Source organism: Trematomus bernacchii, unplaced genomic scaffold, assembly GCF_902827165.1.
Source record: "Trematomus bernacchii unplaced genomic scaffold, fTreBer1.1, whole genome shotgun sequence".
Taxonomy (NCBI): domain Eukaryota; kingdom Metazoa; phylum Chordata; class Actinopteri; order Perciformes; family Nototheniidae; genus Trematomus; species Trematomus bernacchii.
Window position 1 is genome coordinate 2781785 of NW_022987313.1, and position 63350 is coordinate 2845134.

At 42.0% G+C, this 63350-nt stretch overlaps 2 protein-coding genes across 4 annotated transcripts; one reads left to right on the forward strand and one right to left on the reverse strand.

The window, feature by feature from the left end:
* Nucleotides 1-11087: 11087 nt before the first annotated feature.
* Nucleotides 11088-27684, reverse strand: LOC117476395 (SLIT and NTRK-like protein 3). The gene is made up of 7 exons (XM_034122941.1): nt 27432-27684; nt 24412-24692; nt 23965-24216; nt 23624-23739; nt 22437-23354; nt 20669-20888; nt 11088-13599 (listed from the first exon to the last, which is right to left on the reverse strand). The coding sequence occupies exons 2-7, from the start codon at nt 24625-24627 to the stop codon at nt 12484-12486; spliced, it is 2838 nt and encodes a 945-aa protein (XP_033978832.1). The 5' UTR covers nt 24628-24692; nt 27432-27684; the 3' UTR covers nt 11088-12483.
* A 5125-nt stretch (nt 27685-32809) lies between these two features.
* On the forward strand, nt 32810-56524 carry LOC117475183 (nardilysin-like). Of its 3 annotated transcripts, none has more exons than XM_034121448.1 (32): nt 32810-32864; nt 33520-33686; nt 34187-34421; nt 37571-37652; nt 38401-38554; nt 39709-39782; nt 39935-40030; nt 40224-40346; nt 42355-42412; nt 43110-43183; nt 43567-43636; nt 43880-43957; nt 45481-45601; nt 46898-46956; nt 47346-47400; nt 47507-47611; nt 48025-48148; nt 48475-48561; nt 50100-50219; nt 50372-50423; nt 50836-50986; nt 51832-51959; nt 52142-52304; nt 52506-52537; nt 52820-52958; nt 53066-53113; nt 53193-53245; nt 54042-54125; nt 54367-54457; nt 54711-54827; nt 55265-55354; nt 55458-56524. In XM_034121448.1, the coding sequence occupies exons 2-32, from the start codon at nt 33520-33522 to the stop codon at nt 55680-55682; spliced, it is 3255 nt and encodes a 1084-aa protein (XP_033977339.1). In that variant the 5' UTR covers nt 32810-32864; the 3' UTR covers nt 55683-56524. The 3 variants fall into 3 exon arrangements, with proteins under 3 accessions (XP_033977339.1, XP_033977265.1, XP_033977385.1); XM_034121374.1 differs by having other exon boundaries at nt 32818-32864; nt 33485-33686; XM_034121494.1 differs by lacking the exon at nt 32810-32864 and adding an exon at nt 33390-33407.
* The last annotated feature ends 6826 nt before the right edge of the window (nt 56525-63350 follow it).

The following is a 63350-nucleotide window of genomic DNA, read 5'->3' on the forward strand; positions in this document are numbered from 1 at the left end:
GTCCTGTGGAGTCATGGAATGAAAGCAGAAAATAAAAACGAGGGCAAACACAGCAGACTCCAAATAGCATTCTCAAACAGAGGATTTACACCTTTCTGAAACACCCAGAGTCCCTAATTCCTCTTTTCTAATCAAAAGAACATAGTTATCAAGACTTATGTCATTTTACGCATGCAGTATAATAACATTTTGAAGTGCTTGGTTTTGCTGAAACAGTTTGATTTTATAATAAGTTAATCAACTGAATATTAATAGCTAGCAATTCTGATTCATTTTACTCAATTATTTTTTCAAAAAGGCCAAAAATGTACTGGTTCCAGCCACTCAGATGTGACCATTTCTGTTGTATATGATTATAAATGAAATATATTTTGGTCTCGGGAGAGTTTCTGACACCATTTTCTGACATTTTATAGACTAAAGCAGTGTTTCTCAATCCTACTCAAGACCCAGAGTGGAACTAAATGGATGAATCTGTTCAGTCATGTCAATAAACAAACAGAGTGCTTCCACGCCAGCAAAGCAATCAGTATTCAGAATGGCAAGTGTCATTCAGACAGCAGAACAACAAGTTAAAATGGAAGAGATGGACGTATTTAACTGAGGAAGAAGAAGAAGAAGAAAGGGAAAACAGTTGACGCTCATCGTGTTGAGACGATGAGTTAAAACGAAGTCAAGAAAACAGCCCAGAGAAGCCTGTGCTGCTCACAGGGTCACTGCAACATGAGAACATACACGAGAACAAATGAACACACATGAGGGAGCTGTTAGGGTCCTTCTATGGATGGCATCTTAAACGACAACATTCCCTGATTGATTTTCTGTTAGAGTACATATTATGCTCATTTTCAGGTTCCTATTTGTATTTAGTGCGTCTACTGTGACATGTTTACATGCTTTAATGTTCAGAAAGTGCTACATTTGTCTCATACTGCCTGCCATACAGTACACCCTCTGTCTGAAACCAGAGCCCAGTCTGCTCTGATTGGTTAGCTGGCCAGCTCTGTTGTGATTAGTCAATGTACCGCCTCTTCCTACACTAAGTGCTAGCTAATAGAGAACCGCAGTGACGCGTCCTAAAACCCGGAAGTAAACTCCTTCCGGTTCCTTCGACAAAAAGCAATGCAATTTCTCCAAAGGATTTTGGAAAATAGCTTGAAATAAGGTCTGTGGTTGACACACATTGAAGAGACAGATCACGTTTTGTTCAGCCGGATAATATCCACATGTCTACCCTACTTTTATAATTTTCGAATCATAAATCTAATCGATAGATTTATGATCGATAGATTTATGATTAGAAAATTATTAAAGTAGGGTAGTTTAGGACGCGTTACTGTGGCACTCTATAAGCGCGAGTGTTACATAGTGATGTCACTATTGAAGTAACCAAAAGACTACAATTGAAGCGTTAAGGCAGGGGGGAACTTTGGAATTTTAGTCTTTGCAGACCATTTACATGCACAATTACCTAGAGTATATAACACACTACAGGAAAGGGAAAACCCCCATAAAAGCATATTAGGGACTCTTTAAAAAAGGATTATATTAGTCAAGTAATTGAGTGAAACTAAATTCAGCAAGCTGCATTATTATTCGTCATTTGCACTGATAGTAATCCTTTAGTAAAACTTAAAGGAGCTTAAGTCATTGGCTGTTTAATCCTGTTAACTTTCAGGTTTTTATTTCCACAATATGTATAGTTATCTAAAATAAGTACAGGGGGAGGAGGGTGGTGGGAGACATATTTTAAGCCTCAAATGACACGACCACTGGACTAAATAATGACTCTATTAATCAAATAATAATGAACAGATTAATCAACACCGAAAAGTTTGTTGCAGCACAATGCTGCGGAAGATTTCAATATTTCGACTCGGGACTCAGTGAAGTCATCAAATCAATCAATCGTGTATCTGCAGGTAAATCGGCTGCAGAGATTTGTCTGAGGAGGAGAAATGTGGCGGAGCAGCAGCAGCGGCGGCGGCTCGCGTTACACTCAGCTCATGAACTGTGAACACTTCCAGCTCTCGTTGTGTTTGCTATTGTGGCCCCCGATCCCATTGTCCCCCCTTTGTTAATGATAATGTCAGCAGTGACAGGTGTGTGAGAGGTGTGTGTGTGTGTGTTTGCAGAGTGTAAAAGCCTTTGTGTGCAGTGTGTATCAAAGCAGTGTGCGCGTGTGTGTGTGTGTGTATGACCAGAGGTGACCCAGTGGTGTCCCTGCTGGTCCGGAGCAGGGATAACACCCTCTGGAGGCGACGCTCATTAATCATCCCATTCAACACACACAACGCAATCCATCCTCCCATCCTCTCCTCCTCCTGCTCCTCCTTCCTTCTCCTCCTCTTCCTCCTGCGCTCCGCAGCACCAACGCTCAGTAATGGGGTCACTGCTCCCATTTAACAGAGACAGACAGAGGAGAGAGAAAGGAAAGGGATGAAGTGACGAGGGGGGGGGAAGTAAAAACGAAGTGAGATTAAATAAGAAGTAACGAAGGGGGAAGCACGGCGAGGGAGGCAGAAATAATCAAAAGAGTGGGAGGGAGATGGGGAGAGAGGAAGGAAATAATTACAGAGGGAGGTGTTTAAAAGTAGGAGCGATTAAGAGGAGAGGGAGGGGTAATAGAGTTAGGGAAATAAGTAGGGGGAGAAAGGGGGGTTACATTTTTTTGCTGAAAAACAGTTAAAGTCTTTCCCCCTGATTAATGTCGCGCTAGAGAAAAAGAAAAACATTGTGTTTTTTGGAAATGTGGAGAAGAATCTTGGAATATGCCGCTGTGGGGACCCAGCACTAATTATGTGACTGTGTGTGTGTGTGTGTGTGTGTGTGTGTGTGTGTGTGTGAGATTCATTCTTTTGCTGGAGGACAAGCATGTGTACATAACCAGCATACATAGAGATGCACAAAAGCTGGTGGAGGCATCACACACATATACACACACACACACACACACACACACACACACACACAAACAAGAGCGAGCAATGCCAGGGGACCTCGGTAGAACTAGGTTCCTCCTCCTGCTGCATTATTCTCTTTGGAATGTTGTTTTTATTTCCTGGTTCGAAACTGTGGTGCATCGCCCCCGGTTATCTGCCATCACACACACACACACACACACACACACACACACACACACACACACACACGAGTGCTTCACTCATCCTCATCCCAGAACTACTTTAGAGAAAACAGCCTCTGACAGATGCCCCAAACAGAAAGGAAACTGGAGGCCAAAAAAACATCTGAGCCTTGACAAAACAAAAGCGGTGCTTAATTTCTCTCCCTCAGTGTGCGTGCCCTCACAAATAACAAGTTCGTTCTGTGTCCTGGGGACGGCGGCCCCTGTGAGATGTAGATGTCCCTTTCCTAGTCAAGATAAAGTTAGACTTTTGGGGAAATGTTCTTTCACTTTCTTGCAGAAAGCTAGATGACAACTCTTGTATCTGTGCAATATGGCTGTAGGCAGAAGCTAGTTAGCTTAGCTTAGCAGAAAGACTGGAAACAAGGGAACCAGCTAGCCTAGCTCAGTCATAAAGTAACAAAATCTACAAAACCTCACCTTAAAAACAACGCCATATATAAGCAGCATATTAAGACATTATTATTTATTATTCACTCTAATTACGAAGGGAGAAAAGGAAGAAGTTAGTTGACGACGTTGTAGAAAAAGTGACAAAGTCTATGTGGAATAGGTCAGGTTAAATAGATGGGTTGAAAACACACAAATGCTGTTTGTGTCCTGTGGGACAACAAAAGTCAACATTGAGTTATTTTAAGTTATGTATGTAAGGTCATGTGCATGTAGGACTATTAGACATAAGACAACAGGAAGTTGTGTTTTAGTTTTGCCGCAGCAGTTGGAGCTGCAGCAGAGGCGGCTGTGATACACAGCGCATGGAGGCAATTAAGATACTTTAACCCCCCTTCGCGCCTGATTGCTGCAATTTGTGTCAAAAATAGCATCCCAGTCATAACTCAGTCAAATCAGAACACACAGACATGATGCCCATATTTTTAGATTCAGTTTGACTTGCACTCCCAGAGGATATCATTATTTCCCTGACAGGCATTTGTACATGCATTGGTGAATTATTAAACAGACTGATAATAAGTAACTCTGTATGCTTTGGTGCCAGTTTGGCAAAATGTGATATTGTGGCTGGCTGTGTCCCTGTTTCCTGACTTGTTGCTAAGCTAAGCTAACCCTATTCAATCAGTGGTATCAATCTTCTCATCTAACTCTCCACCAGAGGCGAATAAGCCAATTTCCAAAATGTCAAACTATTCCTTCAAAGTGACACGGCTGAAGAAAAGATCATGGCAGTTCCTTGTAGTCGCATTGATTCCTCCCAACTCAGAGCAGAGAGGTCTGGGCATTTGGTGTCGACTCAGAAAGCTCTGTCTGCCAGAGACGAGGAAGCTCATTTATATAAGAATGGGATGGAGATTAAGACCTCTGAGGGTATTATGGATTTGGGGAATTAAGCATAATGGATTTCATGTAGGGCTTTCTTTTACGAGTCCCCCGTTGGAGAGAGGTACGCGGTCTTGAGAGCAGATCTGATTCATTCCACGGCTGGAGAACTGGCACATGCACGTACCAAACGCCCCTCATTCAGGAAAAACACACATGCACACACACACACACACACTCATGCACGCCTCTTTAAATGCCCGTTTTCATATAAACAGCAGCTCCCCAGGATGAGCCATGGCTCTAAACCCTCTGAACTAAAAAGCCTTTTGTCATCCCCAAATGTTTATTTATGAAGATTTTACACTTCTATTTCACACTGCTCTGGTTTTTTGAAACATGGATTGGTGGAAATGATCAAAATGACAAACAAATAAAACTCACAATGCGATCAAACACTGTTTGTAATGTGGCAGAGAGAGGATTTTAAAACAGTGGAAAGTTGTCACGGCTGCAGCTATTTGATCTTTCGTCACAGCAATCGGTTACACCATGGAATTATGGCATTTATGTCACAAACCAGAGAGGAATAAAATATGGCAAGAAATATTTGTGTTAACAGCCTTAAAATTGTCTTCCCTACAGCTATTCTGTAGATAAAATATTAAAAGTACAAAGGGTGAACATATTGATATGAATACCTGCCACAAACTATGGCTTAAAACAAATGAATGTACTGCAGGTTTAGATGTGTATGGGTTTCACATACAAATATCACTAATACACTTTGAATATTACTATCAATTATGACTTTAAATTGTATTGAAAAGTAATGCATACTGATCATTTTGCTCTCATCTTTCATCAGCATCTCACCCCCCCCCCCCCCCCCCCCCCCCCCCCCCCCACACACACACACATTCACACAGTACTCAGAATATAAGAGATAAGGGAGAACTTGCTTGGATAATGTCTTTTTTTCCCACCTTATTATCCTCAATTCAAGGGTAACTCATGAATGTGATTTATCAAACAACTGTTGAGCTGTCTTATCACTTTTGGTTGTTTAAGGATTTGTTTAACAGTGAAGTTTAAAGCAGTATTAAATGTGTTTTCGCCTGTTAGGGGCTGAGGAACAAGCTGTGAATATATATATAAAGTTGACATAGCGAACACTTTACAGCTTATTTTACACGTGCAGCAGACACTGGCCAACGTTTTGAGTTTGCCGTCTGGCCAAAAGTCTTCAGCCTAACAGAAAAAACATTTTAATCCTTGCGCAGTTCATAGGGAGGAGGCAGTGTTGCATTCAGTTTTATGCTTTTTATGGTTTTATGATTTCTCTCCTGATTTTTTACCATACCTAAGTATTCATAGTGTTCCTCACAAGGCATGTGCAATATTTTGTAATTATGGTTTTATGACTTTTATGATTTCATTCCTTGTTTTTTATCATGCCAATTTATTCCTATCTTTTTTTCTTACAAGGCATGTGCAATATGTTGTAATTATTAGTCATGACTTTTACGATTTCTTCCCGGCCTTTTTTTAAATGCCAACGTATTCATATATTATATCACAATGCACATGCAGTATTTTAATATATTTGTTCTTGTTCTTACTGTGTCCGCTATACTGTCTTGCTGTCTTGGTGTTGTTTTTAGTTCTTTGTAGAGCTATTGCCCACACTAATTCCCGCCTTTGGAGACACTAACATGTAACTGATCTTATATTATCTCAGTTTTAACTTAGCATGACTGAAATAGTCTCTTCAGCTGATAATGCCAAAGTATACATATCTTTTTTGACACATGCACACGGCTGGGCACTAACTTTGTCTTCGTTTTATTTTCAGCTAGTGTTCAGTAGGTTTATCAGAGCTTTTGCTGCCTGCTGCCTTTTTTACACTGATGAGAGCTATAATAGTGAATCATAAGCAGTGAAATCGTCGGTCATAAAACCAAAGCAATGAGCTGCTAGGCGCTGAAAGGGTAAAGCTCAGGGGAACTGCAGTGATTATTGTCCCCAAAATTACATGAAGTCAGTTGACCAGTTGTTAATATAAACACATTGATCGGTGCAGCTTTAAAGATTTTGTTTGTGTGTTTGATGGTCCACTAACTAATGTGAAGGGAGAGCCGCTGTACATAACTCCCGCTGATGTCAATATTTTCAGTCGATTCACTTGTTGTTATATTATGATGGATAGGTTAATAAAATAGCAGCAAACAAAACAACACTCTTATTGTACTCTGAATGCATTTTAAATCTGTCCCTGAACGCCTGTGTGTCTGTGTGTGTGCATATATACTGTAAGAAAGAGTTCTGGAAAATATCGACTTGGTTTGAAACTGGCTACATTGTCTTACTCTCTATTGTGTGCCATAAAAAGGTGAAGACCGAAAGATATATAAGAGAACCTTGAAATACTTTGATCTCAGTTTTTGGGCAAAAGTTTTAACACACAACCTTTACAAACTTTATATGTACAAAGGTTATATTACTACTCATTTCAGGGTTATAGTTCTGTCTTCCATGTTATTGTTTTCTGGCTCTGTACAGTCTTGACAGCTTAGGTTCATCAGGGCAGCACCCGCAGACCTTTCTATAACAGATCTGGGAATCAAAATGTGTGAACTTTGCGTCGTAGCTGGGTAGATTTAGATGTCTGATGCCATCGCTCTGGTGATGAAAAAGTAAAAAGAGGTCCCAGAATTCCCCTCTGTTCACAGGACCCATAAATCACTTTTTTACACACACACACACACACACACACACACACACACACACACACACACACACACACACACACACACACACACACACACACACACACACACACACACACACACACACACACACACACACACACACACACACACACACACACACACACACACACACACACTTTCAGAGCGGCACTTGGAGGGAGAGAAGATGTTGTGGGTTATCTCAGTGAACGGGTGCCTTCCCCTGGCTCCCAGCAACACTCTCCAGATAAACATGTTGTTCCAAACACTGGTTCAACACACGGCGTCGGATGGAGATTAAGACCGACTTAAGTTTATCATAAATGGAGTGCAACGTCGACAGTTGTGTGGCCCACTGCCTCTCAATACTAAAACCACCAGCTGAGGTATTTAGGTGGTGATGGGAGCTGAGCAATTGCAGCCACCAGGCTTTCCTGTGCTGAGGTAGCGCTAATCCTCCGCTGCTGGCTCCCTCCTGACGGGGGAGGAAACAAGTCCAAACAGCAGGGAGACACATTCACAAATCCAAATTTATGGTACGATCCACACAGTCTTATAGCGGGTTTAGAAAGACACTGATCCTGAGGCTCGTTGTAACTCAATTCAGCGCATAATTCTCATAAAGTGAATATTAAAAAAGCGGAAAATTGGAAAACAAAATAATCAATAATAGCATAGTTACATCCGAGTGAAAACTAAATAATTTCAGTGATGAATGATCAGCAGGTCATTTAAATTTCCCCGCATTTTTCACTGCAAAAAAACCTAAGGTGAAGAGTGGAAACTTTTATGGATGTGCGTAGGCTTAGAAGTATGTGGGAGAATCTTTTTCTTAAAGGGTATGTCTTTGTGAGAATAAAAAAAAAAATCAAACTCTTTCATCCATACTCTCATTATTCTGTCTGTTCTCATTCTTTTACACACAAACCTTTAAACTCATATAAATGTGCCTGATATAAAACCAACCACACACACACACACACACACACACACACACACACACACACACACACACACACACACACACACACACACACACACACACACACACACACACACACACACACACACACACACACACACACACACACACACACACACACACACACACACACACACACACACACACACACACACACACACACACACACACACACACACACACACACACACACACACACACACACACACACACACACACACACACACACTGAAAACTGCAGCACAAGGCCTGTAGAGCTCGTGTGATGCTTTCAACGTCGAACAGGCCCACTCCCTGCCATCTTAGTGTCTCCACTACAGCTTACTGCAACGGCAGGATGACACAGTAACAGACACATATCAGCTTACTATAATAACACCTAGGCAACATGCCGAATTATCTGCCATTTTGCATCACAGCACTGTAAATATGTATTGTCATGTTACACTAGGAGGCACGGAAATCTTCCTCTTCTGACCGTAGCTGTTTGGCAGACATGTAATTGAGCTCCGAGTCTTCTCAGAGATCATGTGGGTGGCGTCGTGTGCCGGAGAGCAGACACAAAGCAAAGGCGGACATACGATGTGTGGATTCACTATGTCTGCCTCACACCGCATACTGTAAGTGCTTTCTTCTTCTCTGCGTCTCACTACCTACTCCAACGATCCCCTCGCTCACGAATGAACAAGTCCTCCGGCAGCCTTAAGCCTGGAAACACCCGCTCGCTGATCTTTCTCCCCCTTCTTTTCATCTCCTCCCATCCTCCCCTTAAATCTCCCTCTGTCCTCTGTAGTCCCTCTTTTCCCTCCCATACCTTCTCATCGTCCTCTCCCTTCCAGAATCCTCCTTACCCTCCCCTCTCCATCTCCATCTCACTCTCTCCCTCACACGCTCTCTATGCCTCTCCATCTCTTTGTAGGTATTTCCCTTGCTGCTGATGTCGTCCATTGAGAGCCAGAGATTGTCTGTGGGTGAGAGCACAGCAGAAGAGTGGAGCCGATTACTGCAATGCAGAGCAACCAAACAACATCACGGCTCTGCAGCACCGCCGGTTTGCATGTGTGTTTGTATGTGCAGTTTGTGTACATATTCAAATGGACTTTGTTTACTTGTGCATCTGTGTTTGTGTGAAGAAAGGGTGTGCACGCACATCTGCAATACTTGTGTTTATGTGTGTGTGTGTGTGTTTGTGAGGGATGACCAGCTCTACCACAACTATTTGTCATGCCCAAACACCAAAGCTTCTGCAGCGATGCACCATGACTTTTAAATAGATCCCTCTTCACTGACATCAAACTATGCCCAACTGTGCATTTTTAATACCCCACATATTTATGCAGAGAAGAATATGGTTTCATGCCTTCACACACAAACAAACACACACACACACACACACACACGCTCCCTCAGAAAGGATCCGCCTTTCGCAGCCCAGACAAAATCTATTATGCAAAATGACAGTGTTTTAATCAGGCTAATTGTCCAGCTCCTTTCCGTGTCTCTGCCATCACTACTTAACCGATGCCACAGCGGCACTGTTTTTTTTGTGTTTTTTTTTTTTAAAGGAATAAATGACACGGCGGTGGAGGAAGAGCGAGAGGCAATCTAAGCCACAGAGGCCCGCAGGCGTTTGAAGTCTAAAGACTCTTTCATCCTCGACTCTGGGAAATGAATGATTTTTTTCACACAGTGACAGGACAGCTCTGACAGGACCCAAACACATGAACCATGGCAAAACTGTCAGATAGTTAAACACACATACACCCGCATACAGGGAAACACAAGTGCAAAATGCATTCGCACACACAGCTGGAACGAGTCCAGAACAGAAAGTGTTGCAGAAATCGGGCGAAGGAAGTGAGAAGGAAGCGTTAAAAAGCAAGAACGAGAGAGAGAGAAAAGGACGGAGAGAATGATGCTATAATTAGTCGTTTGTTGCTTTAACTGGCATTTAGTTTTAACTGCGCTTCTTTGTCTGTAGACACAATGGGGCTGATGTGGCATGAGTGAACTACACAGCTTAGAGGATTAAGGCTGGACTGAGGCTGTGGCGCCACACTCACTCTCTTCGTCACGCTCACACACACACACAGACACTCAACTAGCTGCACACACACACTTCTTAAACACACACACCTACAAACAAAGGCACACCCCTCTGAATATACACACACAGTCCCGCATGTGCGCGCACACACACACCCACAGGGGGATTATCTGTGCAACAGAGTCCTGAACACTGAGAGTGAGGAGGCGTCTGAAGAAGTGCACTCATCACCGAAGGATGGAAAGAGCGCAGCAGAAGGAAACACAAAAACACACACTCTCACACACACACACACGTAGACACACTTTAGCGCGAGCTACCTGTGTGTGGAGCAGCATATAGAGCAGCTTCTCTCTGCGTCTGTCCTGAGAGGCTGAGCTGACAGCCAGAGCAACGAAGAGAGGAAGAGAGGGAACGGGGGAAGCAAAGACAACAGTGAGGAGGAGAGGAATAAAAAGAGGAGAATAAAAGAAGAGAGCAAATCAAACCCAGAGATGAAAGCAGAGAGAAGTGAGCTGGAGGAAATCATTAAGAAAGAAACAGAGCAAGAGGGAGAGCAATTCACGACCTTGGCCTCGAGGCCACCAGCACCACATGTCCTTATTTTACAAATAGATTGTATTGATTCTATAGCATTAATGTGGTAGATTCCACACTATTAACTTATATCTCCGCCCTTTAGTGTGAAAGGAGCCCTTCAGGCTCAGCTCTCATCTGATCTCTCAACACGCTGCGTGGACAAGCTCACAGGCTTAGCATACCTCAGGCTGTTTTGTTCATGCACTTAAAAGCATGGAGACAGAGAGAGTGAGTGTGCATTTACGGGGGTCATGGCATGTGTGTGTGTGTGTGTCAATTTGTCACACAGAGCTACCATCGCAAGGTTTATTTTTTACGTAGCACCCTTTATTGTATTTCGTGGGTCGGCGGTAAGAAGGCTGAACCAGATGCAGAATCATCCTATACATTAATATAACATGATCCCTTACAGGAGAGCTTCAACACGCAAAAACTAAGAATAAATATATTCACAACTGCCTCTACTATTGTCAGGAGATGAAAGCATAAAAAGGTACCTCCGTAAAAGATAATAATCGATAGTTGATAGGAGTGTCTGTCTTTTTTTTTGACAAAAAAAATGCCTTTGCGTCCTGTAGGTTTTTTTGTCCATTGTTTTTTTTTTGCCATTCAATTTTCCTCTGAGAAATAATTAAAAATCAATACAGTAGCGTCTGTGCCGTTGGTCCGATGAAAGAAAACGGGGAGCAGAGGTCCATGTGGCCTCATTAAGTCTGGCTGATTAAGAAATCCAAAATGCATCCATTGCCACAAAGTCCTTCTGTTTGTCGGCTTTCCATTGATTTTTCTTGCATTCAAAAAAATAATCTCTGTATCCTTTCATCCAAAAAAACAGAACCTTTTCAAAATTTCACACAGCAACCAACTATTCCTGGATATGTCCCTCGTCTAGCCCTGTAGAAAATCAGCTGGATAAGCAAATTAAGTTAACTGGATGAGATGAAAATGAACTGAACTGCATACAAACAACTCCAATAATCGACTGGGTATATTATTATTTTTGGCTCATCCAGGGAATGCAATTATTCGGCGGCTTTGATTGGTTTCAGTCTCAGTCGTCCATCAGCGTCCCATCCGTTGGTAGTCAAACCTCTTTGTTTAGATAAATAGATCTGTATTCATAGAAAAATAAGCATTGACCACACTGCTGGCTGTTCATTGCTAAGGCACTTGGCTGTTTTTAGTCGTTTCTCTCACTCTCACGTTGTCTCTGTCGCTTCTCCATCTTACTGTGCTCCACACCTTCTGGCTGTCACAGTTTATGACTCTGTGTTTGATGTTGCAAAGAGCCGATATCATGAACACTGACGCCCACCAGCACACTGTCTCCTGCTCATTGTGGCGAGTAGAAAAAAAACAGAGCCTCGGTACTTTACGATTGTGAGGCGTAACAGAGAGAAAAAATTCTGTAGTAGCTGCAGCTGAAGTTTGGCCTCCAGGCAGAGATCTGGGATCAGCTAATCCTTTGCCAAATACCAACCTATACGCCAGTAGTAGGGGGGGGAATACAAAAACTGACCTCAGCTTGTTATCCAGGAATAAACATGTGTGTAGTGTAGTCCCGCTCTCCCACAGGCTCCTCTCAAAGCCACAGCAGCCTCTGTACAGGAGTCATTGTTACTGATGATTCATCGCCAGAGGGGGAGATGATGAAGAGACAAGAGAAGAGGGGTAGCAGGAAGAAGAGGAGGAGGAGGGGGGAGTTTTAAAACTGGTAGGACCTGTCCAACACCTCCATGTAGTCGGGTGTGATCCTCAGTCTGGCTCTCTGATCTCCCGCTCCCTGCTCGCTCTGACTGCTCCCGCCTGCCGTGGAGCTGCCGGTGGAGACCACCAGCGTCTGGTCGGGTCTGGCTTCCTGTTTGGAGTCTTGGGGGTGAGGGTAGCGGGGCGGGGGCCTCACGTATCTGTCTGGCAGGTCTCTGAACTCGGGAGCAGGGAGTCTGAAGAGGCAGTCCACCAGTTCCACCTTAGGGGTGGGGCCTTGGCTGTCGATCACCGTGGGGCAGAGCATGCCGTTCCCGTGGAGACTGGGCAGGGGTCCCATCGCTCCTGTGACGGTGTTGATGGGGGACGAGGACGCCTCTAGAGTCCACTCCCTCTCCTTCTCCGCTGCCGGGCAGTATCTTCCCTCGCTGTCTTTGGAAGCTGCAAACTGTGGCCGCTGCTTCACCTCCTGCTCCTCCTTGTAGATGGGGTTGCTACACATGTGGGGGGCTGCGGCCGGGCCGGGACCCTTTGACCCGGCCTCCGGGGGAAGGATGGTGTCGTAGACGTGGTTGTTTTCGGCCGTGGGCAGGGGCGGCGTCTCCGGGAGGCCGTGGTGATGGTGGTGGTGGTGGTGGTGCGTCTGCTCGGTGAAGATGCCACACTCCATCTGGATGCCCGCCAAGTCTACCTCTCCCTGGCGGCGGAACGGCAGCTTGTCCCTCCTCCTCAGGGCGTAGGCGATTAGTGCCGCCGCTGCGAAGAATGCCGACACAAACAACACCAGCAGGCTGAGCACTAACACCGAAAGAGGGATTGAATCCTTCCCCGGGGGGATCAGGGGGCCCAGCCCGGAGCCGGGGTAGCCCTCCGACACGCCGCTGGCTGCCCCCGTGGAGGTGGCTGTCTGCTCCTCCAGCCCCTCGTCCTCCGGGGGCTCCAGCTCGGGACACAGCAGCTCCATGGAGAGGGAGCGGAGGTCCACTCCTTTGGTCTTCTCCAGGGAATGGCAGACCACCTCTCCCACCACCACCACCGCGCTGAGACCCTCCAGCCAACGCTTCAGCGGCGCTGCCTCACAGCTGCACTCCCACGGGTTCTGCTGCAGGTCCACCTGGAGAAACACACAGCAACATAGCGCTTTGTCATTGTGTAATGCTCCACTAATTAACGCTCTGCCGTGCAATGCAAATTCATGAATCACTTTATGAATGTAAACAAAAAAATAGATAATATATCTGAGATGCTTGTGATATATCATGATATAGAGCACAGATATAAGCAACTTTGTAACCGTCTTGTGTTGAAGAATAATCCAGCAGCTGGCCCTCTAATAGGACGACAACAAGAAAAATTATGTGTTCTGCTACCTTCGCTTTTCACCAGCTAGAGTATATTGAAAATGAGTTTTTCTGCATTTGCATAATAGAGTACATCTCTCCACAACGACCAGCATTTTTTAATAATTTTTTGAATAATGCAGGTGTGGTAAAGTACTGATTAATGTAAATAATGTCATTATAGGGTCATCAAAATATTGAAGTGCTTACATTTCCTGAATGCCTGCGCACAGGCACAGTGTACTCTCAATAATGAACAACCGAGTAGTGACCAATTCAACTTGTACCACCACACAAGTGCTCTCTTTAAAACTCGTTCACACATGGAGCGGGTTATAGGAATATTTCAGTTTAAAATAAAGGCCACTCAGAGTTTACATAAGTGGTTATTGACAAAACTGGCAGGCAGGTTTTGTGTGACGAGTATCACGGCACTTTGTTTTCAACAATAGACGAGATGTAATGATGCAACTCTCCCCTGTGCTATAATCCAATAGGTACGGGCGTAAATCCATTTTCTCATTGCAAGCTATTGATTGCGTGTCCTAAAAACAAACTCAAATATTCACTTTGCCACATTTTGAAAAGGGTAAAGTAGATTATGCACAAAGGGAATCACTCACATCTCGTTGCATTGTCTGCAGAACTAATCTGTTCCATATCTTTAGCAACGACATTGGCAATGAAAGCTGATATTCTCTCTCTGTCACATTTCCAAGAAGCTTGCACAAATGTTGTCATGCTAATTTGGTTAGGCCAACTCCCAGGCTTGCAGAAATAGATGGATGCCTTTTGAGATGATTCAGCATTGCTGTTGTGGGAGCAACTGTATGACTACTTCCCCATGCATCACGCTGAACAACAGGATGCCCCGCCACTTTATTGGAGTAAGCCCACTGTGGGCTTTTGTGTGGCTTTGATAATGGCATAATTGCAACTGGAGAGTGAGTAGAAACAATACTCTGCCGCAGTTTTAACTCTTGAACACTTCCACTATATAATAAAAGGTCCATTGAAAGCGCAGTTTTCCGTGTTTCAGAATCATTGTGGCGCTGTAAATCAGCTTGAATGAACACAAGGTGACATTTTGAATAAACAAGGTACGACCGAAATGTCAGCTTGTTTTTTGTTTTATAACTTTCATAACGACAATCCTCCATCTGGTTGAAATTCTTGAAGCATTTTATTCCAGGTATTGTTTGCTTTCACATAGATCCCAGGGGCTCTATACCCCTTCTCTTTTGGAAGCATCTGCCCAACATGTCTAACACCGTTTACAATTTATACGCCTGGTCACCTAGTGTGCGATTTGCTGTCAACTTGTCAATCAAAGCTCTGTTTTGAACGCAAATTATAGACCCTCAGTTGGCCCGACAGGTGCTGGTGGAAGGGGGAAATTTGAGTGCATGAAACCATGTTTTTTGGTAAAAACTAAGCTTTTTAGTAACAGTATGTTAATGGCACTGTATCATTATCACACAGTAAACATGGCATTCTTGTGGTTAAAGCAGCCACATGAGTCTTGTTTAAAATGTTTTCGAGTTAAACATTCACTCTTGTGATGCTTCTTGTTATCATATTCAGAAAGAAATTCATGAGAAATACAAAAAAACCCTCTTTTGTCAGAAAATATATTCATGCTGATTTAAATAATGCCATCAACTTTGGATGAAAACTGCCATGCTTTAGCCGCAGAGGAGTACATTTTGCTCTTGTGGGTTTTTATCATTATGACGAGATCAAAGATCAAGCAATAATTGTCCAAAATTGACTTGAAAGCCATACAAAAAAAAAATCACATCATGAGAGAAATTCAGGATGTTCTCAGCGTCAGTCGTCTGTCATATAATTGATCACTTTGCCCAAATTGCTGAAATATCCTGTCAGTCATCAGAATTGCTCCAGTTAGTTCACAGAACTATAGTCAATATAAGCAGGTTTTGGAAGTTCTGGTGCAGGGATTTTGCTGAAGTCTCTGGTGAGAAGACGGCCCTGAGCTTCAGCTTGCCAAGCCTTCTCCATACTGATGAATGTGTTTCATTGTCTTCTGAATAATACACAGAGCCAAAATGAAAAGAGTGCATTAGAAAATAATCTGCAGTATACGCTAAAATCTATTATTGGAAACCTGTCTTCATGGGATACGTTATACATACGAAGCTAGAGAAATGCGTCAAAAGCAATTCACTCACGGACACTTGCTATGTTGGATTTCATCTGTCTCTGATGTTGAGTGCATTTAAGGAGAGTTTTTTTGTCTATTTCTGAAGTGTTGTAATTTACTTTCATAGTGTACTCACACTCCCGTTGCCTGCCTCGTCGACTTCTACCTCAGATAGTGATTTCCCACAACAACCCCTTGGGAGGGGGCATGAACTTGTTCTATCCAGCGGTTTGTGTTTCATGTAGGTAGAGAGAGAGAGAGCGGTAGTAATAGCAAAGAGCAAAGAGCAAGAGTTTCTGGTCCATTGAGGCTATTGTCAGTAGAGAAATTGGCATCTCTGCCTCTGTGTGATTGCCGAACATCAGTGCAACATGGCGAGTCTGGAAAGATACCCTTGATCTTTTATTCTGAGGGAAAACAAACACTGACTTTTAATGCTGCTGTATCATATATCTGGACTCTGTGTTTGAAGTGTGCCGAAAGATGCTATGGGAAGTATGTAGACATGACTTGCAAAGTGTGTATACCGTGTTATCTGCAGACACATACACAACTGATCCACTAAAAGAGGCCAGGAACATTTCGTAATTTGTAAGTAATCCATTTTTCACAACTGCTACTATGTCAGTATAGGGCTGACCAATACGCCAATATTACAGTGTGTTCCTTCTCTATGTATGTTTTAAATACTTTATAAAATTGTTGTGGTAACCTGTTTTAACAAATCCTAACATAAATTGACTAAAATCAGTCACAGCACTGCATGTGAGTGCATTTATCTCAGTTAAAATGCTTTCAACTTCTAATTCAACATATTCATGTAGAAATCAAACTGCAACACTAAGTGCAATATTAATCATGTCTATATTATGCAACCCTAAAGATAATTTAAAATAATTAATTGAGGTTATTACTATACGAGTGAGAAAAGCCTGCCTTATTTTGCAGGAAAGATCATCTCATAGTGAAACATATTGCTGTAAACTGGCTCTATTGGCATTTACTCAATAATACCATCTTCCCTCCTGAAATAGAAAATACATTAGTATGCCTGCCAGATGACTGGTCAAATTCCTGCTAAAAGCCTGGTATTTCAGGGGGCTTTTATTGAGGTAATGTATTTAGGTCTAAACACCTATGGTGGCCGGTTTTTGCTGCGCTGTGCACATTCAAGTGAAATACTGGCTGACATTATGAAAAAATGTATGAGTCGTTTTCACTGCATAAACATATCCACTGGTTTAGAGTGTGTAAACAAACCGACTGAAAATAATGGCCAGATGTGAAGAGGCAAGGGTTGCACTGACAAGTAATCTCTTAATAGAATTATTAGATATGATCTGCTGAGGACGTTCATGGTGTTAATTAACTCCATTACCTGGCTATCAGCTGAGTTTTAGACTTGAATCAATGTTAATATCATTAAGCACATGCCCTTCTCAACGTCATTTGAATGTCCTGGCTACTGGATTGCAACTTGAACAGCATTGCTAATGCTGAATAATAGCTTCAATAGCAAGACTCCTCTGCTAGTCTGATAACAGAAAGTAGAGTTTTAACTTTCACATAGTAAAATGTATTAAAACTAGAATTCTAATACAGTTTTGTCAAAGATGCATGTCAAAGACTATAGTGTTTTATTTTCTTATTGGCTACTCCTTAATATTTGAGAGTTTAGTTGGCTGTTAGTAAAAAAACGGGAGCGTATCTGTGTCCCCAAGATTAACATCCTCTTATTACACATTAATATTAACATCCTCTTAATATTACACATTAATGTCACATTTCAAGGGTCTTAGGTTCCCAGCAATGTTCCTTGAAGTTACATTTAAAATCACCAACATACAGCTTTCTTTTGGCATACTGATGTCACACTCCTTGAAACCTTTGGACTCTTGCACTTGTGATAGATTTAGTTTTTGTAGTAGTTTGGTTTTCTTTTGACATTGATACCTCCACAGTGACAGTCCCAATTGCTACCACACTGGAAAGGTCTATCTCCCTTCAAGCGTTTGCAATTCAAACTGCGAAGAAAGCCCATACCAATTTCATACAGTGCTATTTTATATCACGAATGTAGGACCATGGAAACATAGGGATGACCCCCTGAACAAAGTAAAAAACTAGACTTTAACAACCGTTTATAAGGGTAATGGCTCAGCAGCCTTCCACGTGAAACTGACTTATAACATTTTGATTGTTTCTGTAGCTTTTACTGTCTTTCAATAAGCTTTTAAACAGGAAATTACGTACTATGCAGCTCCACTGCTGAAAGCCAATGACTGGGTGAGTGACATTGAATGAATGTGATTGAATTGAGTACCGTCTGTTTAGCGCAAAGATTAGGGAGCGGTGCATATAACCCCACACAGACCCCGATAACAAGAAACATGATTTCTTTTTTTCTTAACTTTAAACTAATTAGATATAATGTAAAGCAGGGTCTGAAATTAACATAGAAATTGCTTCAAAACACATTCATATTTCTTAATATAAAAGGCATATATTATAGGAATTACACCATGGTGGCAGGTGACCTGAATATTTCTCCGGCCTACGTTTACCCTGTGTTTGGCAGGTGGCAGGTGTTAATTTCATTGCCTGATGTAAACAGCGATTTTGTTACCTATGAAAACAGCCGGGGTAGCTGTTTCACTGTTTCCAGTGTTTATGCCACAGCAATAAGCTGCTGGCTGCAGTCTCATATTGAACAGACATATATGAGAGTGGTATCATCATTCTCATCTAACTCTGCAAGAGAGCAAATCACTGTTTGTTTCCAAAATGTCAAACCATTGCCCTTAAAGATTAGTTCGTATTAAGTCAGATTAAAACAAAAACTGATAATCAGGTGATTACGAGTTGTGCAGTCCTGTCAATCTGGCCCTCTGGTGAATCTGTGTGGTTTGTAGGCTTTCTGCAGTCTGCATTGTTTCTCTATCTGACATTATTCGAGGTGATATGTTGCTGTAGGCAAGATTTTTCATTTCAGATGGCAATAATGAGAGTAAGCTGCACTACACAACATGTGCATTTACTGAGAAAGCCTTGTTTATATGAAGTGTACATGTTTCTAGCATAGACTCATATTGTGATGCACCTTCATTTTGTAACATTCTCATTATTGTTGTTTTTAAAGGTAACACTATTTAGCTCTTTAACAATTAATTAACAAATTTAATTTTCTCAAAAACGGATACAGCAACAGAAAAACAGCAACATAGGTCTTTTTCAAAATAACATGGATGTAAGTGGGTGTAGCTGATAATCCCGCTCTTGATGTTGGCTTTGACTCTAAGCTATATGTGCTACTGCTTTATGAGATTTTTTTTACCGCCCCTGTAAACTTCACCCTGCTCCCATCTGTGTTACCCTTTGATTTCACAGTGCAAACTCTGGCTCCAAAAACACACGTCGGCGCCCAGAAATCCCACTTTCCGAGCCTCCAAAAGGCCAGCAGTAAGTCAACAGGTGATATCATTGTCACATTTATTTTTTCTGCAGTCCATGGTTTGCGCTAATGTGGCTTTGTCATATGAATAACAACCCTGGTAAATGAATGAATTCAATTACCGTGCTGCAGATTTTGAGCTCTACAATGGTGATACAGCTGGGCTTTATGAATATGGCCCGGTGCACTTCCATTTGGTGAATGCTTTAATGCTCTTGGTCTTCAGAGGCGTATAGCGGCACAAAAACACAATACACTTCTACACGGTTCCTCCAGCTGCATAAACCACCGTCGTCCTTCCCCTGAGCAAACATTTAGAAACAGCCTCTGAACTGCCAGCCTCACCCACACTAGCTAGGATTGGGACTTTTTCACAGAGAAAAGTCAAACCGGAATTCACAATGACATTCAGGCTAATCCACACCCACCTTAGCTAATTCTACTCCGGCTGCCTAAGAAAAGCCTGGTACAGTACATTTGCTGAAGTGAGAGGAGGCAGGATGGAAAATGTAATACCTCGGTCCTTATCGGCGCATTGTGTACAGCTACAGTCCCATCATTCTGCAGTTAAGTGTGCGAGGTACGGTCTAACACAAACAGTGAATTTACCACAAACTGTAGTAGGAAAAATGTTATTTACAAAAAGGTGCCTTAATTACAACCATGCTCAAAAACTTGAGGGGTTCAGCTTTCTCCAGTTTAGTTACTGATTTATTAAGACCACTTATGCAAATCGAGTCAATTGCAATTTTCCAATTAGAATACCTGAGGCGCAACCAGAGTCCCACATGCCACAGCAGCGCTCTCAAAACAACAGACGATGCATGATGGCGGAGGAAACTGCAGCTGTGCCAGAGGCCAGGAGATCAGGAGGCTGACAGAAGTTTCAGAAGATTGATTCAGCTTCTTCTGTTTAGTTCATCAAGCTGTGATAATATTATGTGTCTCGGAAATCTATTAGTTCTTTTAATCTCATCGGCTGACATTCAAAATAAACATACCCTTCTATAATTAGGCCTATTTCAATCATCTCCATGTTTCACCCTGCCACTGTCAGTCACTAATTAATGCCTGTTATTTGGCGTGAATCTGCTAAAAGCTTCATGCCAGGTATGTGAGTCATTTACACACCAGCAGGTTAGCAGACCAGGATCATTTTTTGGAGCATCCTCCCGCAGCGAAACCCCCTCAAAACGCTCAGCGAATAAAGTCGAATGTTTGTACCGACCTGTCGCAGTCCGGTGAGGTGTTCCAGCACGCCCTCCATAGGAAGCAGCAGAAGGTGGTTGTTTCTCAGATTGAGTCGAGCCAGATTAACTCCAGAAAACACACCGAGCGGGAGGCTCTGCAGCAGGTTGGCGTTTAGGAACAACAGCTGCAGGGACGGCATGGAGTTGAAAGTCCCAGGATCTATCTGATGGATCTCGTTGTACTCGAAATAAAGGTACCTTAAAAGACAGAAAAAGACAGTCACTCAAGATTAACTGTGGAAAGAGGAGGACAAGTGGTGGAGATGTCATGTTGAATAAAACTACATCAGTAGTTCATGATATCTGACATTAAAGATACATCAATATAATATCACACATTCTTTGTGTTGTATAAAAAAGTAGTTATTAATTGAAGCACAGTATGAATGTTCTCGATTTGTTTTAAAGTATAATTTACCTCTCTTGCATCTCAGCATGATAATAATACACACATAATCTGTTTCATATTTAATACTCCATAATTCCATATATTTTGAATATATATATATTTGTATATTTGTATATATATATATATATATATATATATATAATATCTGTATGTATATTTTGTATTTTGACATGTATATTTTATATTTTATTTTATATTTTATTTTATTTTATTTCTATTCTTGTATATTTTGTTTTATTGTAAAATGCCTTTTATGCTGCTGTAACAAAAACAATTTCCCAATTTGGGATCAATAAAGTACGATCTATCTATCTATCTATCTAACATAATTGAATATTTATGTAAAGAAGTCACAACAGAAATGTGATTTAGTGTGCACTTTTCACTGCTGATTACCTGATCAGTGTCAAAATGATATTGTATAATTTCCCACTGATGACTTCTCACACTAGTCTTGGCTAATGCCTAATCATTATGTCCAATTTAAGGCATTTTTCAATTTTCTCGAGATTCCAATAATAGAAACTCAGTGGGAATTAAGAGAGGAATTAAATATGACGGAAGACTTTTCCTTGCTAGTTATCAAATATACTTTGATTGCTGTAATATTCTTAAATGACTTATTGCTTACAAAGTCCCTAACAAAGGCTAAGGAGGTTAAAGGAAGACTTTTTGAACATCCCGAGGGAATCTTTATCATTGATAAAAAGTCAAATGAATATGTCTGAACCTCATCTTGAAATAGAGAGACAGTGGAGCTGAAAGGCTAAATAATGTTTTTAATACGATCGGATTATGCAACTAACCTTCTTTTTCTTAAGGATGAAAGTTGACCTGCTGTCAGAATCAAACACTCACCGCTCACCAAATAAATAGACTTACTGACAGATGATATTTGCTGTATACATTAATTGAAGAGGATTTATTTTTGTAAGCCTAATCTGACAATGATACATATGCATCACTGTAAACACATTCCTGGCACCATCCAGACGTCTCACCCCCTTATTAACACTTCTGTATGCAAATACGAAAGAAAAACATTCATTTTCCCGTTGTCACTCATACACCTCGAGTGAAGCATGCCATCAGTCAGCGTGACAAACTCCTAAAAGAGAAAGGACACCTCTTCATTTCAATCAAATCCCTGCACAATGGTAATCAAAATGTTCTGCTCCGTGCGATGCCTGTATCGCAGTGAATTTCCTCAGACTTAAAACAAATATCTAAATACCTGAGCTGACATGTGGTTAAGGTATATGAATTACTTTGAAGTGCGATGAAGGGGAACGTGCTTGAAATGCTATGAATGATGTAAAAAGACAAAGAAATCCTACCTCAGATCCTGCAGCCCCAGGAACATGTGGGGGCTGAGCCTCTCCAGGTTGTTCCCGTTCAGGTAGAGGCTCCGTAGAGTGGGGAGGCTGGAGAAGGCCCCCTCCTGGAGGTACGAGATGCGGTTGTTCCCCAGGTGAAGCAGGTCGAGGCTGGAGAAATTCCAGAAGTCCGTGCTATAGATCCTCTGGATTAAGTTTCCACTCAGGTACAGCTTGCGGCCGTTGAGGGGCCGAGGTGTGAGCTGGGAAACGTTGAGGAAGCCGCTCTCCTTGCAGTTGACGGTTAGACCCAGGTCGGAGATGTGCAGGTTGCAAGTGCAGCCCAGGGGACAAATGATGGGGATGGGGGGTCGTGTCTGGTAGCCAGCCACGGGGGGATTCTGGTTGGGCATCAGACTGCGAGTGGGGGATGTCTTGGAGGGTCGAGGCCTTTTAGTGGGCCTCGGTTGCCTCTCTTTCTTCTCCGCTGAGGAAGAGGAGGACGAAGTGGAGGAGGTGTGCGTGTTCTGGCGGCCGTGGACCATGGAGGAGGGTTTAGTGGGCCGGACCCGCCCCGGATGGGAGTTGGGTTTAGAGTTTGGGGGTAAATGTTGGGGCTGTGATCCTGCTGACGGTCCACCCCCTTCGGTTTGTATCTCTTTATCCGGGAGGTCAGCGCACAGCTCCTTGCGGGGAATTTCCCTCAGGTCCTTGCCGTGAAGGTGGAAGGGATATTCGCAGGTAACGTCCCCGACGACAGCCGTGTAGGGGATCTGACCCAGCCACTGCTGGAGCTGCACCGCCTCGCAGCCACAGTTCCAGGGATTCTCCTCCAGCTGCAGCTCCATCAGGGAGCGCCCGACGTACTCCAGGGTCCCAGCATATGCCAGGCTCTTCAGACGGTTTCCCCGCAGGTCCAGATGAGTCAGAGACACAGATCTAAAACAGAAGGAGTAGGGGGATAGTAAGCTAGGTTAGATGAAAGGACAATGTGATAGTAAGTGAAAATAATGGTTTCACACTTTCTACTGCTAAGAACTCTTTCTATCTGACGATTAATCCGCCTTTTATGATACGAAATAGTTTGCCAGAGAAACATGAGTTCAACAAAAAGTACAGACTGGCTAATTGTGTCTGACGCGGATATTTCTACAGATCCATCCCTGCATAATGTAATAACTTTGCAGAGAAATAATAAAGAATCTAACCTGAACAGATGAGCAGGCAATATGGGGATCAGGTTGTCGTTGAGGATGAGAACCCGGAGCTTGTAGAGGAACCTCAGAGCACCGCTGTCGATTCGTTTGATCACGTTGTAGTCAGCCTGCAGGTATAAAGAGAAAATGTGATGATCATATAATTGCTGCAATTGGAAAAATAGGCTGAATGCAGCAGGAAAAGCTGAGGCACTCTGCTTTTGAAACTGCACAGATATCTTAAGAACCTGCTAGCGAATAACTCTCATATATTATATTCTTATCTTGGGGCAAATTTGTCAATTATCCCATCACTCATGTGTCCTCAACATGGTTTATCTACTCCAGCCTACCTGGAGGTATTCCAAGGCCTCCAAGCCAGCGAAGGTGTCGTTTCTGAAGACCTCCAGCTTGTTCTCGTGGAGGTACAGGCGTCTGAGTTTGGCCAACCCGTTGAAAGCTCCCACTTTGATGTCCTGGAGTGCATTGTTGCCAAGGTTTATCGACACTGCGTTGCCAAGGTGCTGAAACCCGTTGCTATAGAGACGCCTCAGAGAGTTCCTCTGGATGTTGAGTTTAAAAGGGCGGACCCATGACTGTGACACCTGAATGATTAATTAGAGGTCTGATTAGTTATCTTATTAATTACATGAATCCAACAGTTAGAAACAGCCATAAGCCACATTAGAGACAGGATATTAGACTTGGAGATACGGTATGATAATGAGATAAATGTCAGCGCAATAAAGTGCAGAGCAGTGCAGTTCCACGTGACGGACAAGAACGAACAGTCGTCATACCTGGCTGACATTAGTGAAGCTCCGCCCATCGCAGTGCACGTGCAGCACGCCTTCTTTGACCTCGCACGTGCACGGCTCGAAGCACGGCTCGTCCACTTCCTCCTCCGAGTTGTCCACCAGAGGAGTGTGTGTGGAGGTGGGGGTAGGGGTGGGGGTGTGTGACGCCCGGGACATACACACACACCCCAGGGCCACTGCCAGAGCGACCCACTGCATCCTCCTGCTTCTCCCTCTCAGCTCAGCAGCCTGGGGCTAAAGCCCGGCATCGGCCCCTCACCGCACTGCGTGGAGCGGCACGGCACATACATTCACACACACACAGGCACATACATTCACACACACACACACAGGTACATACATGTACACCCACCCACACAGACACACACATACACAAGATTAAAAGAGGGCAAACAGGCAGGGAGGCAACAACAAAAGTCAGTTCAGGATGAATCAGATTGATGATACATCAGAAGCATACTAAAGCAGTCAGAAATAAAAGTTAAATTACACAGACCCGAGCGCCACGGGGAAAGAATTACATTACATCGGAATAATGATGTATAGGCCAACTGGAGGCCACAGTATGCAGTGATATGAGCAGAGCCATGGTAAACATATGTAAGATGCATTAAGCATAAGAAAACACAGCTTTGGATCCACAGGGCTCATGAATGCATGGAACATTGATATAAAAACAACACGCTAACAATCCCTCAGCTTCTTCAACACTGCTTTTGCATTAAAGATTCAAATACTGACATTGAAAATCTCAAAACAAAGGTAAACATGTGGGCTAGGCCACCTGTGAATCACATGTTACCATTTTCAGAGTGGCTTTTTGGACAAGTGAATTGGGGAAGGTTGTAATGAATATATTCATCTGTACTCTCAAATGCCCGGTGAAGCTGAAATGTCACGCATGTTTTGTTTGTATGCAATATGAATATGGGCAGATGCAAATCAGATTCATAATGCTTCTGTCTAATGAACTGCTCCATTTAATAAGATGAATGGCAATCAGAGAACAGAAGGATGAGGCACGAAAACCCCCATATTATCAATCAGCAGAATATGTTAGGTTATCAACAGCCATCGAGTCCTGTCATAATCATTATTGTGGTAATGACAGTGGAGTGAAAGCGTCGCTGCGAATCCAAACTCTTCAAAATGTTCAAAAGGGCTGATGTGAAGGCAGCGAGATGACGGGCAGGAACATGAACTGATGCTGATAGTGATGGTGATGGTGATGGTGGGGATGCCACTGCTGTAACAACAACATGAGTACAGAGTTGCAGTGCTCCGTGGAAACAAAAATCAACAACAACAAAAACTGAGATATGAGTCTTGCATGGGGATATTTCCTCTCAAGTCTTACTGGGATCTAAATTGGATAAAGCATCTCGATCTGCTGTTGAACACTGTCGTGCGAAATGCAATAATGATCATCATGGTATGGTAGCTGTAATCATACAGCAATAATCTAGCATCAGCGAGTTAGACAAGGAGGCAGCAGTGAAAACACCACCGCCCGGGAGAGGAAGAGCAATCACAGAGATGATTATGACAACGAAAAAAGATGAAGGGGAGAGGTGAAAATGAGAAGAGGAGGAGGAGGAAAAATGGGAACAAGGTGAAGGAATGGAGCAAAGGAGAGACAGACAGATAAAGGAAGAGTAATGGGCAGAGAGTAGGTGCAAAGGAAGAAGAAAACGGGTGAGGTGGGAGAGAGGAGTGGGATTGCATAAGCAGTAAGAAGTCAGTCAAGACTGCCACTCAGGATGAGAGCTCACAGTGAAACAGCTGAAATCTGATATTGATTACATCAAAGCCCTTCTCTCGCCCTGCACACAATGTACGCCTATAGCTCACAGAGAAAACAGCGCCATAGCCAAGTTACATGTGTGTGCGTGGTGAAAACAATGTGAGAAAAGGTCAAACCATATCTTAAAAGTGTGCTTTCAAAGCCTGCCAAGTACAGAAACAGGTAGCTGGACACGTGAGGATGAGTGTGAGCTTTCATAACAAAAACCAGAGCAGTGCTGCAATACTTGTTGGAGTATACAACAATTAAAGCACAAGGAGAGGCATACAAAAAAAAGCATGTTTTCTTCTTAACACGACAACAATACACCCAAGTGTTTTAGAGCATGTAAGCTTCAAACACAAAGAACACAGGACAATCTAGGCCAACGTGCTCAATAGTGTTTGACAAATTGGAAAACGATACAGAAAACAACCCATTCAGAGTCCCAGTAGGTCTTCGTATTTGTCAAAGGAAATGCATTGTTTATTACTGGGCCCGAAGCCCCCCGTATGGCGGAGATCAATAGTGAGTCCAGACAGACCACTGGGATCCCTCCTGTTAAATTCTGCTTTGGTGGATGGCTGTCTCTCCTTAATAAAAAGAAACACAGTCAACACTCAAGGTTCTTTCTTCAATCAGCCGAGTGGACTAGTCAGCAGTCGGCATAGCTCTGCATCATTAGGGCAACAAGAAAGGAGAGGACTTATGTGTTGAGTGGTGACAGCACAGCAGAATGTAAAACTCGGTCCGTCCATCTGTCTGTCTGTCATGTCCATCTGAAAACAGGCCGGACACAGGTGTGGCTTCTCTCCCAGTGTTTCTTCAGACTTTTTTCCCCTCTCTCTTCTCCTCTAGACCTGCACACTGACGCAAGCGAACCAGAGAGATGACGGTCACCGCTTATTCCACGCCATATTATTCATGTCACATAATTCCAGTGTCTACCTCTCCGTCCTCTCTGTCCGTCAGAACACACAGAGCCTCAACCAAGCTCCACGCTTTTTTACATGGGCCCCTGCTCCCAGCACAGACCCGCACAGGCAAAGCAGCATCACACATCAAATGCACGGGGCTATCAGCCTGGATAGCCCACAGCCCTCCAAGAAAATCAATTAGCCCCTAACATTACAGCACACAAATTGTAATAGTTAGTAGAATTAAAGCATGACCAATTAAACAGCCTATAGTCATTAACAGAAGCTATTAAGACATTTACCAGGCTATGTATGAAAATCCTTGGCAGAGTAACGCAATCCAATTGCATTCCCCATTGTCTGTCTCTCCCCGGCAGCCTCTCTGATCCACACAGCGACGCTTAGCAGAGCAGGGATGCGGGTAATACTCACTCAGTCCGCCGCCAAAGAATTAGGGAACGACCGAGAAAACACTTTAGAGGCTGACTGTCGACATGTCGTTCACATTCAGCCGCACTCTTCTCCCTCTCTCTCCTCTCCTGTAGCGGCTCAGGCGGATGGGGAGGGAGGGGGGGCAGAGCACGGGGAGGGAGGGGGGGACGTGATAAGACTGCAATGAGGTGGAGGATAAAAACCGGGAGAGAGAGGGAAAGAGTGAAAAAAAAGAAAAGAACCCCGATTGGCTTTAGGATGCAGGTCGGCTTCTCCACAATGCAGCCCGGGGGAGCTGCGGCTCTGGACCGCTGGACAGGCGGGCGATACGCGGAGTTGCAGCCTGCGTGGAGACACGGAGAAACCTCTCTTCATCTCAAACACAACTGGGTAATTCATAGAGGAGAAAGGAGAAGAAGAAGAAGAAGAAGAAGAAGAAGAAGGGGGGACAGGCGGGGCCGGAATTGATCATGCAATAAGGCGGCGCGAAAGTGCTAGTTTGTATATGAGGCGCGGGGTGGCTTCCTCCAGTTACTTCCTCATCTTTAAACACATTACAGAAGACCATAGTCACACACAATGGGCCCCATAAACTTTCTCCTCACGTGTGCAGTGCCCCGACTGTTCAGCTATACCGACAATAATTTATAATCTCATTAGTTTATTCATCTCTCCTCTTGCCCTTAAGCAGCGACGGATTTCGTGAAAACCGGTGTGTGTTACCATGGCGACTCGTGCCAGCTGGAGCAAGCGAGCACGCAGTCGGGAAAACGGTGGTGACTTTTTATGAAGAAAACAGTAGAGATTACAGGGAGGCCTGGTCGGATGCATCAAAACACCTGTCTCGCCAAATGGAGGTGGTGGGCGCAACAGATGCCGTGGAGATTGAGAGCAATGAAGCCCACCATCAAAACTGAATGCAGCTTTAGCCCAATAAGTGCCTGCTGCTACATCAATACTGCCTCTAAGTGGCAGGTGTGCCCCCTTGTGAAGTCTAGGGGTCCCGGGAGGACCAATAGCAGGGTCTCCATCAAGGACACCATGGTGCCACGGTGTTAAAAACAAGCATTCAGAAGCGTTTCAGTCAGCCGGTTACATGGCTATAGGAAAAGATTTAATAACAACATGTCTTCCACATTACTCTGCCGAAAGTTCAATTTTCAGTTCAATTTCACATTGATTTCAGCGTGCATTAAGGTGAATCACCTTGAGGAAATGGAGAGGTGCATCTCTGCCTCACACACTCTATCTCTCCTTCCTCTCACACACACTCTCTCTCTCTCTCCTTCCTCTCCCTCCTCTACCTACACCCCCCTGTACCTCTCCCTGCAGCAGTGGAGGGGAAAGCTCTCCCTGGAGATTCCTATCTGAAACAACAGTAACAGAGACGGTTCCAGTAATATCAGGAAGATGTAGATGATGGTTATAGATTTCAGGGCTCTCAGGTGCATTAGGCTGTATTACAGCTTCCCCACAAGGCTACTTAATGCTCTCTTGCAATGGAAACAGGATGGCAGTTGCTGGGCATGTATGCACAACCACATGTACACATGCATTTGTGTAGATTGCCTACACGGACAAATGTATACATTCAAGTCACTTCAAACATGCAGGGTTGCAGCTGATGTTTAACAAATAAGGTTTTTGGCACTGAGATCAGCTCTGCGATTGGTGCTGCTAGATCTGTGGCAGGGGTAATGTGATCCCAGACCTGAGGCTATATCGTCTACAGTGGCCGTGACGGAGTATCTGGGAGAAAAACACTCTCTTTCCTCACCGTAGTGTTGTCGTTGAACCGTGGAAGCTCCCTAAATTAAGAAAACAAACGGAGAGGAACAGAGAGAAGATGGTTATCAGGCACCATCAGATACCTTAGCGTCTGTTCTCCAGGGGCAGGAGGCGCTCCGAGCACATAAAGCACTTTTTTGGAGCATTGACGGCGCCTCTAAAGTAGGGGATCTATTTATACTGGCCTAGTGCTGTCTGTGGAGCTGTCCAGTGCTGAAATGGATGGGGATTCATGCTGTTTCACTTCAGCCACTTCTCCTTTCTTCCTCCTCCGCTTTCTGCTTCTCCAAAGCCTTTTCCTTTCTCTCAACTGAATTATTTCTGTCAGATCATACGCAGATTTCTTCTATTTCGCTCCCCTTTATTCCTTTCTCCATTCCCCTCTTTACTTTCACTTTGATTCTCCTGTGGGCTCTTGTCAATTCCGATTGGTTTACATGCCATTCTCTCTTTGATTTCCTCCCTTTTGTTTTTCTCCCCCTGCTCACTCCTTCTCTTCCACTGTGGACACATTGCAGGAAGTGGTGGTCATCTCGTTTTTGCAGCTCTCTCCAATTATGCTTTTGTTCCCGAGACATCCACCGGGACTGGCTTGCATGCGTGATTGCACACACACTCAAGACTTGAGGACAAGCAGACAAACTGACAAGAGCAGGAACGTGGTTTGCTCCACTCCCCTGCCAATGCATGGGTCACAAAATCTCCTTAAAGCTACACGTTGTTCACATACTGTTGCGCTGTCCCTTAACACGTGTTTCGGTTTCTTTGGGGCCCTCACTGCCCCTAGTATCTAGTTACTCAGTGGGATGAGGCAATCAGAGAGGCAGGCAAGGGCATCATGCACTCTGTGGGAAAGAGTAGAAAGCAAGTGGAAGAGAGCAGGGCGGAGAGGGAAATAAAAGGCTAGTTGTGGGAGAGAGTGAAAGGGAGACAATGAGCATTGGGAGTTTGGGGGTTTGTGAGGGCTGGCTGAGATGTGTGGTGAAGGGAGAGGGGAGAGGAGCCAACAGATAGAGGGGGTAGATATGGGGGAGGAGGATGGCCAGGAGGGCAGGTGGTTCTGTCATTAGCTGCAGATTAAAGCAGAGGGCAACTCCAGAGGACTCACCTCTGATTCACACAGTGGTACTGCAGGCAAGGACAAGCCTCCCGGGAGACATGAAACATACACACACATGTGTAACACTTGCTCAAAAGTAGTGATTCACAGGATTACCCAGAGGCTCATGAACACACACGAAAACACACACAAGCATAGCCATACAACACCCCCTCCTCATTTAGCATACACACAAGATACGCCGTGACTCACAAGAACATGCTGACTCCCACACACATGCCACATACAAAGAGCCAAGCAACATCGACATGCACACACACACACATGCACATCGTTGTGCTCATTAATCAAATCCCCGGTTTTAATTAGGATTCAAATCAGTTGCTGTGGGAACCTTGCCCCCTTGGAATCGTAAGGTAAAGACTCGATGCCGCTGCTTCTAAAGTCTCTCTCGGAAGCTGACTTGAAGGGGACAAATTCATAATACCTACAATGATTCAGCTGGCTGCATTCTACATTGCATTTTCACACAGACACATTTTTTTTTCTAGAGAAGCCTTAAGGTGCATGATCTGAACTTCAATTTGAGCTCAGTCATAAAGAGGGGCACAAAAGTGGAAAAAAAAGGTGGAATTACGACAGCTCATGTAGCAACCGCGACAATTCCATGTACATTACCATGAAAATACCATGTTTGTTGGCATTAAAGGGGCCCTTCATGGTTCGCAGGGGATGGCCAATCGATCACTAACACGAGTCTGCCATTGTGCTCTGAAAGTTTTCACGTGGTGAGGCATGTAAAAGCACTTTCACACAGTTCTAATAGACTGCTTATCTTTGCTTTTTACCGCAGCCAGGCAATTTCAGCCGAGCAAACGACTCTGCACTCACACCAGGGCTGCTGCTACAGTACACCGGGTGCAAGAACTTTGCTCTGAAAACGTCATTCAAAGTGTTCTCACAAGGGCTCCATTAGAGATCAATAGGATATATTTGTGAGAATCAGCCCAGTACTTTCATTTTCTGTCTGACTCCTCTAGAGCAAGTCTAGGAATCAATATGCTAACATTTCTGTTAATTTGAATCAGACTGAGGAAATATTTATTCAGTGACTAATCAAGCTCTATTTTAAGCAGTGTGGAGGTTTTAGTGATAACGGTGTTTCATCTTGCATGTTGATAGATCTACCATTAGCTTATACAGAATGCGCTCAAAGCTCCAACTGTAGTGGAAGCATGCCGCCTTCATTCGTCCCGAGAGCCTTAAAAGCAGGTGAAGCCTGGACTTGATGAATTAAAGGAGGGGAGGATGCCAAGTTAAAGCCATTAGGATACGGGAACTCAGGCGGGTGTCTGGCTAGCCGGTTGTCATGGCTGCGGTGTTTATCACCTCTTTCTGCCGACAGAAGCCCAGGGGAAAATCAGATTGGCTTCAGACAGAGAGAGTTGGTGAGTGAGGGGGAGGACATATTGGCACAGCAGAGGGGTGAAATGCCAACACGCTGCAGAGCTGAGGAAGGGCACTGGACAAATGTCAATGTGGCTTATTCATGATAAGATTTCAACCATTTGACTATGATTTAAGGTTTGAGGGTTTACTGACATTTTCAGATGATCATTTATCAAATTCAGCAAACCTTATCTAGTTTTTGTTTACTTACCTTCGGTTTAGCCACTTCTCTGTGCCTAAACTCAATTGTCATCTCTGTTTAAAGAACCTACTGTTTTCTCTGCAGTCCCCCTCCCAACCATTTTTCAACACCTGTCTTACTTTGATGTCTCAGGGGACCACTTTGAGTAAGGGCATTTTTAAATTTCAAATACCAAATTCTGTGGAAGAAATGCAGATTGTTAGCCATTTCAAAAAATACTTGGAAGCATTTAAAATTCTCAAAATATAAGTGGTAACATTTGCCCAACATCCCTCGTGGCCTATGTATGCCACCTAGCGGACCCTAAACCAATTATCCCAGCGTGTTGCCTCGTACAGGTGCACGCGGAGAGGTGGGGGGTACAATCCATTCAGTAGGCCCACTGTGGCTGCCATGTGGCTAGCTGACAAGACAATTCACATCCAATCCACTTCTGACCTCCTATACTGGCTAAGGAGATGAGGGGGGAAATTACATTTACCGGCTATGACAAGTGGTCGGTTAAACATTCTCAATCTAGCAGTCATAATCATAAACAGATGGCTAGCAGCTGCTGGTAACATCAAGGTGGCTACTTGTCGCTGCCGCTATTTGTCTGTTTCTCTGCAGCTATCACAAATTAACCACTCCTGACTGGCCTGCGCGCACGTGTTAGCACCGAAACCACGCCCCATTGAGCTTAGAACCAATTGGAGAGAAGCTTACTGAAGCTCCGAATCCTCTCAGCCAATCAGAGCGTGCCTTGTTGAGGAGACACTAGTATTCACATATACAGAGGCCCTTATGCTGTAAACAGGAGCGAAGGTATGGATATATTGTTGTCTCACCGGCTTCATGAAGTAGTTATTAAAGTTTCAGTTCGGCTTGCCTTGAAACAGACTGTTAACATAACGTGTTAAAGGCTATTTTAAAGAATATGTGTACGAGTTTGTTTGCACTAAGTTGTTTGGTTAGCCTGTACTGTAGCAAGCATTACTCTTTCTCTGTATGTATAGGATACTTCGTGGCAGTTTTTACTATGCTTCGTGTTGGTTTTGTTTTGCTGTGTTGAGTCTTGCTGTGCATATTAGAGGTTCAGCATTAGGTTGGGCTGGTCTGCCTGGCTGGTTTTTTAGCTGACAATAAGCTGAATAGGGCGAAACCACCAGACAGCCTGTGTGAATAGCTGTATTGTGGGCGCTGGCTGCTGTGTGAGTGAACAGTCTAGTTTCAAACCTATAGGCCTCTTCCACAGAGGGGTCCTGGTTAATCTGTGTTATTTCGGTCCCAGTGGTTTCTGAGCTTTCATTTTGACGATACTCATCCGTCGGGGAGGCTTTTCATCATAGCTCTGTTCAGGCTGACACGGTGTGTTTCCGTGCTGAGGAGAAAATTACCGGTGAAAGCGACCTGTCCTGTTGTTTATGGTCGCGCATTGCTGTCAGCCCGCAGTGCCAAATTCTCATCTTCTGTGCTGAAGATGCCGCAGACAAAGAAATCCAGAATCACCCCAGGCTCGGTCCAAAGTGGAGCCGATGCAGAGCAGGTGTCCCGGGAGGAGTGCCAGGCTGCAGGGGACGGAGGAGGAGAGGACAATGATGGAGACAGCGAGATCATCAAGTCCCCCAGTGACCCCAAACAGTACAGGTAAAGCAACTTAAAATCATACTACATGTGGCTATCCTCCTGAGTATTATTCATTTTACTTTATCACTGCTAAATGATTATCTCCTCGATTCTGTACTTTATCCTCCCTCACTGTTAGTAATATGATTAACATGCAATGATGCACATGCCAGGCTCAAATGTTCTCATTTTCATTAATGTAAAAGAAAATGACCCAGATCCACTAACCCAGATCTAAAAATTATGTCTTGCCTCTTATCCAGCTAGATCCGTACAGTATTATTGTAGTTTGATGGGATGATTTCATGCTATGAGCACAGGCCAGTGCCTCAGGCCTCTGTGGGCCATTCACAGAGAAATGTACTGTGGAAAATCATAGTAGAAGGATATGAGATTCAGTCTGCAAAAAGCCATCTGATTTAACAGACTCTTCAGAATAAGTAAAAACAATAAATGCTGTAACACTCGTGAAATAAACACTTTTTTTATTGCTCTGTATGCTTTGAACTTTCTCCCTACAGATATATTGTGCTAGACAATGGCCTGCGAGCTTTGCTCATCTCAGACTACAGCAACCAAGCACCGTCCGAAGGCGACGACTCAGATGAGGAAGACGAAGAAGAAGAGGAGGACGATGAATCTGGAGATGAAATGGAGGAAGAGTTTGAGGAGGAAGACGGTGACGAGGAGGGGGGCAGTGATGGAGAAGAGGATGGCGATGAGGGGAAGAAGAAGAAAAGAAGTTCAGAGAAGCAGGTATGAAGTGTTTAATGTAAAACTCTTATTTTTGTCGGTTCTGTTGAATGGATATCCTTTCACTACTGTGCCTAAAACATCCATGCATACAGGGCTTCAGCTTCTTAAAGGATATGTTTTTCTCATTGTGGAAAAAAGCCATGAAAAAGAACAAAACAATTCATTTGTTAGTTTTATGTCAATACTCATTTCCTGCCCCGTCTGTAACCATGGGTGTCGCAGCCATTATATGAGGGTGGGACAAGTCCCCCCCACTTTTTCAAATGATTAGTTTAGACCCCCCCACTTTTACTATGCGGAAAGTCCGTGAATCGGTCTATCCACTCGCCGCATTTTGTAGAGCGCTGTGTCAGTGCTTCACTATCAAATGAAATCCATTCCACTTGCTTATTGAGAGAATGCCCAAATCAATGAAACTCCGTACCATGTTTTCACTGCTACTTTGTACCAAGGCAGATTCTCACATAGCGCGCGCATGTTCAAGGAGTGTTGTCATAGTTGGACAGCTCAGATCTGTTGTATGAAGCGATGCCGGTAGCGGAGGTAAGGCACACACACCAAATGTTCAGGAAATGGTTAATACAGCGAAAATCAAAGCTGACGATCTCTTGGTTTGATATGTTTTCTCCCCCAGACAACATGGACATAAGAACATTTTTTTCAAAGAAGAGGAAAGTAAGTCATCAGCTGGTAGCAGTTAATCAGTTAACAGTGATGGCGGCGTCTCACTTCTGGAGAGGAGTTTCGTCTTTATGTCATGATAGAGAGATACAAATACTGAATAGTTTAGATGAGAAAAGGCATCGAAATGCCAGGTTACTAGTATTTATCATGTAAACAGGGAACATGAATAACCCGATCTCTCTGTGCTCATGTAAACACCATATCCCCAATATGATCATAACTGGGATAATACTCATGAACGGCTTACTGATGTCCATGTAGAGACGCAGTCAGTGTAATTACTGGAGCCTCAGTTCGATAAGAGATTATTTTCTGAGTTCTTTAATTTAGGTTCTCTCTCAAAATGGTAATGTGCATTATGTTTTAATTGTACTTCTTATCATTCAGAAGCTTTTTGTGTGTGTTTATGTTTTACTGAGTGCTTATAGGCTATTTCCATCCCAGTATTCAGTTAACTATTTATTTTCTGTGCACATTACATAGACTAGCTAATATTCTACCTACTGCTTGGGACTGAGTCTTCAAAATGTCCAATGTCACAGACTGGGACTTACTTTAGAGTCAGTTGTATTTACATTCAGTATGACTTGTTATGATTCAATGTGAAAGAGTATACTGCTCAATAAATAAGTATCACTTCACCACCTCTCTTGACATCTAGGCACTTGAGAGTGAGTCAGAGTCAGAGGCAGAATACAGGGACAGTGGAGAGAGGTCCATTGCTGAGGTGAGTGATGAAAGGGAAATGACAGTTGAGAGTAAATTGTGATGTGGACTCTCATCCCAGGATTTTAAGGAAATCAGTGGGGATCTTGAACAGGAAACATTTCAGTCAAGGGGCATCATATGACCAATATAGACAGAAGAGCAACATTTATTTGAACATTTAAGTCAATGATACCATTCCTAGGTGAACTTAACATCCGTATGGAGTCAGATCAGTCTCAATATTAATAAATGCTCACAGAAGGATTCACAAATGTATTTTGCGATTTATATATAAATGACTCTCCACAACAATATCTCTCAATGCACTCTCAAATATTTATTGTTGTATATAAATGTACAAAAAATGGGCATTTAAACTGCTTTTTATTCATTCAAAGACAGCTCTGAATTAATAATCAAATATGTTTCCTTTCTTTACTACTGGATGAAATTACAAAATGTACCCATCATTTTCCTCATGCTAGTATAGCCACATAAAAGTATCAAACCACCTGTTAAAATGCACCAGAATACAGGAAATCTATTTTTTTTTTCACCCCCCGTTAAAAATGTCCCCCCCCACATTCAGGATGCTTCCTACGCCCATGTCTGTAACCCTCAGCTGTATTCCCAATCGTTCCTCTAAATCTTTAAAAACCAGTCACGAGTATAAAGTTTCATCATGAAACAAGGCCAATAGTTCTTTGAAAAGCCTGGGCACTTTATTTTTTAACCAACATTAATAAAAAGTGGCTTACATAGTGCATTTATTAGAGACTATTTTTAGACACAAATTTGATGTGAATATTCACAGCAGCATAAGGGTGCATGTTAACCTGGTGCGCCAGATGGTTCGCTACACAGAACCATCTGAGAAGCCGTCATTGAAAACTGTTTAAAAAGGGTCAAGCACTTTCAAAAACTACTTGGCAGGTGATCGAATGAACCATCTGTCCATCAGCTTGTAGAGTGAAAACATCTTGCTCATAGAGTAAAGGCTTTCGTGTCGTTCTTTGCTCTTCTTTCAACAAATATATACTCACTAGTTATGATATAACTGATGCTGTTGCAACATCTACGCAGACCTCTTTAGGAGCCAGCATTGATGTTTTAAACAGTCGACTTTCCGTGTCGTCACATCAAAGCACAGCTCCTCACAGGACGCTGACATGAACCCCTTACTTAAAACCTGGATATATCCAGTCTCTGATAGTGTTACGTTATTATGAGAGTGCTCTCATACTTGTTTGATTCTGAAATTGTATATATTTATATAAATATATATGTGTGTGTGTGTGTCCGCATCTGTAGCCTGTTATTGTCTCATTATACCGCACTGTGAATGAATTAAAAGTAAATATATAAGTCATCATGAACACATCTGTCCATCAGACAGAGGGCTGCTGTGCCTCCTGTCATCATTAATGGACGTCTCTTTAATATGACCGCTCAGAGGAGAGGAGTACTCATTTCTCTAACCGCCTGCTGCTTCCCCTCCTCTCTCCTCGGTTCCCCTTCTCGGCTCCTCCGCTCGCATCTCCTGTGGGCGGGACTAAGACACGAGGATAGGAGTCGAGGAGGGGAATCTCAGAAATGAGATACAGCCCATGTCTTTTTGACTGTTTTTAATTCACAACAAAGGGGTTTGGTACAGAGAAATAAGCTATATCAGGCTTTATAATCACCAGACTTAGGCTTTGAGTTCAGTGCCAGACTCAAACATGACTCTATATCCTGTGTGTGTTTGTGTGTGTCAGTCTGCAGCAGCTCTGTGTGTTGGAGTGGGAAGCTTCAGCGACCCAAATGACCTCCCTGGCCTCGCTCACTTTCTGGAACACAGTAAGTAATCAACCAAGGACGGTTTAAAAAAAAGGAAATTCTGATTAATGTTTTGTATCACATTTCAAGTGAAGTCCTTTGTCTTCTTTTTAATATCTCAAAATCACAAATCAAAATGGGCCTCACTCTGTACAACATAAAACTCAGCATATTCTAAGCCGCTTTCGATATGGACAAGAAAAAAACTCTCCTTTTTGATGTGGGCGGAAAAAGGAAACCTCAGGGAAAGCGACCATATTTAATGCATTCCAGGAGTTGTTTTGTTATTTTAAATTATTCAGTTTACCCTCTTTTCCTTAACCTGATTTGTCTGCTTCTACTTCAGTTAATAATTTCTCACATTTCCCAGCAAACCCTTCACCACGCAACCTAAATTAGGTTAGGAAAGGAGTTATTCCTTTTTAAATGCAAAATATCCTTTGGGTTGCATTCCAGTCTACTGACAGTGGAGAAATTGTTGTATCTGTCGTCTCTTCTGATGCATTTGTTGACTATTCATCCTAAATGTTTTATTTAATAAAGCATTGGTCATTCTTTAATGGACTGTCATCAAAACTGTCACCAAATGGGAAATCAAATTCACCGTGGGATATATATAATGCAACACTGTTTGTTTGGCCAGCCTTCCACATAAATAAGAAAACCACAAATGCGAGGCACATCACGGAGGAGCTTTGGTGGATTTCTTTGTTTTATTTACAACTGTTATCTTCCCTCCCCCCTACTGTTTTTTTTCGTTGTGTCCAAGTGGTGTTCATGGGCAGTGAGAAGTACCCCTCCGAGAACGGCTTTGATGCTTTCCTGAAGAAGCACGGTGGGAGCGACAACGCCTCCACCGACTGCGAGAGGACCATCTTCCAGTTTGACGTCCAGAGGAAAAGCTTCAAAGAGGCTCTTGACAGGTGAGGGAGGTTTAGAGTTTTTATTATCTTCCGCGCAGTTGATCTTCAGAAGTGGACTCCTGGAGAACCGTCCGGTGATTTTCAGATAAACCAAATACACAGGAGACTCAAACAGGGGAGAAAGTAAACTCCAAAGAACATGTTAAAACTGTTATTGCAAAAAGAGATAGCTTTCTCAAACTTTATGACGAAACCCTTCCTGGTAAAGTTGTACTTGCAGAGAAAACACACTTACCAGTTTTTAAGTCTTTTGGACAATGAAAGACCTGCTTATCATTATTCCATCCTGCTGGGACATGTCTCCATGCTTTAATGTTCAAAAAGCTCTTTATTTGTCTCATACTGCCTGTGCTGCAGCACCTCTTTTCACCCTCTGTCTGAAACCAGAGCCTAGTCTGCTCTTGATTGGTTAGCAGGTCGGCTCTGTTGTGATTGGTCAAAAGCTTAGAGATTGCCCTTATCCTTATTATGTACAATTCGCTAGACAATAGAAGCCTGAGTATTACATATTGATGTCACTAAGTAACGGAAGTTAGGGAGGGGGGAGGGAGTGTGTGGGAGAGAACCTCCCTCTGGAGGAACTTTGGGATTTTAGCCTTTGCAGACCATTTATATGCACAAAAACCTATATAACATACTACAGGCAAGAGAACCCCCCCCCCCCCCCCCCCCCAAAAAAACTTAATAGAGCCCCTTTAAACGGCTGATTTCATGATTGACAGCCCAATAAAATGACAGTAAGCTAATTATGTGTGAGCATGTATGAGAGGAATAGCTGGCAGGATGAAGGACAAACTAACTACAAGCGTAAAAATGCGAAATAATATTCTATTTGATTGAACTTTTACTAGAGCTAAATGAGATATCTGTTACTTTGCTGTGCTAAATTGATGCTGTAACGTTTCCAATACCTATACAATATGTGTTATCTGTGGCAAATCTGCTGAAAACATGTCTCAGAATCTGATGAATCGCAGGATATGGTGTAACACGGACTCCTGATGTGACAAACAATACAAGCTCAATCAGCCGCGCAGCATCCTGGTGTTGTCTTTATCTGTCGGCATCTGATTGCCTCAGTCTGACCTGTGTCCTTTATCTCTGGCCTGCATGAGGCCTCTGATTATGTCCTCTCTGTGCTTTCCCCTTCTTAGGTGGGCTCAGTTCTTCATCTGCCCTCTGATGATCCGAGACGCCATCGACAGGGAGGTGGAGGCCGTGGACAGCGGTGAGTCCTGGTGTCTGAAATGTTCACCTTTTTTTGTATTTGGAGTACATCTTTTCATCATCTGCATAGCTGAGTTCTCCTCTCGCAGCTCTTCACGCACATCACCGTCTTTCTGTCTCAAATGTGTCTGCTTCTCTCCTTCACCCTGTCAGAGTACCAGCTGGCTAAGCCGTCAGACTCCCACAGGAAGGAGATGCTGTTCGGCAGTTTGGCCAAACCTGGACACCCTATGGGCAAATTCTGCTGGGGTGAGTTGGTAAACACAACTACTGGGACACACAATACACACAGGGCCTCTTTGGGGTATGTTCAGCAATAGCAAACAGGAGTTCTAAGACTGACGCCAAGTTCCCTTTTCTTGCTGATATCCCAGCATTTGTAAACAGTTTTTTTATACAGTGTTTTAACGTTGAATTGATTGCTTACTTTTGACAACATCAGGGAATGCCCAGACGCTGAAGCAGGAGCCAAAGGAGAAGAAGATCAATGTCTATAAGCGGCTGCGTGCCTTCTGGAAGAAACACTACTCTGCCCACTACATGACTCTGGCTGTGCAGTCAAAAGGTCAGGAAAATCCATTACATTTATTATACGTGTAGAAGAAGCCTTATTCGAAGACTGACAGAAATTGAAATTGTTTTTTTAATAATTCCATACAAGTAATGAGTTAATTGAAAAAGCAATCTGTAGATTAATGGACAATTAAAACAGTAATTACTCGCAGCTCTAATAAGGATTCGTCCATGTTCAGCCGACTGTGGTTAATCATTCCTGAATTAACTCAAATTGCGATATTTCTCAGAAACATAGTCAGAGACAGAACATCTAACACGTGTCTTCAGCCTTCACAGAAAATATCACACGGATAATTAACTACTGCAGGCAACTAAAGCGATGACTAGTGTTGACATTTATGCCGAGAAAAATTCCTCCTCACTACACAGCTGACTTATTTGCCTTCTTGTGTATTCCGATTGGGACCTTCTGTGCTATTTAAAATCCGTCTTCAGCTCACAAATCTCAAATGATATAAAGGTGTTATTGTAATTAGACCACCACCATTTTATTTGTAGGTAATAAGGAAGTATGAAAACTGATCAAATTACAACTTGACACAAGGTTTAACTACAATCAGCGAAATTTGAAAGGAACTGCCACCTTATACAGCATTTACTGACTTAGGTTACTCTCAGGCATTGCACCCAGCTGTAAACAACAGATATTATTATCTTTTGTGAAGTGGATACAGCAAACACTGCTTTTTTTCAAATTAAGTGGACAAATCCGACTATTTTGGTCGCCACTTGCTCCTGAGGCAACGATCTTCCTCTTTAGCTGCTAATTGCTCCATTAAATTCACCAGCAGGGCGCTAACTTTGTCTTTCTGCCGTTCGATGCTAGGCAGGTACTGTACAACGTGTTTTTCTTTTATTCTGGCACAGCCACGGCTGGAGAAAGTCCTGATTAGAACAGTGAGACTGCAGCCAAACGGTGAAGTTGCCAGCCGTAAAGCAAAAACAATGAACTGGAAGACGCTAACACACTCTCTAGTGCTGAGGGGAACTGCATTATTCTCTGTATGAGAAATTACTTTCACATAACCCAGTCATTTGTTCCATTGTTGATATAGAAATAGTGATTTTTTAGCAGCTTTAAGTTATTATTCCTTTAAGGGTTCAGCCCTTGTATCTAATGAACGAGGCAGAAAAACTCCTTGAGCAATGCAAGAGCAGCCGCTGTATCATTTACAGAGCAGCCAAACAAACTGGGCTGAAAAGACTCATTGCGTCGCATTGTTTTATTAAAAAATAAAGTCAATAATTGGCCTTTTCCCATCACGCTGTGAGCTTTCGATCACGATCTGAACTCGTGCTGCGCGCAGGGCGGGAGTGTTTTTCCTGGAGCAAAGAGTGTTTGCACAAAGAGCAGAGATCATTTGTTCAAAACATAATCTTGCATGAGACAGATCCAAACGACATATTGATACGGCTGCTGATACTGTTAGTATCGATAGCCCTACTGTAGGAGAGTGCTCGGTAAACAGGGAGGCTTTTATCAATCAGAAAAACATGCATGCATCTTCCTATTAATCCCTTGGTGTGTCATTTGAGTCCCACGCAGGATGGAGGGACTGTACCAGTTACAATTAAACAGCTATATTGAATAACATATTTTTAAATATATTGGATTACATGATGTTTTGTAATGCATTGAATGGTTGACTATAAGTAGTATCCTAATGTATGTCAATAAAAGACTGCTTTTTCTTCCAAATTGAGTTGTTTTTAAATATATGTAAAAGTATTTTACTACTTTCTTCATTAGGTATGTAAAAAAACACCACTAAAAAAGTGTATTATCAAGTACATTAAAGTTTATACCACAGAAAGTGGTGGCCTCTCATCACTCCGTTGACCACGACAGATAATAGTTGGAAAAATAATTGTGCCTTCGTAAATGAAGTCAATGCTTTTGAAACAAACACACTGCATTGAGCTCTGCATTTCAGTCAGAATTATTGAGATGCACTTGAACTCCAATTTAATACTCCTTCACTGGCTCTGTCCTTTAGAGAAGCTGGACACTCTGGAGAAGTGGGTGAGAGAGATCTTCAGCAAGGTGCCAAACAAGTGAGTATAGGAGAAGAGGCTCTCAAGTCAGCGTGATGATGAGCGGCTGCTGTGATGTAGATTGAGTCTGAAAATCCTTTGAGACTTAGCTCAAATTTAAATGTCAAGCCCTTCTCCGTCTCTCTCCCAGCTTCACCTCATTTCCCCCCCCCCCAGCATCATACACCTGAAGGGTATAATTTCTCCCTAGAGTTTAATAATTTAGTTTTTCTCAGAGAAATCCACTTCTGTGCGCTTTATGAGTCACTGTCTGTGGCAGGTTATCTTTCCAGAGAATTCCCATGCATATCACGGTGCTGTGAAACCGTTTCACCTGTTTGGGTTGATAACATTTCTCTTATCTATGCTATATATTTAAGCAATAACTCTTTTAAATGAATGCAATTTATCACGCTCAAAACAAATGAGAAGTTAACACTCAGGAGCAGAAGCAAGGTGCTTTTTATGTAAGTGATAATTGCGAACAGTTTTTAACTAAACGTTTTGAATTATCTCTGGCTCTTATCTATACAAATAATTGGTGTAATTACCAAAGTGCTCTCTGTTGGTTTAAAAAAATAATAATACAAGAAATCCGATTTTTACTGTCATGAAAAAGCATTATGGTGGGTTAAGACATATTAAGTGACATATTGGTGTTGTTTAATTGTGTAATTTACTGTTTCTGCTTTCTATAACTCTGCTTTTGTGTTTACAGTGCTTTGTCCAAGCCAGATTTCTCTGATATGCCTGATCCTTTCGACACAGCAGCCTTTAACAAGCTCTACAGAGGTACTGAGCAATCCTGTTTTCCATCTATTCTTATTTTTTCCGACTTGTCTCGGTTCTTGTGCCCTTTTCTCTTTGAAATAATTGAGAACTTGACCTCTAGCCGTGCTGTCATGTTTGTTTTTGTTGTCTGCCTATCTATGTGGAAAATTAATATAGACAATGCTTTTAAAGAGAAGGAATTTGACCTCTAAAAACCCTTTAAATGGAGCAAACATTGGCTGAATGTGTGAACACTTGCAAACTAATTAAATGCTGCAGATTTTGTTTTACTTGAGGCTACAAGGTTGAGGAAATACAACGATCGAAATACAACCGAGCAGTAATATATAGTAAGCAGAAGTTGAGTTATCCTTAAATCATGCTATTTATCTGTGTGTTTGCAGTCGTCCCAGTCAGGAAAGTCCATGCTTTGAATATCACCTGGGCGCTCCCCCCTCAGGAGAAACACTACAGGTGAGCCACATACTGTACATTTATAATATACAGTGCATGGCACATTAATGAAACATGCCTTACTTTTAATGCATTGCATCAACGGTTTGTTTCTCTTTCCTTTCAATGTCTTCTTTCTCCAGAGTGCAGCCTCTTCATACTGTATAATCAGAATTAGACCAGCCATACTCTGCTCTGTTTGTAGGAGTGCATCAATGTGTTTTGTTTCTCCTTTTCATGTTATTCTTCCCCCCTTCTTTTCAGAGTGAAGCCTCTCCACTACATCTCTTGGCTGATTGGCCATGAAGGCACAGGAAGCATCCTCTCAGTGCTCAGGAAGAAGTGAGTGTTATTGCCTCTGTCTGTTTGTTTTGCTGATTTGAGGGCACTCCAAAAACCCAATTAAAAGGTCTTCAATTTGCCGGGTATACATGACACTGGCTTTTCTGAGCTCCGAGTGCTCGAGCCCAATCTTCAAAGCATACACTCTGCCAGCCCACTCCACAATGCGATTCATACATCCTCCTCTCTGGATGTGGATGTACGAGAGCATTTCAGCCTCTTGCTGCTAAGTGGGAAAGTGATGCGACAAACCCCTCTGTAGTCCCACAACACCACGATCTCACCCAACGCTGCCTTCACCAATCGGCACCACTTGGAGAGTTTGATGGAATATTCCTATTTACCGTGTGTGCTCTTTGCAATTGTTGATAAATGACAACCTTGAAACTTGAGTGTACTCGCTGTGAATTCCCAGGCGCGCCAAACTGCGGAGGCAGTAGAGACGCTGGTTTTATTGAGTTCAGATAATCATAACGCTGAGGGCAGAGAGGCTAGACTAAAACTGGGCCATTGTTGTACCCTGCAGTAACGTTTTGGGGAAAGGTCTGCCCTTATGCAGTATATGTCCATTACACACACTATTTGCTGCACTACGGAACAGATGCCTAAAAGTAGTAGTATACTGTATATGATTATTATACTGTATTCATGATGTGAGAGGAGATACATTCTGAGATTTGGGATAGTGTAATACCATAAATGTTGTCTTTACCTGGTTTTGAAGGTTGCGTTACAGTAAAGTGATCACATTTTCAGAATAGCTATATAATTACTCTACCCGCTTGGTCATTAAATCAACATTACTGATGATTATTTTTTGAATTCTCATTGTTTAAATCACGTGAAAGCATCAATGAACAACCCTAAAATACTGTCAAAATAAAACTATAGAGATATTTGCTGAGAAGATTTTGTACACAAAGATTTTCTTCATACTGCCATAAGATTTAAGGCCAATACCAGTGTTTCTGCAGGATGGGGTGAATTTATATTATATAAATGTTTACTATATAGCACTGGTTTAAGTTCATTTCAGTGCAGTCAGTGTGAAACTTTCAGAGATCAGAACTGCCTTGGTTTGATCCATTGCAGTCAACATCATTTCTGCTTGTTTGGTAATGCAGTGCAGCTGTTAAAGTGCACCATCAAACCACTACAACATGTCTTTATGCAGATGAAAGCAGACATGATGTGACGAACAACCCAGCTCTAAAACATCTCAAACCCCTGCACGTTGTTTCTCATCCCTTTTTTTTTTAAATAACACAAACACATAACAGAATGATGTGTGCGTTCTTCATTCTGGGATTCGTAAAGCGACGCTGAGTGCCTCCGTGGGACCACAAAAGTGTTTGTTAAATTGTCTGCCATCTAGAAACATCAAGTGCCATATTTTCTACTTACTGGCCTCCTGCACATATTTCAACTCCTAATGTGCATTCTCTTTCCAGTTGATGGTCGTCAATAACTTATTTACTGGCAGTAAATACGCGTTTCTGTAATTAAATGCTGTGTGTCTGTAGGTGCTGGGCTCTGGATTTATATGGAGGAAACAGTGAAACAGGCTTCGACCAAAACACCACCTACTCCATCTTCTCCATCTCCATCACTCTCACTGATGAAGGTTTCCAAAACTTCTACGAGGTAAAGAAAAATGGCTTTTTTACCCCTCTTTTTTATTATTTGTTCGCCCTTTGGAGACATGGAAACACTTTGACTCTGAACAGCTAACAGTTTACACATTAATCTTCAGCCAATATCCCCACCACGGCCCCTCGTAGACCACCACACACACATAGACTGTGCAATAATACTGCCTGTGAATATAAAACTTTGCAATATACCCTCAAGCAATTTAAGCTTTAACGGTACCAACTACTTCTATAATTGTATATGGACACTTTAAAACATATATAAATACATACTGCTACTACTACTACTACTAAAATAGGCCTACTTTGTTATTTCTTAGTATGCAGGTCTATTCTCTTGACTTTATCTGCACTATACTTCCGTTGGTGAAAAAACGTAAATGTTCCCGTTGCAGGACAAATGAAGGAATCCCGATTCTGATATTGTATAATCCAAACCATTTGTCGTCAGATCAAAGTGAATCAGTTCTTCATCAGTTCTTCATCAGTTCTTCATCAGTTCTTCATCAGTTCAACAGACACTGGTCTCAGTATAAGTTGCATGTACGAACAGACCCAGCTGTTTGTTCCGTTTTTCATTTATACAACAGGTAATCTAAGGGGAGCCATCTGTGTTATCAGTTGCTATGACAATGCATGTGTTAAACAGGCAGTCACCTCTCATCCAATAGGAGCAAGGTTGTCTGATAAAAAAAATAAAAATAAACACACTCGCATTGATGACGGCTGAATACACGCTGCTTCAGCCTTGAGGATGCTGTTTACTTTTTTTCTAAAGCACTTTAAAGAAATAGCCCTGATTCACTTAATTGCCAGGAGTTGTATGAAAAGATTGATACCACTCGCATGTCTGTATAATTACAGTTGTCTTTACTCGGTGACATCCACTCATCCATAGCAATTATTTTGACATGCGTCTCTTCCTCTATTCTCTGCTGACAAACAGAGACCTGTTGTTCACAGTTAATAATGACTCTTTATTCACAAAGGTAGAGGTGACATTCTCATTTACATGTTTGAATCTCTAAAAGGGGGCAAATAGACACATTACTTTCTATTTAGTATTATATGTGGACACCTTGTTCAGTGTAATTGTCCCAGCTTATTCTAATGACTGTAATCAAAAAGTCTTACAACAAGTTTGGCAACTATCGGTGTTATCTTTGTGGTTTTTCAAAATGCAACAATACGTTTCACTTAACCTCCATTATCATGGGGAAAAAGAGGAATTTTATAAACAAAATAATGAATTCAAACTAAACGATATTCTTATTTCTGTGTGTAACAGGTGACTCACCTGGTGTTCCAGTACCTGAAGATGCTGCAGACACTCGGACCACAGCAAAGGCATTTACACACACACACACACACACACACAGCCACACACACACACAGCCACACACACACACACACACACACACACACACACACACACACACACAGCCACACACACACAGCCACACACACACACACACAGCCACAACCCAATAAAGATGCATCTGTACAGAAAAACAGCTTTTACTCAAAATAAACGTTTAGGTAGGACGTAGTTAATACTGCATTATACCAGACAGGTTTATGTGCTTGATGAGTTTGGTTTGTTTGCTCTTTTAAATAATATATAGCTTTATTATTATTATTATTATTGTGTTGCTTTAAGCAGTATTGATGTGGTAACGTCTGAGCTCCTGTCTGGGAGGCGTGAAGGTAATATTTCTGTTTGTTCATGCGTTCAGAATATATGAGGAGATTCAGAAGATTGAAGCCAACGAGTTTCACTACCAGGAGCAGGTAAGAATCCAAACATCATGTGCTGCTGTATTTGAAGACGGTTGGACAAACAGCTATTTAGTGAAGGGTTTTTCTTTACCAGTGACAATGATCTCCTCTTTGTCAGAATGACCCTATAGAGTACGTCGAGGACATCTGTGAGAACTTGCAGGTGTTCCCTAAAGAGGACTTCCTGACCGGAGATCAGTTGATGTTCGAGTACGACCCGACAGTAAGTAGTTCAGCGAGTGAATCATTTCTGGGTTTTATTCTTAAATAGTCCTTATTTTGGAGTAGACTTTTTATGAAAAGCTTCACTCAAATGGAAAAAATAGTATATTTTCTTTTTGATATGTTAATGATTTCTGAGCTAAAATTCTTTGTAAGCGAAAAAATCTTTTCTAGAGTTGTCAGTCTTTTATCAGTGAATTTTACTTTGCATCAAACGTCACTGTCAGAAGTTAATTTGCATATTTCTCTGAGAAGAGAAGACGGTAACTTCTTAAGTTTTGGGTGCTTCTTATGGTGATTGACAGCTAAAATTGTTTTCACATAAACATGTCATTTGAAAACAGTTCAACTTTTTCCTGGAAAGTTAACTTTACCTGTGTGTTTGTGTGTGTGTGTGTGTGTGTGTGTGTGCAGGTGATCAGTGCAGCGTTGTCCCTCCTCAACCCTGAGAAAGCCAACCTGATGCTGCTGTCCCCAGAACATGAGGGCCAGTGTCCCCTCCGGGAGAAGTGGTTTGGCACTCAATACAGCGTGGAGGGTGTGTTTCTGTGTGTGTGTGTGTGTGCGTGTGTGTTTGTCTACTGTCAGTGTAACAGCTCCTTCCCACAACGTAGGCATTCAGTGAATACATTGTCTTTTTCCCCTTGTGTGGTGATATTCAGGCCAGCCGGCAGCAGAAATGCCAACATTTATCTCTGTCTTTTAGCTGGCGAACAATAGTGTTGGGACAGCGCTTCAATAAATAAATAAAAACCAATATTTCATTTGAGTTGGAATCAAATGTTAAGGTCACTCAATTCCAAACATGAATGTGAACTTCATATAATATTTTTTATTGTATTATTTTTCCCTTCGCACACACAGACGTCCAGCAGGAGTGGATGGATCGGTGGACCGGAAACCTGGAGCTCAGCAGTGAACTCTCACTTCCTGTCGAAAACAAGTTCATCGGTGGGTGATCAACTCTCTGCACTACGGGGGGGGGGGGGGAGGAGAGAGTTGGTTGTTGTGCCCCAAAACTGCTGTAAATATCTGAAAAAGTGTCCAATTAGATGATCATGAAGAAGAAGTGATACTGCAGTTTGTGCTTTTGCTCGCCCAACACACACACACATATTCAAACACACACCTTGAGCCCCCTATCGAAGCCTCACGGATCCTTCTTAGGACATTGTACCACCAACACTATCACCTCATTTTATTGTACATTACATTTTTTATTTTTAATACAACTGATATTTGAATGGACCCTAAGCGAGTGGAAGAGCAAACCACTCAGCACTTTTATTATGATAACCATTAGTCACTTTAAGAGGCAATTTCCTTCTTTTTGTTTATGAATTGTTTGTTGTTCTGTGTATGGTGAGTGTTGTTTTATTTGCCAGTGCCAAAGACACATTTTATGTAAATGTAGTGGAGTCAAATCTGAAAGAAATAAGAAGATATAGTCACCAAACTTGGAAGAACATCTCTGCTTTTAACCCATCCTAGTACCAGGAGAACACATTTCACTGTGTGTGCTGTGTGCTCTGCATGTGTGACCATTTAAAGTGGACCTATCATGCTATATTATAATAATATAGTGTAGGACCATACCTATACAAGGCATATTTATACTTTTTTTTTTCAAAATACCAAACAGATCATGCATTTTAGCCATGCCTCATTTCGCTCAATTTGCACTTTTTTAGCTCTGTTTTTGCAAGGGCTGATTCTGTGAGAACAGCACCACCTACAGGCCTGGCATATGTACTACAGCGTCTCCAGCGCTTTCGAACAATGGCCGTGGCTGTCTCCTCCTGATTGGTGGAGTTGGCCCAATAGCCGTAGCGCCACCGTCCTGACGTCAGGACAGTGTTCAAATCTGGATCAGTTTTGATCAGATCCGTTGCAGCCCCTTTTTTAGAGATTTGGGTATGGAGGAAAATAGAGAGGGTTGTGTTTTCTGACACTTGGTGAGTTCCCTGGAACACCGGGGACACATATTCATGTATAAAAGATGTACAAAAGTGCATTTTGCATGATAGGTCCCCTTTTTAAAGAGGGTGTCATCCCTCCGATTCTCTCTCTATTTGGTCAATATATTCTGTCATGGTGAACTTGCTGTTCCTCATGTAATTTAAATCCAGTCTGTAGAGACACGTTATATTTTAGGGGTCATCATTTCAGCTCAAACAAGGCACCTTTGGTCAAATCCTGGCCAAAAATGTAAGAGCTGATATATTTTGGCATTGTGCTCTGTTTCTACATTTTGTAAGGCCACGGCACATTGCCAATTCTGATCAAATGTGGAGAAATTATGCGTGTTCACTTATTAGCCCCAGGGTTACTGAATCATTTATTGATGTGGGGACATCGTTTTACAGTTTTGACATCCAGCTGCATGTTTATCCCAAAGTGGACGTGTTGAATTGTTGAACTCACACATTATTTATGAGACTTCACCGAGCTAGATTATGATGCTTTATTGTTTATGTGCATTTGTACAGCCACTGACTTCACCCTGAAGCCGCCTGACCGCCCAAGCACTGAGTTTCCTGTCCGGATAGCCGAGAGCGACAGGGGCTGCCTGTGGTACAAGAAGGACGACAAATTCAAAATCCCTAAAGGTGAGATGTGTGTGAGTGTGTGAGTGTGTGTGTGTGAGTGTGAGTGTGTGGGTGTGAGTGTGTGTGTGTGCATCATTTAGCATGCAAGATGTTCCCGCACAGACTCTGATATCATTAGAGAGGTTTTGACACTTCTTTTTTCCCTGCTGCAGCATACATCAGATTCCACCTAATCTCTCCTGTAATCCAGCAATCTGCCAAGAAGTAAGTTCAGACTCAAATATGGCCTTGTAAAAGTAGTTTGTTTTTTGCTGTAACACTAATTAACACCTCTTTCTTTTCTGCCATCGTCTGTTCTCTCTTTCTCTGCTCCTTATTTAAATCCCCTTCTTCTTTCTGTGGCTTCGTTCTTCTTTTCATTTCTCTATTGCATTTCTTCTACACTCTTGCTTATATCCTTCCCCTTTCTTTCCTTCCTTCGCTCCTGTTTGTGTTGCCTTTCCTCTTGATTCCCCTGCATTTCATCCTGCTCACCTACTCTACCTTTCACTCCCTTGCTATATTTCCCTTTCCCAATATCTTTTTCCATTTCTCCTTCCTCCTAATTACCCAAATGTTGCTCCATCTCTTCTCTCTCTTCTCGCTCCATCCTCACCCCTGTCCTCCCTCCCTCCAGTGTGGTGTTGTTTGACCTGCTGGTGAACATCCTCGGTCACAAACTAGCCGAGCTGGCTTATGAGGCTGAAGTGGCGCAGCTGGAGTATAAACTGTCGTGCGGCGAACACGGCCTGGTCATCAAGGTTAAAGGATTTAACCACAAACTGCCTGTGAGTGAATGCAACTGGACACACACACACACACACACACACACACATACACATACACATACACATACACATACACATACACACACGCACACACACAGATATTTAAATACAACCAGACACTGAAACTGTCTTTCTGGCAGTGTACTGTATTTTTAAGTTTTAAATTGTGCAATAGATATACTATTTGATAGTATTATATATCCTTTGTGTGTACTAGATCCAGACTACTAGTCCATATGTATAATAAAAAATCGTATTTTTCCATATGAACGACTTTCCTTGCCGTGTACTTGTTGGCTGCATGTTTATAACTTATTGTAGGTGGGTAAATTAGCTATTTTATGCATCTTTTTTATAAAGCATAATTCAAGTGTCTCTAAAAGTGTCTTTTTAGATCATCTTAACAGACAAAGATAGTCATAATTTGCCTTTAATTAATACAATTGTGCATGTAGGATATTCTCCCTCTGATATGTTACACGCTGACAGACATTAGTTGGTAGTTTATTGGCTTTATGGGTTTCCATACAACTTTAAAGGAAAGGTTTACCTTCTTTGGAGTTATGCTTTCTTGCTTTAAGTTGAATGAGAAGATTGATACTTTTCTCAAACATAAAACGACTATCAATCTTTCAATTCATCTTTCTTTTCAATCTTGGCTGGAAACCGAATAAATGTATTTTCAAAAACTTGAACTATTCTTCCCAATACTTATACAAAGATGTATTTCCAGCTACTCTAAATCCACTTTTCAGCAACAGTTAGTCAGCTTGCACACAGAGGTGTTTGTATCGTTGTCACGCACTATGATAAAGATGCTGATTCTTCATTTGTTCTGTCTTCAGCTGCTGTTCCACCTGATCATTGACCACCTGGCTGATTTCTCCGCTGCCCCTGATGTCTTCAGCATGTACATGGAGCAGCTCAAGAAAGCCTACTTCAACATCCTCATTAAACCGGAGAAGCTCGGCAAGTGAGTTGTTTACCTTCTGTCTACTGACATTTCAAGTTTACCGTGGGACTCAATTTCAAGTCTATGATGCCTTCTAGTGGTGAATCGTGTGACGGACCTGAATGGTAAAAAGCTCCTGCCTGTGTCCTCTTTTCCCCCCCTCTCTCTCTCTCCCTCACTCCTCCCCCTCTCGTCTTCCTCAGAGATGTGCGTTTGCTGATCTTAGAAAACTCTCGCTGGTCCATGGTGGAGAAGTATCAGGCTCTCACAGCCGGTCTCACCATCGAAGAGCTGATGGAGTTCAGCCGTAGTTTAAAATCGGAGCTGTACGTCGAGGGACTGGTGCAGGGCAACTTTAACAGCACTGTGAGTGGATGGCACACACACAAGTAGATTGATTAACAACAACAATACGCTGATTAGCTAACAAATTGGTTAATGTCCATCTCTGTACGTGCATCAATTGTTTGTGAGTGTGCTCCACATTGTTCTCATGGTCTCTGATTCCTTCACCTCACGCTCTTATCTCTCGCCTGTTCATTATCCTTTATTGTGTTTTCTCCACAGGAGTCGGAGCAGTTCCTGCAGTATGTCACAGAGTAAGGCGGCTATTACACTGAAAGCACTCCCTAATGAAAACACCAATACTATACAATCACATGGATTTGTTTGCCGCCACACACAGTCATTTTCATTAGCTTCGGTTGTTCACTCTATGAATCCCCTCTAAACTTATGCGTTATCCTCCATTGACTTTCTTCAAACGTCTGTCCTCCTTTCTTTCTTTCTCTCCACCTCCTTTTCTTTTCTCTTTCTCTTTCCCCTCTTCATCATCATCCCTCGCTCCCCTTTTGTTCTCCTTTTTTTATTTTCCCTGTCAGTAAGCTGCAGTTCTCCAAGCTGCCAGCGGAGGTGCCGGTGATGTTCAGAGTGGTGGAGCTCCCGATGAAGCAGCACATCTGTAAGGTCAAATCTCTCAATAAGGGAGACGCCAACTCTGAGATCACCGTTTACTACCAGGTACGAACACATCCTGCCGTTCAATGATCCTTCATGTCTTTCACTCTCTTCAACATGCTCTCATTTGTTTAACACACTTGTTTATTTATTTATTCTTTTTGATCTAGTCTGGCCTCAAGCACCTGAGGGAGCACACGCTGATGGAGCTGCTGGTGGTGCGTTTATTTTTCTACATCCATGTGTTTTTTTCACTGTCGTTCCTCCGAGCTTCTCTGAGTTGTTGTTCTCTTTCAGATGCACATGGAGGAGCCCTGCTTTGACTTCCTCAGGACCAAAGAGACTCTCGGGTGAGGGTGGTTATGTTTTAAACAAAGCTTTGCCTCTTTTTAAGAACTGTAATTATATATTGATACGTTTATACTTTCTGTTAAATATTATTTATAACTTTTAAGAAATCTTTACAATGTTTTACTATACAGTACGTTGCCTCACCAGTACATGTCAATAGTTTTAACTGTTCATTTTGTTCATTTGCTTTTATTTGTGTCTTTTTAAAAGAATAATTATATCATTTTATATCTTTTTACTTTTCATATCTGTCTTTTTATGTCTTTTGTGAAACACATTGTGCTTAATCATTCATGTTGCATATGTTGTTCAAGGCAAGAGTACAAAACGTATACAGCAATTGTAATTCTCATAACTTTGTACATTTGTATTTAACCATTTCATGGTTTTATCAATTCTTTTAAAAGTGCTATTTATTTATTTTTGCAAATTGAAGACCTTTTAGTTATTTTGTGGCTGAATGTCTTTGCCTTTTTAAGGGACGTTTATTTATTAATACAACATTATAATTATTATGAAGGTTCCGAGAAAAACAAACCTCATCTTGTTGAAGGCGGTTCTTAGCTGATATAGTTAAATTGGGACAACGCTATTTACATTCAACACATTTCAAACGGTATCTTCTAATGGTTTAAATGTCGACTACCTGCTAGAGAAAGTCAGGTGGGACTTATCTTTTGGAAAATAATTCAAATAAACTGCCTGGTTTGTTATTTTGATCCGTCTCTGATCCGTTTTCGTGTTTCTCAACACCTTTTTATTTGTTTCCGTCTCCTTTGATGCCTCCCTCTGTAGGTACCATGTCTACCCGACCTGCAGGAACACCTCAGGTGTTCTGGGTTTCTCTGTCACCGTGGAAACACAAGCCACAAAGTTCAAGTGAGTCTGCAACACAATCGTAACCTTTCATTTGCCCGAAGGCAAGATAAGATTTATCTTAACCGCATTTCCCAAAACCAAGGTATAATTGATCTTACTGTTCGCCCAAACCCAAGCTACAATCCATCTCTCTGGTCCTGGAAGGAGAGCAGCGGTGGATCTGATGAACGACTAAAGGAATCAAACGCACCCTATAGTGTATTATATATATCTCTTACCTCTCGTGAACTCTTTTTCTCAGTACGGAGCTGGTGGAGTCAAAGATTGAAGAGTTTCTGGTTTCATTTGGGGAGTTGCTCGATGCGCTGACTGAGGAGGCCTTTAAAACGCAGGTGTGTGTGTATTCATTATGAGTTTATTGCTCCTTTTTATCATGCAGAAGCAGAAAGGTAGAGACAATCATAGTCAAAGTTTGAGAAATGACAAAAGTGTATTTACAAGTTACCTTGGTGATGTAATAACACATTTCTTTAACACGTTAAACCCACTTGTACTTGCTGTTGCACTTTAAATGTTCAAATAATTGTGGAAGTCAAAAGAGTAAGTAAAAACTGTAATATTGTGTGTGTGGCATGTTTTGTACAGGTGACTGCTTTAGTGAAGCTGAAGGAGTGTGAGGACACACACCTCGGGGAGGAAGTGGACAGGAACTGGGCCGAGGTGGTTACACAGCAGTTTGTCTTTGATAGGCTCAACAGAGAGGTGAGAACCACACACACACACACACACAGCTCAGAGAACTGATGCTCAACGCAGGATAATCAGATTTTTCTATAGATACAAAGTTGGGAATAATTGTTTTAGTCCCTAATCTTGCCGAAGTAAACAAAAGTAACTATTTTAAACTAATTTTACAAATGTTTTTGATTGAATTATTATTATTTTATACAAATTATCGCGGTTTTCCATAATTTTTTATATTATTTGTGTGATTATACAATAGTTTGTCTATTCTAATCTTCATTTATAACAAGATAAAGAGACTGAAAGGTGGGGGTGAAGAGTCCTCACTATGAAGGTCTCCTGGCACAAACATTTTATTCACTGTTGATTTAATGTTGGCGTTTTTACCTTTTTAAATGAAAGGCACTTGTCATTCAGTCCAAGTGTTTGATCCATTGGTGTTTCTGTGTGTTTAGATCGAGGCTCTGAAGCAGATGACCAGGGTGGAGCTGGTGTCCTGGTTCAAAGAACATCGAGGGGAAACTAGCCGCAAGCTCAGCGTGCATGTAAGCAAAACCTTTGATTTGTATGAGGAGAGAGAGATGTGATTTCTATTCTATTTTTGGGGTAAATGTCACCAAACATTAAATGTGTCCCTGTCTCCTAAAGGTGGTGGGATTTGGTGCTGAAGAGAACGATTCGGATGGTGGTGGTAAGAAACAAGAGGGAAAGAAGGGCAAAGAGGATGATGTGAGTGGCTCTACGTACGGCGAGGTGTCGAAGGTCACCTTCCTTCCTGCCTCGCCCAAGATGGCGGGTATGGCTGCCATCATGGACATCCCTGCTTTCACCGCAGGCCTGCCTCTCTTCCCCTACCACAAGATACTGGAATAAACTCTGCTCGGACTGTGAGACAGACAGATGGCTGGGCTTCGCCACGTTCAGAGACTTATTAGTGATGCAGACACTTAATATGTGGAGGTGAAAGAAGGTTGAAACTCTGGACCGGGACTCTGGAGCCCAGCTGTAGTTTTTACCCACACTGTGTTTAGGCAAAAAGCCAAGAAGTGATGATGGTTTTCTTTTAGCTAAGTAATAATCTATTCTGCTTTCTCAAACTCAATTATTTTATATCCTAAGACACCGAGAGTGTGTAGGGGCACTCTATCTATTTCTCCATCCCACTCTGACGGAAAATCTTTTCAATAAAATTTTCATTTATTCGGTTCTCTGAGCTCTGCTGCCATTACAACTCAGAATCCCTGTCTTAACCGCTGTTTGTGTAGAATTCCTGACTGAGTCTAATACCCTTTTTAAAAAGACAAATCAACTGTGAAACTGCAGAAATGCTGAGTCCTCTGAACTCCAGACGTGTGTGTGTTTGAGTGATCGTGTGCTGGATTTCAAGCTCTGCTGTGCCCTGCTGTTATAAGCTGACCTGGATCATGCCATGGTATAAAAACTGCAAAGAGAATAAATCAATGAGTGATGAGTGAATGAATACATTAACGTGCTCACTACAGAAAACACTTGAATCTATCAAGCAGAAAAAGTACACTGAAACTTGTGTAAAGACTCATTTTAATTGAATCATTTTCTGTATCGATGCAACAATGCGAGGAATTCATCAACACTGTTTTGACATTTTGTATATTCACTTTTCTCTAATTGCCAGTTTATTTGACACTTCTGCAATTTTTTTTATGCAAATCTCATTAAACATCATCACATATTGATAGGATCCACTTTGTGACTAACATGGAGGCTATTTTAGAGTGTTGGCATGCTTGTGAGTCAGTCTGTGGTCACTTGTTTAATTTACACAGGTTTAATTTACGGGTAGATCGTATATTACTCGCAGACTCTCTCCTTTCTTCTCCCTGAGGAAAAGGTTGTTGCAGGTGATATTGTGTTGGGCTTGGAGACACTCTGCACCTTCAAATGTAATTACAAACTAATCTGGAGCCCAGCACAGCAGAGCGTGTTAACAGAATTGACTAATATGTCCACAGGGAAGACTCACACTGCAGCGAAGGCTTCACCTGCAGTGGCCCCCCCACATGAAGTGATAACGGTGCAGCTGTAGGCCTACGATGGGGGGCAAACCAGCGAGTCCACAGACAAAGCTTTGTGGGTTCTGCAGGTAAACTGCAAGCAAAAAAACATAGACAAAAAACCTGTAACCTATTACATACATTTTATCTAAAACCATTTGAAAAGTACTTATTTCCAAAAGTTTTTGGAACCTGGGCTCATAAGCATTAGTGAGGTCTACTGATGTCCTGCTTTCACTTCAGGGGGGTTCATGTTATATTAATGGAAGAAGGGGCCTTGCTACAATGTTCATGTTGACAGTACAATATATTGTCTGAAGTATTCTAAGCACCAGCAAACGCCATATTCTCTTAAACCTGCAGAAACACTTTTTTTGGGCTGCAGAAACGAGCTGTAAACTCAACTTTTGACTTGTGTGCTAATTATGGTGAACTTGTTAGCAACCACAGCTACCTGAAGACACATCAAAAGCATATTGAGTTTAGTTTTTTGCCACCTGTCGAATGCAAGTGGAGTAGGTAAGTTGATTCACTCGTATTGGTTTCTAACTACTAATGTTAATGCTGAGAAGAATAAACTGGTCATTTTAGCTACAATATCCCAAATGCTAAACTGTGTTTGCTAACTATTTATTAACTTTGTCTCTGATGGTTGGTCCTGGACTGCTAACATTAGCTTGCAGTTTTTAGTTTCTCATTCATTTTAAAATGTGAAAGTAAACCAGTATCCATGGGGCCTAGTTGAAGGTAGTTTCTCCTTTTTGAAGTGTTTCTCTTCCTCTTAAATGGTGTTTCCCGTAGCAGTTCGGAGGAAGGCTTAGGTCAGGTTATGGCAGCGTTTCGTGTGGGGCGCAGAGATGTGCATTTAAAAAAAGAAAAAAATCTTCTCGCGGGTGCATGCCCCCGGACCCCCCTAGAGGATGTGAGGTCCACCCCCAAATAAAGCAGGTTAAAATAATTAAATGGAATACATTTTATTTTAGTAAACACTGAAAACGTAAAAGTAGCTCACGACTTGTTTTATTTTTTTTAAGTAGCTCATCCTAAAAAAAGGTTGGAGACCCCTGTTATAGAACGACACATTTGACAATTTTAAGCTTGGCCTACCATTTTATTGGAGCGATGAGGAACCAATAAAGTGGGGAATGACAGAAAAAGGTTGAGAACCACTGGGTTATGGTTGGGAGTTAGAGGGATATGTTTTTGAGTTTAAGGTAGGCTACTTTTAGGGTCAGATAACCTACATTTTAACAAACAAATGTCAGTTGTAGAATTACAGTTACTACTGTTTCTCAAGTAATGTACTTGAGTACTATTTTGTCATACTGAGTAAGTCCAATTTATTGCTACATATAAAAACATGTGTGATGCAGTAATTTACTATTTAGCCTCCCAGTTTTTGAAAAAATATCTAAAATTGACAAACTGCAATATTAAAAGGCTCTTACTTCTAAGCAGTGCATGGATTTAATTTTTTTTTTAAAAAGAGCCCTGTGCATAATGAGTAGTGTTGATACTTTTGATTCTAATTATTTCTTTACTTTTACTTGAATTTAAGACCATATTATTTATACTTTACCTTAAAGGTGGGGTAGGTAAGTTTGAGAAACCGGCTCGAGATACACTTTTTGTTATATTCCATGGAATGCTCTTAACATCCCGATAGCAATGAATATCTTAAGTGCTTTGACAAAAAATCCATACAAAAATTTCATCTGTGGAAGCCGTAATACTGTAAAAAGCACAACCTACCTGCCTGTCAGCCTTCTATATGTGCACAAACTTATCTCGTGCCCTCATTGGTCATGTGCACGTTCGTGTGTGTTGGAGAAGGGGCTCTGTAAGGAAGTGGCAGATTTTTTCCGGCTGTGTATTTTCAAATTCTAGCGCACTCGAGCTGGTTTCTCCAAAATGACCTACCCCACCTTTAAGTAGAGTATCTGAGTTCACCTCTGTATGTGGTTAAGAATGATAACATACTTTGGACATATCTTGCTTTTGTGTTACAGCTGGAAACGGACAGAAAAAACACTGTGTAGCCTTTATGATTTATAACTTTGGTTTCACCTGAAGTCTGCTTCAGGGGGTAAAATCTGTAAATAACGTTAGCCGAGGATGACCTTTTTAAATGTAGCTATTTTCCTGTGAGAGATGTATTAAAAGAAGATGCGGTGAGTTATTAGTGCACAGTAACAAACAAAAGTATAGAAATGGGTTTATAATGTGCTTTTCGCGCCTTAATGACACAGTAAAATATTAAGAGAAACATTAAAGGGAGCCCAGCTAAAAAGAAGTCAAACCTGTGGTGGGATGGATGGCGGTGTTACTCTTAATGATACAAGGAGGAATTCACTTGACAAGTTCTGGGTATATGATAGCAATTTGCAGTAGTGTACAGTCCCACCGAGCTTTCCTGGTGATGACAACCCAATTTAATTAGCTTTCAGTTTAGTGTGATCTGAGCTGCGGTGCCTCCATGGTTGATCGGCTGCCTTAATCTCCTCTGTGGAGAATACAGGATATTAAAGAGAGGACACTTGGCTTGCAGTACACCCAAAACAAAAACAAATACTGCAGTTTTGATTGACAAAATGGATTCTGTGAAGGAATAGAGACACGTTTAGTCCTCCTTGCACTGCCTGTTCATTTCTCCTGTTTGTACTACAAACATCGTCAAAGAGGAAACGTGCATTCCTTTGAAGGTCTAAGAACATTTCTTCACTTCAGAATATCCCTAAGAGTTTTTTTGATGTTTCAATCTGGTGAGCTGTGAGGCCATAGAAGGCACTAAGCTATTTTAGTGACTTTATATATAAAGTCACATAGTACTTTTTAATGATTATTTTGCCTTTTTGAGTGGCTGTTAAAGAGCTTTCAAACTTGATGCAAATCTGACATTCATCTTCAGTTTGTTACTTCAGAGTTGAAGTGATATTTCCATGATTTTAATCCTCCTTCTGTAGAAGCGCTGTATACAACAAAGGGTTTATTGAGGAATAATTCAGCTTGTTGTTTTCACTAGTATACCAAGATTTACTGTAGCTATATTCTCTTTCCTGCCATACTGCAGCAGTTAAGTTTGTCTGTTGCTGGCAATAAAATATCTGGAGCTATTTTGACCACCTTCTGTTTCAGCAATAGTTATTTTAAGTAAATAGATTTCCTTTATAAAACTCTAGCCCCCAATAATTAATAACCTGCATTATATATTTGATTGCTCTTTCTGCATTTACAAAGAAACTATGGGGCCATGCTACAGTCTGAGGCTACTTAAATTAATACTTTAAACAAAATGCTAAAGTCAGCAGGCTAACATGCTCACATTGACAATGGTAATACTTGGATGTTAACTTTGTAGCAGTACTGAAGTACAGTTGCAAATGATTGGTGATTAGTTAATGTTTTGGCATTGGAAAAATAAAATGTTTAATTGAGAAACATTTACTTGCATCCAACTTCAGGGGATTATCAAAGTTGGTAGCATCTATCCTCCTGGAAACACGAATTATAGGTACAAAATGTCATGGCAATCCATCCAATACTTTATGAGATATATTGGTCTAATAAAAACGTTCTCCATTTGTAACAAAAATAGAAAAAAAACAATGCATGGCTCATCCATACATGCCCTGCTGGTATCTGTTCTTTTGAGGATAATTAGATGTTCTCCTTCCCCCATTGTCTCCCTGTGTAACAAAGCAGCAGTGTCTTAGCACTTGTTTGGCTCAGGAGTTCATAATTCAGCCTTTGGAGTATTGAACTCTGTCACAAGTAGTTTTGCGAGTAAATGAGCTAAGCATGCGCTGCCAACACTGGCTGGTGGTTCTGCTAAAGGAGGGGCACTGTGACTTTGTCCCAGGAACGAGTGCTCAAGCTGTGTTCTCCTGTCAGAAGCCATTCTCTCATTCGCTCTCCGTCTCCATATCTTAGACTGAGTACATACGCAAAGAGGAAGTGTATCACAAATGCATGCAGACAAGCCTGGCCATGAATCAGAGCAGATTAGATTTGTTCAGCGCGCACACACAGACTCTCAACTTCACCCTGTGTAAACTTTCCACTGCTGCACTCTGTGTCATTCCTGTTGTCATCCTAATTTCATCTGAGGAACCCTGCCAAGGCAATAATGAACTCGAGTCATGAGACAGGGGCCATGCTGAGTGCTTGTGAGTCGTTGTGTGTGTGCGTGCATGTGTGTGCTTGTGTTTATGCGTAGCCCAGAGGAAAGGTAAAGGAAAAGATGGCGTTAAAGAGAGGGGCTTGCCAGATTTAGGGATGTTGTTTGTGTGCTTGATGTGTGTTTCTGTGTGGCGTGTATTACATCGTACTGGTTTTAAATGAACCAGTGCAGTGGGGTGTATCCTCTAAGCTGCTGTAATGTGTCGACTCCTTTATTCAATTTGAGCGGTAATCTCAGAACTCCCCACAGGCCTGCCTTCATCAGCCCCCTGCTACGAAGCTAGCTTAATTTAGCCGGAGACACTCAGAGGCAGAGAAATGCGAAACACATGAACCCTTTTTTCTGGATCAAGATTATACTTAAACAAATGTAGCCAGGATTAATCTCCTCATTATATGGGTATTATGGTCGAGATGGATCTTGTTTGCATGAGCAGTTTGAGAAGGTTGGCTCCAGCTGCTCGAGGGAATTAGAAAGATGAAGATATAATGTTGCAATGATTGGGGAAATAATCTTTTAGTTACATGAATCTGAGGTAAGGTGATGAGTGCTCTTGTGTTTGCCCTTTTCTCAAGTGAGCTTCAGCACCATGGACAGCAGCTGCAATCACCCACACTGTTTTCATTTCAGACCTGCCGTAGATCATATGTGTCAAACTCAAGGCCCGGGGGCCAAATCAGGCCCTTGGTGGATTTAATTTCGGCCCGCAGGATAATTTTGTATTACTATTAGATCTTGCCCGCCGGTATATTGCACGCACACCTTCACTCAATCCTGAGGGTTTCCTCAGCTCAGAGCCTGACCCCAAACATTGATGAACTTGCACCCAAGATGAGATGTTAAGTATCTGGCTTGAACTAGCATCACAGAGCAGCAAACTGAGTATACATGGATGTTTCCTTCTGCACTTTTTTTCTTGCGACAACAGGGCATGTTTGTTTTTTTCTTTGAGGGGAATTGTTTTTTTGAAGCTGTTGTTGGCCTGTGGAGAAATGTAATCATAAGAAATGACTCCGGATAATCTGCAGATAGAGCCTTAAGAAATGAATGCAACTGATTATTTAATGTTTAATGTTGTTTTTATAGGCAATCATTTAAGCTTTGTTAGTTCCAGATTTAATATGTGCAATAAGTTCATTTCAATAAGTTTCGCAATACACATTGAACCAATCCGGCCCTCGACTAGTACCGATTTTTTAATTTTGGCCCACTGTGTATTTGAGTTTGATACCCCTGCCGTAGATAGACCTTATCTTATAGAGACACAGATCTGTGTGTTTTAGAGTGACATCACTATGCAACACTTGCCCATCTATTGGCTTATATCCAACACATTGTAAATGATAGGCTAAGGGGCGGTACATATCTTTGTGGCTAACCAATCACAGTATGCCATCGAAAAAGTGGCATCTAGAATTGTATATATTTAATACTTAGTGGAAAAAAGGGCTTACTGTCTTTAAAGTCTACAGTAGTAAATGTTAATATAAATGCCCCTCAACCTTTTTCTTAAAAGGTCAGAGGTTAGCTCAAAACCCTAAACGATGAAGTGCACGTTAAACATCTGTCGGAGAAATGTAAACATATGGCAACCTAAACCATGGCTGAAAACTGATCTAAAGAGCATCTGACAACAAACACACATCAATAAATAAGACGTATTACTATAAAGAGTGTTATGTTTAGAATAAGCAGAGAAAGGCATATTTGTTTTGTTTTTTGCAATACCTTGAAGTGTGAGATGTGGGCATTCCTTCAACAGAGAGCCTGGTTCTCAGTGGCTTTGACTTTGCTTAGATTTCTATTTTCTAATATGAACTTTTAACTTGTATTTGAGTTGGTAACTTGAAGTACCTATACACATTGGGATTGGGAGTCGTATCTTTAATTAACTTCGTATTTTTAAAAAGCTTCTTATATGAGTTTTTAGCCTCCTTAAACTTCTCCATTATCCACTAGTTCTTACCTTTACTGGTATTTTGTTCTGTAAAGGTATCTCAAAAACGCATGAAATAAAGTGATTTACATTAATTTGGTTGGCAGACTGAGAATTACCTCCTCTCTAAGACTTATAAAACTTACTGAGACAGGTTGCTCGTTCCACGTAAGGATTGCAGAGCCAAGGAATAGTTTAACTTTAAAGAGATCAAGGCTTTGGATGTAAATATGGACATTTCCTTCAACAAAGGCACCACTATTCAAACTACCGAGTGTGTTATACCATCAGCTTTACGCTTTCATCTCCGGATGGTGACGACCCCCCGTGTCCACACACCATCCACACCATCACCATCCCCTCCCACCCTCCCGGTAAAGTGATATCACACG

What these genes read in the sequence shown, in the direction of transcription:
- LOC117475183 (XM_034121448.1), top strand. Translation starts at nt 33,520, where the DNA reads ATGCCGCAGACAAAGAAATCCAGAATCACCCCAGGCTCGGTCCAAAGT. An exon ending in CCTCAGGAGAAACACTACAG is followed by an intron (nt 43,637 to 43,879) that starts GTGAGCCACATA and finishes CCTTCTTTTCAG; the next exon opens with AGTGAAGCCTCTCCACTACA. An exon ending in CAAATTCAAAATCCCTAAAG is followed by an intron (nt 50,220 to 50,371) that starts GTGAGATGTGTG and finishes TCCCTGCTGCAG; the next exon opens with CATACATCAGATTCCACCTA.
- LOC117476395 (XM_034122941.1), bottom strand. Translation starts at nt 24,627, where the DNA reads ATGCAGTGGGTCGCTCTGGCAGTGGCCCTGGGGTGTGTGTGTATGTCC. An exon ending in GCTTCACTAATGTCAGCCAG is followed by an intron (nt 24,217 to 24,411) that starts GTATGACGACTG and finishes TTAATCATTCAG; the next exon opens with GTGTCACAGTCATGGGTCCG. An exon ending in ACCTCACCGGACTGCGACAG is followed by an intron (nt 13,600 to 20,668) that starts GTCGGTACAAAC and finishes GTGTTTCTCCAG; the next exon opens with GTGGACCTGCAGCAGAACCC.